This window comes from Echiichthys vipera, assembly GCF_963691815.1.
Source record: "Echiichthys vipera genome assembly, chromosome: X".
Lineage (NCBI taxonomy): Eukaryota > Metazoa > Chordata > Actinopteri > Perciformes > Trachinidae > Echiichthys > Echiichthys vipera.
In genome coordinates, this window is record NC_139825.1 from 31,381,076 (window position 1) to 31,452,708 (window position 71,633).

At 41.9% G+C, this 71,633-nt stretch overlaps 5 protein-coding genes across 7 annotated transcripts in view; 3 read left to right on the plus strand and 2 right to left on the minus strand.

The window, feature by feature from the left end:
* The first annotated feature begins 9,457 nt into the window (after window positions 1–9,457).
* Window positions 9,458–22,603, plus strand: LOC310965115 (uncharacterized protein). Of its 2 annotated transcripts, XM_083938531.1 has the most exons (7): window positions 9,458–9,636; window positions 9,871–9,945; window positions 17,371–17,409; window positions 17,669–17,830; window positions 17,992–18,084; window positions 19,091–19,225; window positions 19,307–22,603. In XM_083938531.1, the coding sequence occupies exons 1-7, from the start codon at window positions 9,538–9,540 to the stop codon at window positions 19,598–19,600; spliced, it is 897 nt and encodes a 298-aa protein (XP_083794657.1). In that variant the 5' UTR covers window positions 9,458–9,537; the 3' UTR covers window positions 19,601–22,603. The 2 variants fall into 2 exon arrangements, with proteins under 2 accessions (XP_083794657.1, XP_083794656.1); XM_083938530.1 differs by having other exon boundaries at window positions 19,091–22,603.
* Window positions 22,604–23,572: 969 nt separating this feature from the next.
* On the minus strand, window positions 23,573–36,662 carry avil (advillin; the record flags this gene model as incomplete). The annotated part of the gene is made up of 19 exons (XM_083938371.1): window positions 23,573–23,686; window positions 28,412–28,522; window positions 28,945–29,010; window positions 29,100–29,288; window positions 30,672–30,816; window positions 30,912–31,069; window positions 31,355–31,534; window positions 31,624–31,782; window positions 31,907–32,044; window positions 32,298–32,398; window positions 32,505–32,658; window positions 32,817–32,915; window positions 33,110–33,188; window positions 33,288–33,493; window positions 35,537–35,647; window positions 35,728–35,836; window positions 35,938–36,134; window positions 36,320–36,394; window positions 36,603–36,662. The coding sequence occupies 19 exons, from the start codon at window positions 36,660–36,662 to the stop codon at window positions 23,573–23,575; spliced, it is 2,451 nt and encodes an 816-aa protein (XP_083794497.1).
* Window positions 36,663–42,070: 5,408 nt separating this feature from the next.
* olfml3b (olfactomedin-like 3b) lies at window positions 42,071–46,742 on the plus strand. The gene is made up of 3 exons (XM_083939211.1): window positions 42,071–42,197; window positions 43,240–43,525; window positions 44,128–46,742. The coding sequence occupies exons 1-3, from the start codon at window positions 42,099–42,101 to the stop codon at window positions 44,904–44,906; spliced, it is 1,164 nt and encodes a 387-aa protein (XP_083795337.1). The 5' UTR covers window positions 42,071–42,098; the 3' UTR covers window positions 44,907–46,742.
* Window positions 46,743–48,678: 1,936 nt separating this feature from the next.
* On the minus strand, window positions 48,679–59,806 carry cdk2 (cyclin dependent kinase 2). Its single transcript, XM_083938796.1, has 7 exons — window positions 59,430–59,806; window positions 54,815–54,892; window positions 54,602–54,722; window positions 54,306–54,476; window positions 51,129–51,230; window positions 50,796–50,999; window positions 48,679–49,496 (listed from the first exon to the last, which is right to left on the minus strand). The coding sequence occupies exons 1-7, from the start codon at window positions 59,543–59,545 to the stop codon at window positions 49,392–49,394; spliced, it is 897 nt and encodes a 298-aa protein (XP_083794922.1). The 5' UTR covers window positions 59,546–59,806; the 3' UTR covers window positions 48,679–49,391.
* Window positions 59,807–70,753: 10,947 nt separating this feature from the next.
* The window catches only part of pmela (premelanosome protein a), a 7,413-nt gene continuing 6,533 nt past the window's right edge, over window positions 70,754–71,633 (plus strand). For both annotated transcript variants that reach the window (XM_083938809.1, XM_083938810.1), the window contains exon 1: window positions 70,754–70,872. In XM_083938809.1, coding sequence (XP_083794935.1) covers window positions 70,815–70,872 — 58 coding nt within the window. In that variant the 5' untranslated portion in view covers window positions 70,754–70,814. The remainder of the gene's footprint in view (window positions 70,873–71,633) is intronic.

Here is a 71,633-nt window from a genome sequence, read left to right on the forward strand (position 1 = left end):
CAGGTGTCAGCCTACCTGCAGGTACAGAACAGTACCACAAAATTCATTTTGTTGGGTTGGATGATCAGCACCAGGTTTCATGACTTTGAGTTAGGAATTCCTGTGAAAGGGCCTATGCACCCTGCCTTGCTCCAAGACCAAGCAGAGAATGGTGTGCTGTTCACTAAGCCCTCAAAAGCTATAGCTCTCTTCACAGCCGTAGGACTCACAGCAGACACTGCCTGTCAAGTTGACCTCACCAAACATGATGAAATGGTTACTAACCTTTACCGTCCTGTCTCTTGGTCACAAAAATTATCTTCCCTGCCATTCTCAACAGCTTCAGCCAAGAGTCCTCAGAGACTGCACCTGAAACTACTGGGAAACCAAACGAAGAATTCACAGCTCAAGTTGAGCAGGTAGTAGCACAAGCAGATGCCCTAACCTGTGAAGACGAACGCCATAAACTCTGCAATGTACTCAAAGCGTCCTTTGCAAAAGATTCCCTTGACTGTGGTCTTACTACCATTCATTCGGTGTGTATCCCCGCCTAACGCACGCCAACCTTTGTGCGACAGTACAAAATCCAACTAGTGTCCTATGAACCTGTACAGGAAATCATAGATGATCTTTTGGAAAAAGGCATAATTCGTCCGTGCAACAGCACATACTCAGCACCCCTCTGGCCGGTGCTAAAACCAAATGGCAAGTGGCGCCTGACTATTGACTATTGGAAGCTCAATCAGCAGGTGCCGCTGTCCAGATAGCCCATGACTCAACTGGGACAGGAGCTTCAACTCTGGACTCCCACCTAAAGGGAAATGTGCCATGTGCATGGGTTTGTAACTATTCCTGCCAGTTCATAGAGAAGAATGCAGACTTAGCCAAACTGCTAACTGCGTTGCTTAAGAAAGACCCTCAGTTTGTCTGGGATGCGCCACAAGAGCCGGCCATGCAGGCCTTGAAAGAAAAGCCGTGCTCTGCTCCCTGTCTTATCCAGACTGCACCAAAGAATTCTACCTGGAAGTGGGCTTCTCTGGCGGCTGTATGAGCGTTGGCCTGTACCAACTGCATGACCGTGACAAATGGGTTGTGGCCTATACCAGCAAAACTGCACGTGCACTGACTTTCAACAGGAAACCTGTTAAACACAAGGAGCTCTTCATGGCTTGCGATTACCTAGTAGAGTCACACGATATGCAAATCTCCCGGAAAAAGGTCACCAACGTCTCTATTTAAGTCATAAAAAGTATCAAAATATCTAAACATCACTCTCTGCCTGGTTTACCAGATCAAGGTTAGCAGAGGTCAGAAAGAGTCACCGTTTAAATGGGTGCATAGAAACCAGATTAGAGCACATAAAAACCCCATGGGACTTGTAGGGGACATCAACGTCTCTATTTAAGTCATAAAAAGGGATCGAAACATCTAAAGCATCAAAGGTGCCAATAGCTAGTAGAGAAAAAAGGGAAAATCCCAAGGTTGTTTTTGTGTTGTTTACAAATTCAAGTAAATTGATTGTTGATTCAACTCAACGTCATCCAATTTAATTACTAGTCACCTCAGGGGGGGTAAACAACAGTAGCCTCCAACAGAATATTGTAAATCTAATCAGGTGTATTCTTCTTGCCAGGATGTCCTGGCTGCTGACGCTCCCTACCCTTGGCCTGGTGACCACTGCTGTCCTTCCTGAGATACAGAGCCAGGGCTGAACTCTGGAATTGTTTCTTAAAGAACAACCGGGCTGCTGATCACCAATTGCCGTCTGCACACACAGAAAGTGTTTGTCAGACTAAACCCCCTTGAAGTATGTTGGAAAAATGTGCCGACCATGGCTGAACTCACTAGCTGGGCAGGCCTCAAATGGATTCAAGAAGTGATCATGCATGCCAAAGCAGATGTAACTCAAATGCTGCAGCAGCTGCAGAAGTTCACAATTACTCAGTCGGAACTGAGTGGGGTTAGTCGCCAACCTAAGCGGTTTATTTGCAGACTCCTGACTGCAGCTGCTGTCGTGGGCTCCCTTTTTGGCTTGGGACCCTTCTCTCCAAAAGAAAGACGCGATACAGCCCATCACGTATGCCTGGTCAACCCCTGACTCAGTGCTCGCAGCTGCTGTAGTGTTAGGTTATTTGGTAACTTTCGCTATGGCTTTTCTTCTACCTCAAACGCACCCGAGTCCTACAATGCAAGCTCAACAAGTGTACTAGTGGGTTAGCAAAGACAGTTTGTTGCAGGGGGGCAGAACCAAATTATCCCCCAACCGGACTCCGTGTGGTGGAAGAAGGAAATGATGAATCACATGAAATTTTTGTCCAAACCCCCTTCGTCTTCTAGTAGATTTTTTTCTTTATTACCTGTGTGCCCCTATCTTTTCTTATTCCCCTTTTTACCTTTGTTAAAAGTATTACACCAACACTTAACCATTAGCTGTGCCATAACCTTTTTGCCTCCCCCATGACGGGCAGAACTCCCCATCGATAACCAGCAGAGTTTTCCAGGGAAACTGTATGAACCGGTCTCTGTGTGAAACTCTCCTTTGTGACCTTGCCCCTCCCTTTGTGATCTATTAACTCACACATGAAAGTGTACCCGCGACCTTGTTGTTTCAGTCATGACCCAGCTTTCATGACCATTGGTGAGGATAGGAATGAAGATTGACCGGTAGATCGAAAGCTTTGCCTTCTTGTTTCACACTCGGCTGCAAACCGATCCAGTGAGTGCTGACGGTCACTGACCGATGATGCCATCAGGACCACATCATCTGCAAAAGAGACGAGATCCTCAGCGCACCAAACTGCAACCCCTCCCCACAACGACTACGCCTCAATATCCTGTCCATGAAAATCACAAACAGGATTGGTGACAAAGCGCACCCCTGGCGGAGGCCAACTCCCACCGGGAATGAATCCGACTTACTGCTGAGGATCCGGACACAGCTCTCGCTTTGAGTGTACAGAGGATAGGCCTGTTGGATAGCCAACAGAAGTGACCCCCTCACCCCATACTCCCGCAGCACCTCCCACAGTATCTCCCAGGGGACCCGGTCATATGCCTTCTCTAGATCCACAAAGCACATGTAGACTGGATGCGCATACTCCCAGGCCCCTTCCAGGATTATTGCGAGAGTGAAGAGCTGGTCCGTTGTTCCACATCCAGGACGGAATCCTCATTGTTCCTCTTCAATCTGAGGTTCGACTATAGGACGAACCCTCCTTTCCAGCACCTTGGAGTAGACTTTACCAGGGAGGCTGAGTAGTGTGATACCCCTGTAATTGGCACACACCCTCTGGTCCCCTTTTTTAAATAGGGGAACCACCAACCCGGTCTGCCTCTCTCTTGGCAATGTCCCAGACTACCATTCAATGTTGAAGAGATGTGTCAACAAAGACAGCCCCTCCAAACCAAGAGCTTTAGCATTTCTGGACGAATCTCATCAATCCCTGGAGCTTTGCCACTGTGGAGTTGTTTGACTACCTCAGTGACGTCCGCCAGAGATATTGACAATGATCCCCCATCAGCCTCCAGCTCTGCCTCTACAAAAGAGGGCGTGTTAGTCGGATTAAGGAGTTCCTCAAAATGCTCCTTCCACCGCCCGATTACCTCATTAGCTGAGGTCACTAGCGTCCCGTCCTTACTGCAAACAGCTTCGATGGTTCCTTGTTTTCCCCTCCTGAGGTGTCGAATGGTTTTCCAGAAGTACCTTGGTGCCGCCCGAAAGTCCTTCTCCATGACTTCCCTTAACTTCTCCCACACCCGCTGCTTTGACTCTGACACGGCAGGGGCTGCAGCCCTTCTGGTCTGTCGGTACCTTGCAACTGCCTCCAGAGTCTTCTGGGATAACATATTCTGGAAGGACTCCTTCTTCAGCCGGACAGCTTCCCTAACCACCGGTGTCCACCACGGTGTTCGAGGGTTACCGCCTCTCGAGACACTCCGTTGCCCACTCTGGTTCAATGCCCCAAACCTCCACAGGGATGCCAGAAAAGCTCCGCCGGAGGTGTAAGTTGAAGATCTCTCGGATAGGGGCCTCCTCCAGAGGTTCCCGGTTCACCCGCACTACTCGTTTGTGCTTACTTGGTCTATCCAGAATCTTCCCCTATCCTCTGACCCAACTCATCACTGGATGGTGATCAGTGGACAGCTCTGCCCCTCTCTTCACTCTAGTGTCCAAAACATATGGCCTCAGATCAGATGATACGATCACAAAATCAGGTTGCATTGAATTTTGCATGGCACCAACTTAACAGAACCCAGTCAGAACTCTTTTTGACCGCCAAAGAAACCCAGACTTTAAAGCCATCTGAAGGACAGTGAACCGTGGAGCCGTGAAGCTACAGCAGTCCCTAGTCCAGTTGCTCAAGTCCAACAGTCGACCTATCCACAGACGAACTGCAGTCGACAACACCGAGCCTCGGTGATCCAAGGATCCAGCTGCTCTCTCTCTCTTGCTCTCTCTGTGAGACACTTAGGTGACTGAAACACCTCATCACGAAGTAAGGAATGGCAATTTTACTACACCTTCTGGTTAATAATGTTGATGGTAATTAGGTTCTGATCAAAGTTCTGTTGATAGGTTAATTACAGCCAGTTTAAGTCCGCCAGCAATGTTTTTAAAACCAGCCCGTTAGGTTTGAACTACTCTGGTCTTAAGTTTGTATATCCGCCTTTAACCCATTATCCCTTGTTTAATCCAGTTTTGTACTATACTGTATTATTCTTACAAGTTAATTAAATAAATGTTTATAACTTCACGTCGTTGTGAGAATCTTCCCTTCTGTGCAGAGTTGATGGTCACCGTTACGGTACGAACTAACAGATTTGAAAAGAGACTGATAAATTCAGTTAATACATTGTATTGAATTGCTAAAGGTATTCTTCTACATTAACAGGTATTAAACCTTCACTTAACCTAAATTGAATAAATATCCTATACAAAAAGGTGTGGTGCCCGCGATTCTCAAGGTAGGTTAAATTCTTAAAATTGATTTATTTAAGTCATAATCCGTGTATATTTCCTACAAAACATTGTAGTCTGTATGTTTAGGTCATATCCATAGATATTAAGATGCTAGGGGAAGCCTAGCTTAGCCTTAGCTTAGCCTAACAACGGACTGGACCCCTCAAACGAGACCCTTCCAGATCTTCCAAGCTCCGACACCAGCCACCTCTCCCCCGACACCAGCCTCGGTCCAGGCACCCTCCGCCTCCTTTAAGTTAGAGGATAAAAAAAGCACTCCCCCCACTGTGCGCAGGGTGTCAACACGATAACATGGAAAGTTGCCATGGAGACCTCCCTGATTGAACAGGTGCCTTTGCAAAGCTGTTAACTTCTCCAAAATCTTTCCCATTCTGTGTTCAATAAGCTCCGTCTGTGCACTGACAGCTCGCTCCAAGAGGATTCCCAAGGCATGGTGTAAAAATGGCAAGGCACACTACCCTCGACTGCTCCCACGAGTGTAACCAGCTGCAAACGTTCTGTCAGGTTTGTCAGGTTCCCACGAAACCGAACTTCTCCTTGAGAAGATTCTGTCAATTGCATTGAGAGACCAGTTGACCAATTCCATGATTTAAGTAGATTTACATTGGAGAACAGTGAGGAGAGAGGCTCCCAAAGTATGAAACAAGACAAAGAAGCAAAGCAGGGAAGATAAGGGAGGGAGAGCGAGATAGATGAGACTGCATTCACCAAGAGCGAGAGGAGTAGCGATAGCGGTCCTGCACAGCCAATTTTACCAGAATATCCCAAAAGTGAGTTCAGTCCACAGACCAGAGCTTTTAGCTCTGAATATTCCATATTCTGTTTTCCATGTCAACAGTTTTAGTGCAGCTAGACACCTTTTCCGGCCAGCCTGGAACTCACCATGCCTTTCCACAGATGCAGAAACAGCTGGGAGTAAAAGCTGAGGTCTCTGGCCTGAGTAGCACGCGATGGGCCTGCAGATGGCATAATGTGTCAGCTGCGAAAAAAACTATTCAAGTCCATAATGGCCACCCATGCCGAGTTTTCTGTGCCACCATACCGCAGTGTTCTGACCATGGGTCATATGGGTTTTTGTTTTATGTTTTGATGGCGTGTATGTCATTAATTAACAACTTCTCTGTTGTGTGTTGTCTCCCGTTGATTTCTGCAGGTGGTAAGTGGAGTTGCTGATTGGCCAGGAGCTGATGAGGCCGTCTTTAAAAGAATGCCGTGCTGACCTGTGTATTGTGCTGTGATAGATTATTGATTGTCAAGTGAGAACCTTTTTTAAATTTATCTGTGATATCTCCTGTAAGATTCCTGTATTTTCTTTTAGCATTTAATTTTGATAGGTAAGTTAGTTTTCAAATGAAAGGGGTTTTGTCTATTATTTTGGCCTTACTCACCCTGAAGTTTATCTACCCTTTGATAAAAATAAATGTATGTTGGACCGCTAGATTTTGTGTCTGGGTCTCTGGTAGTTTGGGAAAAGGGGAGAGCAACTTTTAAATACTAGTAGCTAGTTTAAATTGGGGGCATGTCCGGGATACCTCAAATTGGGGGCTCATCTGGGATATCTTAAATAAGGGGCTTATGTCCTTTCGTTCGGGTTAGTATAACAGATTTGTTTGATTCCACATTTGTTCTGGTTGGTAGGTTTTCTTAAAAGGGGCACTATGGAGTTCAATTTGGACAATTTATCAAAAAATCCCACTTTGCAGCAGCTAGCGACATGTCAAAAGGTTGTTTTAATGCTGGTTGCTAATCTGTTTGAAATAGATGTGGCATTAAATCTGAGGAAGGAGGAGCTGCTCCAGCTCATAACTTTGAAACTTGGGGAACGGGGTTTGCTTACCTCAACAGATGATTCTGAGAAAGCTGACGTGGCGCTTGCAGAGCTGGTGCCACCGGCCATGCTCCCATTTTGCTGGGGATGTCGGCTAAGGAGCTCAGACTGACCCTACGCATTAAGGAAATGGAGGTGAGGAATCGGGAGTGAGAGGTGCAAGCTATGCACCTGAGCGTGAGAGCATTGGAGCTGGAACGCCAACCCAGTGCTGCCAGTCAGTCTCAGTCTGGTCAGCAGACACCTCATTCTTCCCCAAACAGTTTTGATGTGAGCAGACACATTGCTTTTATTCCGCCTTTCAGAGAGTCTGAGCTGGACTCTTATTTCAATGCCTTTGAGAGGATAGCAGCTGCTCTAAGTTGGCCAAAGGACGTTTGGTCCCTTTTGCTCCATTGCACATTGGTGGGTAAAGCTCAGGAGGTTTGTGCCAGCCTCTCAGTTGAACAGAGGTTGAATGATGATGTTGTTAAACTACTGTGCTGAGGGCATATAGGCTTGTGCCTGAGGCTTACAGACTAAAATTTAGATTGTGTGTAAGTGTCAACCAGACTTATGTGGAGTTTGCGCATGATAAAGGGGTCCTTTTTGTGGTGTCAGTCCAGTAAAGTCATATGACCAGACAAAAATGGATAAAACTGAGGGATCAGTTCCAATATACAGAGGAAATTCCCATTGTGAGATGACCCCAGCAATTAATTTATTCTCCTCTAAATGTAAGCCCTCTCTCCCCCAGGAACTTTATGACAGCAACAACTCTTTTGAGGACTTCTCTCCAGTATTGCCTTGCTGCTTCCATTTCTGTTGCCAAAGAAACATAAACAGTCCCGATGCCCTTGCTCCTGTGGAGTAAGGATAGTGTGGAAGCCTTATGCTCCTCACTCCTCTCATGGTCCCTGATGCATTCTGAATGTTCCCAGTCACTAAATCCCTCAACAAACTGATGATGACATTTAGAGAAAAGTTTACAAGCAAAACAGTAAACATTTCTCTTTGAGGGGGAGTACATCTTGCAGTCTCTCATTACTTTCTGTCCATCTGGCAAACAGCAATACTGTAAATCATTGTGAAAGTGGCGATTTTTACCTCCAATATTTCTGTCCCTGGCAGAAGCTGGGTAGGTCGACCTGCAATTATGACATTGTGCTGCTCCTCTCTGAATAAGAACAGTCTTTATTCTATCGCTGCTTGTGTCTTTCCACAGTGCCAGATCCGTAGTCGTCTCGTACCACTCGCGGCATTATCACTGGCAGGTCCCTCACCACAGCCATCAGGTGGGCCTTCCAGGCTAGTGAAAGATGTGAGTGGGGCCTCCGTTGAACAGGTGCCTGTCACCGTCTCAGTCGAGGCACCCCGCTGTGGATGAGCTGGTGGAAGCATCAGGCGGATAGCAGTCCTGCTCTTCACTGTCGCTGATGCCGTCAACATTCTCATCCTCTACTGCTGGCTCTCCACTAACGTTTAAGCTCCCAAGCTTAAAGTTAGATGCGATGAAAAGACTTGAGATATTCGGAATGCTCTGCCGTAGTTGCAGATGGAGATGCCTCTCATGTTTTGCTTTTAATTTAGAGGCCACACTCTCCCACCGCTTTAATTTTTTTTTCTCATATTCTTCCTTCTAGACTAGCTAACAATCATCTCAACAGCAATGAGTGTCTGGATTCAAATTTCGCGGTCATCTGTCAACTGTCTCTGTTTTTATTTTTATCTGTCATATATGTGTACGTGCGTACGTGTGTGTATGTGTGTACGTCCCATACACTGTATATAAAAGACGTGCCTATGTCCCGTCATCATCGCCGGGACACAAACAGTAAAACAAACAGTCAGTCATAATTTTATTTGCCGTGGCCCAGGCTAATTCTGTATACATCAGCCAGATGGACATGTCTCCCTCCCCCGAACGTCACAATAATGCCCTTTTTTGGTAAGAGGAAATGAGGAGGAGTCAAAGTCTGAAGAGATGGCGGCTTTCAGAGGCGAGTCCAGTTGGATCAAGTTGTGAGTACGGACTCCGACGGAGAGGCTATGCCCATTTTTTATACAGTCTATGGTCCAGACTTGGTACACATTAAAAATGTTTGGCACATTATAAAACGTAAAATATGACCCCAAACTGTTGAGCAGCTGAAGTCCCAAATCAAAGAGCAAGAATAAGAAAACATTCCACTTTCAAAATGATTGGTCTCCTCAGTTCCCAAAACGTACAAAGAGTTGTTGAAAGTAGAGGTGATGCTGATGTGATGATGTGAGTGCTAAACATGAACCTGTCCCGACTTTTTTTAAACGTGGGGCTGGTGTCAAATGATAAATGTGGATTTTAAAAACAACTACATTTTTTAGTTTCAACATCTGAAATGTTGTCTTTGTGCCATTTAGAGACGAATATTTAAATGCATGTGTATTTGTAATCAAGTGTGGTGAGTAGCTTTGCATTGTAGACTGCTCCTTCATCTACTTCATGTTTTCACCAAATCACCTGGATATATTTGATAAGCCACATTGAGCTCATTTTTTTATTTACTGCCCACAGTTTCAAATGGACTCGTGTTTCCATACATCCACGGTTGATCTTTGACTCACCGTGGGCGGAGTGAGGGCGGTCCCCGCGGCTCACACAGCCTGGGCGTCGGCAGTTCCCTGATTGCTGCTGCGTAGGAAACAAAACACCAAACAACACACCTCCTCTTCACCCAGAGAGCTCGGAGGTGTCTCTTCTTACACAAACTTTATATTAAATATCTTAAAAATGCATTCCGGCACGCCTGAAAGCAGTGGTTCGCCAAGGAAAAGGACGTTTTCTTGGGGAGTGAGCGAGGACGAGTCGTTCCGCAACATTATACAAGAGGTGAGCACAGAAATGACGGCGACATTAACAGACTGTTTAGTAGCATTACGCTAACGGTAAGGTAACGTTTATAAACTGTAAACCGTTTAAACTGACCAACGGCTGAAAGTGACAGCCAGGCACGTAGCTTCAGCTCACTTCCTCATTGTTGCTAACGTTAGCTTGTTGTTGTTCCTGACTGTGATGCTAGGCTCTTTAACTTCACCTCAGGTGTGGTTTTGTCTTCTTTATCAGGCCGAGAGTTCATCCAGGAGGCTGACGAGGAGCAGCAGCCGAGGAGGCACGCTGAAGAGGAGGGCTGGCAGTCAGGTAGGATAGAAAAACGAAACATATTTACGATTTCTTCTTGATCAATAGCTAATCAATGCCTCCAGTTTGTCTCTTGCCATGTGTCAGAATCATTGCAGTGCAATAGTAGTTTTGGGGTACCTGTTTTTGAGTATTTATACTTTTTGATACTTTATACTTATCCTCAATTTTTAGAGGGAGATATTGTTTACTATAATATAGGTATTGTTTACGGCTGTGATGAGGATCAGCACCTCTAAATCTTTGGCCATGGCTCTCAGTAGGAAACTGGTGAAATGATATTGTTTACTACATACGTTTTTACTCCACTACATTCAACTAACAAAGCTTAAAAATACAATGCATTGGTATATTTAACCAGTGATTCCCAATCTTTTTTTCCAATTTTTTTTTATTGAAGTACAGTTGTATAATGCATTAGCGCATCTGCCGTAAAGTGAAAAAGAAAAACCCCAACATAAATCCCACTATCCCTCCCAACAACCCATGTCAGATGTAGTCACAGTAATCAACTAAATAGTTAAATAACATACGTACATAATTAAGATACAATGAAACAAAATAGAGTATAACTAATAGCAAAAACAATTAAAGTAATTCAAGAAAAAGAAAAAAAAGGGAGGAGGTCTCTCCATCAAGGTATTAGGAAGCATCCTCAGCATCATCAGGAGTAACAGTAAGACTTTTACTCATAAAAGCCAGCAGCGTTTTGTGAAAAGCTGTCAAAGATCCCCTCTGTGAAAACCTTAACTTCTCTAACTGTAGCCATTGTAAAATTTCATGCATCCAACGGTTGTGAGTCGGTAGAGAAACACGTTTCCATTTAAGGAGAATGTTACGTCTGGAGAGCAGGGTGGTAAAAGTCACGACACGCTGTGTAGTAATGGGCAGATTTTTAGATGGAGGAAGCCCAGAAAGAGAGGTCAGAGGATTTGTGTGTTAAGAGTCTGTTTGAGGATTTGAAATATATTGGAGCAAAATTCAGCAAGCTTCAGGCACGTCCAGAACATGTGTGCGTGGTCGGCTGAGGACTGCTTACAACAGTTAAAAGCATCACTGTGACTAGGGTTTATCTTAGCCAATTTAGCGTTGGTGTAATGGGCTCTATGAAGCACCTTCCACTGGCCGTTGCCTGGCACAAATCAAAGATGATTGGACCGGGTTTAAAATGTGCCTCCACTGGACATCAGTAATGTCAAATCCTTTTACCATGCATTTCTATGCGATACAGTGGGGAGATTCCCAATCGTTTTTGACTGTGTAGTTGGGGCGCCTTGTTACAGTGTTGTTTGAATTTAACTGTTTGAGGCCAAAGAGATGAAATTACAATATTTCACAAAAAAGCCAAGATTGGAGAAAAATAATAAAACAAGTAATAAATATGTGTATCAGAACATTTCACAGCCCATCAAATTTATCTTGTGGCCATTTAGAGGGACACCTAGGTCATTAACTTTTACTTGTTGTGTTTTTAGATTGTTGTATTAGTACTTTTACTGAAATGAAGGATCTGAATTCATCATCCTGCACTTCTGAGAAATAAGCCAGAGCTAGATTCTGATATACAGCTTCATATTTGTTTGGCGTCTAATGTCACAAAGACAATAAACGTTTATTTACAGAAGATCTAAACTTCCATATCCTGATTAGGAATGAGCTATATTGCCACAGCATTTTTTTTTATCATACTTAGTCACATGCTGTGTTTTGAGAGCCGTTATCAAACATGGTGCATTAGATGAGGTCACTGATTTTGATAACTTCTATTTCAGTGTGCTAAAGTCCATGACTTGTCAGATTATGTAATGCTACAGAAAGAGCTACAGCATTTCTGGTGACAGTTGCTAGCACAAAAAAGTATGTGATATGGTTTGATTAAAAACATTTGCACTTACAATATAGTTGGAGCTCATTATTGGGTCACATAATTTGGTGCAACATCTTATTTTAAAGGTTTACAGTGAAAAATAAAAGGTCACAGGTTAAAAAGATCTGTTCTCTTTCTGTCTCTGTCAAAAATATCTTTCACAGTAGATATTTAAATTGTCTCAGTGGGAGACTCACAGGTGTTAATAGTGATATTAATGATGACACTGTTATTTTGAAGTGTCTCAGTAAGTTGTGACAGTGAGCAAACCTGAACTATACCGGGACCCTGGAACTGAAGCAGTTAAATCACATTCAGCCTCTTACACAAGCCCAAAGCACAATACTGCAATATATAGTACTTTATGAAGCTTACAATGATGTATGAGTTATTTGTGATGCTATGATTTGCTTATTTTGATTAATAAGTCATGTTATTGGTGTTTTGTGTACACGAGAGGAGCAATGGAAATTATCCTATGTGGCCTTTTAGAACATGCTTGTCTTCATCTAACTTAAATGAAAAGAGAAGAGCATTTTTATGCCTCCGCGCTGGTGACAGCTGTGGCTGGAAATCTTATGTTTTGAGGTGTCCGCAAGTATGTCCATCCCAACGGCTGCCTTTCCCATTCTTGTGAACACAATATCTCAGAAACTCTTGGATGGATTTTCTTCAAATCAGGGCTGTACGTTAACTTTTACCGCACATAGCACTAGTGCTACAGCGACCGACCTGACCGTTTTTTAGCACAGGAACAGAGTTGTAGCACACCCTACAGAGGACAATTAATGCAGCTCATCACTTACACAGTAACATCCACAAGTGTAATTCATATATACATAATGTAAAACAATTATAGAATATAACTCAAAATGTTTTCAGATACAGAAGAAGCATCTTTAGATAGTGTGCATGCACGAAAGTTGCATGCTGCCTGTTACTGCTCCGGTCTTTGAGTTTGCTTTTTTAAAAACTTTCTTAACTTTTATTCTCCTTTTTGTTCACTCTCCTTTTTGTTTCTTCACCCTAACTTCTGTGAAGTTCTGCCCTCTGCATTGAGGTTACCTCTGCTAGTTTTCGTGTTTCTTTTCGTGTTTCTTTTGTTGTTTTTAGCAGTGCAGCTTTCAGCGGGACATACTTCCTTTGTTTACTCCGGAGAACAGCTGATCGCGCTAATGCCGGCTGGCATAGTGGCCAGACCAGCTGATATTCCAACCGAACTTTGGAGAAAAACATACCAAGAACTCCGAGGTGGGAAGCAACGTCGGGGCAAAAGAGGAGGGTCTAGACGGGACGAGCTTATGGAGAGGAGAAGTTTTAAGCTGTGTCTCCCCCCTGTTGTTATGGGAAATGTACGGTCTCTCTACAACAAAATGGATGAACTGACGGCGCTAATGCAGAGCCACCCAGAGTAATGTGAGTGCAGTCTGATGTGTTTCAAGGAGACATGGCTGCACAGGGACATTACGGACCAGAACGTCTTCGTGGATGGCTTCCCCACCATTCGGGCTGACCGCAACGGCACCGAGAGCAGTAAGAGGAAAGGAGGGGGGCTTGCCGTTCTAGTAAACAGCAGATGGTGTAATCCTAGTCATATCACCATTAAAGAACAGCTTTGTAGCCCGGATGTTGAACTGCTGGCCGTTGGACTTGGTCCATACCGTCTGCCTAGAGAAATCACGTATGTCATCACTGTTGTTCTGTACAGCCCTCCCTCTGCAAACCCGACATCTGCCTGCAGCATCATACACTCCACCATCTCCAAACTCCAGACTCAACACCCCAGCGCCCTCATCATCATGTCGGGAGACTTTAACAACGTCACTTTGGATAGAGTTCTGCCGACCTTCCAACAGTACGTGAGCTGTCCTACCAGCCTACCTGCAGGGCTGCTTTGAAGTGACTGACTGGCCTGCACTTTGTGAGCTGCACGGGGAGGACATCAATAGGCTCACTGAGTGTATCACGGACTACATAATTTTTTTGTTTTGCCAACAACAAACCCTGGATCACCATTATGCCCACCCTGAATGAAAAGAAGAGAGCATTCAGATATGGCAACCGTGATGAGGTGAGGAGAGTGCATGGTGTACTCAAACTTAAAATCAGGGAGGCTCAAGACAATTATAGGTGAAAGCTGGAGAACAAACTCCAGTGAAACAACACAAGGGATGTGTGGAGTGGCATGAGAACCATCACCGGATTCCAGAAGACTGGTAGCACGGGGTTGGAGGACCGCGTGGACCAGGCCAACAAACTGAACCTATTTTTCAATAGGTTTGATACTGCGGCCCATCCCCCACAGGACTCTGCTGCTGCCGGCCCCTTAACTAATGCCACCTTAGCTCCCCCTACTCCTCCTCCTTACAGACCCCTTGTCTGCCCCTCACCATCTCACTTCACACCTACCTATTCCACCCCTCGCCCCTGCTCAACATCATGTCCTCCACAAGCTAATGACCTCAGCCCTCCCCCAACGGACATCTCTACAGTGTCCTTCACGCCTGACCTAGTGAGAAGACAGCTGACGAGACTCCACTGTGGCAAGGATGCAGGCCCCGATGGTGTATTTCCCAGGGTGTTTAAAGCCTGTGCCCCCCAGCTGTGTGGAGTACTGAGTCAAGTCAAGCTGTGGAAGACGTCCTGCCTCGTGCCTGTGCCAAAGACACCGCGTCCCAGTGGCACTCAGGACTACAGACTAGTGGCCTTGACGTCCCACATCATGGAGAGACTCGTCCTGGAGCAGCTAAGGCCCATGGTCAGGCCCTTCACTGATCCACTACAGTTCGCTTACCAGCATCACCTGGGAGTTGACTGCATCACCTACCTGCTAGCAGAGTCTACAGTCATCTGAACAAGCCTGTGAACACTGAGATAGTCATGTTCTTTGACTTCTCCAGAGCATTCAACACCATTCGTCCGGCTCTACTGGGTGAGAAGATGCCTGCGATACAGGTGGAGACCCCCCATTGTGTCCTGGATTGTGGATTACCTGATGGGCAGAACACAGTATGTATGCCTACAGAACTGTGGTCAGCAACACTGGGGCCCCACAGGGGACTGTCCTCTCTCGCTTTCTCTTCACCCTCTTCACCTCAGACTTCAACTATTGCACTGGGTCCTGCCACCTTCAGAGGTTTTCTGATGACTCAGCAATAGTTGGCTGCATTGGAAAGGGGGATGAAAGTGAATACAGGACTGTGGTGGGTAACTTTGTCACTTGGAATGAGCTGAATCATCTGCAGCTCAACGTGACTACACAAAGGAGCTTGTAGTAGATCTGAGGAGGGTGAAAACACCTGTGACCCCTGTCTCAATCCAGGGGGGTCCCTGTGGACACTGTAGAGGAGTATAAGTACCTGGGGGTGTACTTCAATAATAAGTTGAACTGGACTAGAAAGACAGAGGCTGTCTACAAAAAGGGCCAAAGTCTACGCTTTTTCCTGAGGAGTCTGTGGTACTTAAACATCTGCCGGACGATGCTGAGGATGTTTTATGAGTCTGTTGTGGCCAGTGCGATCTTCTTCATGGACACACACACGGAGACACAGACAGGCAGACAAAATATAGCTGCCTATAATACGTTTAAATTACTTCTTCAAGGGGCCGCATTGTCTGCCCCGGCGATATCAATCGTGATGGAGTTTTGAAGGGTACCAGGCCGCTCCAGGTTTTGCTGCGCGTGACAGGCATCTCGAGCCAGGGTGTGACTGTTGGATATGTTATGTTTTTGTGTGATGTCTTTCTTTTAATATGTGGTTGCCCACAAGATAGGGATTAACCTTTCTTATTTTAAGCGGTGCTGTCTGACAATAGGAGCAACAAATTAGTTGCTTTGTGGCATCGAACTTGAGCCAGGCGAACTCCTGCTGCCCCCCTCCGTGTTGTAGCTGTACGTTTAGCTTTCACTTTTGTCGTTGGCGCGTTTTGGTTGGTGTTGGGGGGTCCTTGTTAACTTGATTTACGTTATCGTCTGTGTTGTCCTGGGTGCCTGGGGTCTCTTTAGTTTGATTCGTGTTGTCAACCCGGACAGGTTGGAAAAGTCTCTTCATGTTGACTCGCAGGAGTAATGTTAGCCACTGTGTGCCAACCATAGACTGTATAAAAATGGATGTAGCCTCTCCGCCGGGGCCCGTTCTTTCAACTTGAGCCAATCGTACTAGCCTCCGGATGCTGACATCTTGTCACACTTTGACTCCTCCTCATTTCCCTATTACCAAAAAAGGGCATATATATATATATATATACGTCCGTCCGTCTGGCTTACGTTTACAGAATTAGCCACATTAGATCCACCGCCCGGGAGCTAGGCTAACAGAACACGCTGCTAGAGTGGGACACAATGTTGAGATTATTTTCCGGGAACGGGAGTAATTTTTAAAAAATTTAGTAATGAGTACAGGGTTTTTTAGAGGGTAGACAGTGACACGGCACTCCATTTCTCTAGCGGAGATTACACCAGCTCTGGGAACGAATTGCTGCCAGCATTTATGATGATCTAAACTGATATTCAACACAGTGCCATCCCCATAGAGTGTAAAACAACAACCCTTACAGCCCAAATCCTCCCAGTGCTCCAGATTAGCATCTAGTGTATGTGCCATTGATAGTAGGCTAATTTATATTGCAAGTCATGGTGCAACTATTATTAGCATAACAGAGCTAACATAAACACGTTGTGTTCCTAAACCATCTGTTGGTACAGTTGATTCAAAATTCAAACCATCTTGTCACTTATAGTAACACCACCATACGAATGAGCACAGTCAAGGTCGAGATGCTAATCCTGACAACTAGCCTCTGGGGCGAAGTGAGGGCCAGTGGTTAGCTGTCACGCAAGAGGCAACGCCTAATTATTCATACATTTTAGTCTCCAATAAAATAAAAACTAGCCTGGTACAAAAAAATTCACCTCCCTCAGTGTTGTCATGGAGATATGACCTAAACATACAGAATGAATGTTTTTTTGTACCGGGCCTCCATGTGACTCCATAGGTTTAATTATGCTGTGAAAAACGTCTTATTTAACATGGGGGTCAATGAGAAACTGCTCTATTGTGCAAACTGCTCCTACCGGACACTCGGAGAACTGCAGTTTTTGGCACTTACATATTGGATCAACCAGGAAGGAAGCTGTGGTGGGGTCTTGGTGCCACCCAGTCGCATGGGACAGAGCGTGAGTAAAAGCTGTGACTGTGAGGAATTGTGGGATTTGGCGTTCAATATACTAAGAAGAGACTAAGACTTAACATTAGTCATAGGAAGGATAGTTGTATTCCTAACAAGATTTTATTTTTTGTGGCTAAATCTGCCCATAGCACCCAATGCTACAGGGTAGATTAATTATTTTTTTGATGTGGCACGTGTCGAACTGAACAGTCCTGCACATGTGTCCACTTGGCCTCAAGGTTGAACTGATAAGACTCTGGAGGTCAAAGATCAAGGTCACTGTGACTTCACAAAACGCATTTGTGGCCATTGGCGGAGGCATACAACCACAAGGTGGTTGTTTTAATTTAAAGATGAACTATTTTTTAAAGTTTTTTTTCTCTTTTCAGCAATCTGACCAGGACCTTTCAATGGGACTCCCAGAAATGGTGATTATTTTTACTGTTATTATAATTATGACAAATATTACTTTATAAAGTCTGTAACCGTAGTCGCTAACCGTTCTGTCAGGTCTAATAGATCACTGCACTGATGCATTTTCCTTTACATTTAGAGGGATTGTCTTGTTTCCAGATGAGGCCTCCCACTGATGCCTCTGAGAGCCTACTAAACACTTGTCCACCCACTGACTGACATGCATTCCTCTACAGTTGCCCACACTAATTTGCAACTGTTTTTGTGGTGTAGCTGGAGCTGCAGGCCAGCTATGATCAGGTGGTGAAGGAGCTGCGTGGGCTTAAGGTCGAGCGAGAGACTCTGTTGTTCCAGGTGGACGTCCTGAAGGACAAGCTGGAGGATGTAGAGGAGCTGCTGGCTGAGACCCAGAGGGAAGCTGGACAGACTATTGCGGTACATCGAGGCCTCACCAACACTGACATTTAAATTCAAAATACTTTGCTTCAGCAACATATAGATGTCTTTTTGGTCTTCATCCTCTCTAATGAGAAGTTTGTGAAACTATTATGACATAATGTTTTTGACACTAACAGTGCTTTTCTCTGCATTTGTAGGAGTTGGAACAAGAGAAGAGGGCTAAGAAGAAACTGGAGAGCATGGTCTGTTCTCTGATGATCCTCTCTGAGGAGATGGAGAGATTAAAAGAGGTAATGTGACATCAACATTAGAGAGGCACAAGGTTTTTGAATTAATGTAAAATGTTCTTCAACACATGAGCACTGTTGATTTCTCCCCATGGAGCCAAAAGGAAAATATTTTGGTTCAGTACATTTCTGCTGTCAGCAGCCTGATAAAGACAGGTTAGCAGTAGCTGCCAATCTGATTACAGACGTCTGTACAGACGAAGACAGAGATTACAGACAGAGATTACAGACGGCTGTACAGATGAAGACAGAGATTACAGACCGAGATTACAGACGGCTGTACAGACGAAGAAGGAGATTACAGACGGCTGTACAGACGAAGACAGAGATTTTGATAGGATGACGAAATGCTAATGTCGCACTCCCAGTGATGATCCCCGGTAATAAATTAACAAAATAAACTCACAAACTGTAAGGACATTATTCTTACACTTATTTTCCTAAACACAGAAAAATGCAATCGTAGCCCACACCTTCTGAATTCAAGTTCCTCTCTTTCAGTAAATTAGCTTAGGCTAGTTTAACTGGCTTAATTGGCTCTTAAACTTGTCAGAACACTCTTCATTCAAACTCAAATAAAGCTCCTCATAGTAAATCTTTCCACTGTTCTAACAATAACCAGCTCTTGTTTTGTTGAAATAAATCCAGCTGCTTGTTCTTTTGAGTCAGGTCATTAAATTAGCAAAATAAAATGACAACTATATTCCATAAAAAATGCTCTAAAAACAGCAATGTACTTTATCATCGTTGATAGCTGATATATTTGTCCAATCGCCCAAAGCCTAACTGGCACCTCCTGTTTCCCAAGTCCTTAGACTGAGCTACTGCCGCCCTGTCTTACAAAAAAAACACATTTTCATAGCTTTTCTTTGCTTCCATTTTGGTCGGGATGGCATTAACTTTACAGGAAAATCAAAATAAAATAATAACAAAATAGCATATGAAACAATAGAGTTTGAACTGAAAGATCACCTCATTTACTGACGGACAATTCATTTTCTCTTTGCAGGAGAGGAATAACAAACCATCTGCTCCAGCGAACACACATGGCGGTGTTGATGAGGTAACGAAACAAGAACACCAGATGAAAAATGATGCCAAGGAACTGACGGAGGACTCATCATCGTGCAAACCTCACAGCAGCGTAAGTAGAGTTAGCGCTTCGGAGGAAGAGGGACACAATGAAGGGACAGATGATGATGGAAGCTTCTCTATGAATCTGCAGAAGAAGGTCCGTAAGCCCCTGAGCCACGTGCGCTCCCTTGCAGTAGACAAACCGTTCCCTGAAGACGGGGTCCTGCACAGGCCTTACGAGAGCGATGTTGATGACAGGACCGACTCCGACAGCTTTAGTGTCTACGAGGATGCTGTGACTCCAGAGCAGCTGAGGATGTTTCTTGGTGAAGCGAACCCTTTTGAGCTGCCTGATGATTCAGAGGAAGGTTCTACTAAAAACTCCCGAGTTAATGACAGGAAGACCCAAGACCCCCAAAACTCTGATGCTTGTGTCGTGTCTTAATCTGGTTTATCTACAACTGGACGAAAGGTCAAAGATTATTAATTATTGATCATTTGGTGTAATTCAAGAGCTCTTTGACTTGCTGTTTACTCACATCTGACAATAACATTCAGAGTTGTAATTAGAGCTCCAACAAATGGTCACTCGAAAATAAATTTGCAATTATTTTGTCAATCGATTAATCATATCAGTAATTTTCTTTTAAATGCCGAACAGTTTCTGGTTTCAGCTTCTCAAAAGTGAGGTTGCTGCTTTTCTTTGTAATATGTATAATCACAGAAATATCTTTGGGATTTGAAACCACTGTTGGGAATTTGAAGATGCCACTTTAGACTCTGGGTAATTTGAATGCTAATTTTTCACTAGTTTTGTCCTTTTCTAACTAAACAATTACTCGATCAATCTGCATCTTAATTGATCATGAAACTAACGGTTAGTTGCATCCCTAGTTGTAATGTACTGTTGTACAATTATAAGTTTCAGTTTTAAATTTACAACAAAAAGAAACTCAGGATCCAGATGGTTTACTAGCTGGAACTAATGACTACTTCATATTATTTGCCAATAATTTCTTTATCATACAGTGCCTATAGAAAGTCATGATACCCTTTTGAAATAATCACTTTTTTTGTTTTACAGCCTGAAATAATACATAAAAATGTATATTTTTCCAGCGTGATTTACACATTTTGCTGTACAACATTCAAGTGAAATAGTTTTTTCCTCCATATAATCAACTCAGTGGCTGAAGGAGAGGAAGGTGAAGGTCCTAGAGGGGCCCAGTCAGAGCCCTGACCTGCATCCTACAGAACATCTGTGGATGGACTTGAAGAGTGAAGTCCATCGCCGCTCACCACAGAATCTGACTGAACTCGAACAGCTCTGCAGGAAGAATGGGGAAATGTTTCCCAGTCTAGGTTCACAAAGCTGGTAGAGACAGATCCAAACAGTCTGATGCTGTAATTAAAGCAAAAGGTGCGTCCACAAAGTATTAAATCTGGGGACTCATCACTTAAATTTTTACTAATTTTTCAGAAATGTAGAAAAAAACGATTTCACTTGAATGTTGTAAGGAAAAATGTGTAAATCACGCTGGAAAAAAATAAATATATTTTAATGTATTATTTCGGGCTGTAAAACGACAAAAATGACTATTTCAAAAGGGATGATGACTTTCTGTAGGCACTGTATGTGTCTTAACTTCTTTTTTGGAATATGTAGATACACATGGAGAATAGTGCTGCGGTGACAATTTTCCTCTTTTTATCTTTTAACAATGTTTGTATACTAAATCAAGATTTACCTGTAGACAAAACACAGTGAGCTCTGCAAGTATCTGGACAGGGACAGTTTCGGCTCCAAATGCATTAGAAAGTCAGGAATTTAGAGAGACTTTCCGAACATTTCAGCTCTTAAGTGCATTTAAAGACTTCTGTTGGCCGTCCTCAGCTGTAGAGCTCACTGGCCATATCAAAGGCAGTTGTTTGAAATGTTATGAGTCACATTTTTAAGTAAGGGAAAATGCCATTTTTGCCGCCTAGTCGATCTTTAAAAGAAGATTTATTTTTTTATCTTTCTTATACGTCCCTTTTTCCTGTTTTTATGTTGAATTTCGGGAGCTTGATTTGGCTGCATTTGCACTTTCTAAAGTTGTGTATTGTGGCATAATTTCATTAGAAACAACATTCCGTTAACAACCAAACACATCAGCGAGAAGTAATCAGCTGAGCTGCTGCAGGCTGTGTTGTCTGCCCGCATGGTGATACTGTATGTTTGCACATTTGCAGTGAAACTTGCTGAAATTAGTCTCTTTGGATGTCTCTGATTGCTGTAAACACTTTGTATTTAATCAAAATTTCACCTTTGCAAAATTTACATTTGTTTTTTACAATGTTACATTCTTTTATGCCTTAGGCAAGAATAGACTCTTTCACCTCATTTGTGATAAATAGTTTGCATGAGCACCTGAAGAATGTATACTGATTTCCAAACTGCACACAAATTGATCTGTTTCATTTATCAGTACTTTTGCACGCAGTACACGTATATTAAATAATACTTTGAGGCTATTTACTGCGAGAATTGTTGTTTTGAAGGGAGTTTAATTTAATTTGAAAATGTATCATTCTCATGTTGTGGTTTTACGGTGGTTCCTCAACAAAATGAATAATGAAACATAAGGGACACTAATGTTTTTTAAATGAAAATCCAATTTTTATATCTGATTCTGTTACACAAAAAACTGAATCTGAACAACATAAATATGTTCTCGGAAATTTGAAAATAGGTAAACATTATACCTACTGCTTGCAGTTGCGGCAGTTTACCCTTTTTCATCATTTGTGTTTGTATTGTTTCATTTGTCTTTACTTTTGTCACCGTGTTATTTCAAATAATGCTGGTTCACATGCTAATACTTGATCTTGTGTGTTGGCTGCCATGATGCACAAACTGCTCAGACTTTTTGCTGCCTTTTCTGTAGAAAATGAACCGATAGGAGGTAACTGTTAGTGTTGTGCTGTGTGGTGACTCTGTGGTCAGTTCTTAAGCAATCAGGTCATTTGCAATCAGCGCTGGTCAGATGTTTCTATATCCACAATCATTTTGGTTGTTTATGTTGCATCAACCATTCATTCTATATTTCTATTGATTTCCTGTCAGGTCAAAAGATTTGGTTGTTTTTTTTGCAAAGAACCAGTAAAGTTGTGTTACTCTGATAAATGTCATTTTTAATCCATTCATTTAATCCCATCACTGGCTCTGTTGGACATTTTGAGCACACAGCCGTGACTTTGTTGCCAATTTATCAACTAATAAATCACATCATTTGTTTTTTGTTATATTTCCCTCAACAATGAAAAACAAAAGGGTTCTTACTGTAATTTGATGCATTTAATGGGTCTAGATATTTTTTTATTTGTCCTGACATACATTTATACTTGCACTGGAAAATACATTGCAGACATATCAAAATAAAAAAAGTAAATAATGCTGATGCTCATTTATTTTGATTTTTTTTGATTGATGATATAGATCACCATTATAACCAACTAACTCATAACATATTTGTAACCAAAGGAGAAAACGCTTTAGACCAGCTAACCTCTGGGTCTAGTCTCATACAGTTAAGAGCCGATGAATGACTTTTTTTTTTTTTTTTTACTTAAAGGAGTTGTGAAGCTAAAAATAAGGGTTTTTGGTAGAGCCTTCAGAGAAACTCATGTAATTAAAGGGTTGGCTAAAAATTACACTAAACATGGCTTGATGATAATAATTATGGAAAGTGAAATCAAATTACACTCTCTCTTTGCGAATGACTGGTAATCTATTTCTGGGAAACTTTAAATGCTGTAACAGAGAAATCACATCAGAAATAGGGCTGCACTCTGTGTGCTCCTGCAGATGCGTGAAGGAACCTTTAAACAGGCTTAAAGTTTTTTATTTTGTTCCCTGAAGTATTTCAGCCTGATGTCATGTAACATTATTTGTCTACCCGATGGCAAAGTGAACCTCTAATTAAAGAGCGTCCTTTTACTTAATTTGGTGTTCAGGAGTGAGTAAAATTCACAAATTTTTCTGGGGGCAGAAAGTAGGGAAGGGACATTGACATTAATGTCTCATTATGGCTAAGATCTGTTATTTCAATAGAGGAAAGTGGTGCCAGAAAATACACACACAGCAGAATAAGCAAAGTGTATGTTTTTTTATACTGAGCGTTAAACTATAACCACAATTAATTAAATAGTGTTGATTGTACAACATCAGCACAGGTTAAAGAATCAAGTACTCAAGACTTGTATTACAGTGATTTAGAACAAATGTATGAATAACAATGAAATTGTGATGAAAAGACACATTATTAAAATTTACTCCAAAAATCAGATTTAGCTAATGTGGGAAGTCAGTAATTGTAGAGGAGGAACAGCTGAAACTACAATTTTTAACAATAATAGCTTATTTTAAATACAGAAATCAAAACAACCCCTTCTCTTTCTTCATGTTCAGTTGTTTCCACTGCGGCATGCTGGCAAACTCGTCTTTGGTGATCCCAAATATGTCATTGAAGTCAGAGTCAGACAGGTATTTCTGAAAAGCAGTTCCCACATTTTAGTTAGTGAGCAAACATGACTCACAATGCATCACTGACACTATAGAGCATCATGGTTCAGCCTTACAGCAAAGTGCACAAACTACAACAAATCAGGGATTCATTGATAATTATTGAGTAGCTCATGAATAATATTAACCGAATCAGCAACATAATATAATGATGGTAACATAAAGACTTGAGAGGAAATTAATTGTTAAGCTTTATTTTATGGGTTTCCTAAGAAGTTTCTTAGAAATAAAGTTAGTTTGTACTAATTAAAAGGAAAATAAAGACACCAGGTAAAAATGTGAAATCTGTCAACAGACAGCTTACAATTCCTGGTCTCTGGATTCTGGATTCTGGACCATAGAGTGATGTAGCCTCTCCGAAGAGGTCAATTCTCTCAACTTGATCCAATCATACCCACCTATGTGAGTCGCCATCTAGTCAGACCAAGGGCCCTGATGTGACAGTGGGGGGAGTGAGATACGTCCATCTGGCTGACTTATACCTGTCGTATACGGAGTTAGCCACATTAGCTCAACCCGCCCGGGAGTTAGGCTAACACCATTCGCTGCTAGATAAACGGGAGTGGGAGTCAATGTTGAGATTTTTTCTGGGACTGGGAGGGAAAGGGAGTTGTTTAGATCTTTTAGAGGGTAGAGAGTGACACGGCACTCCGTGTCTCTAGTGGAGATTACACCGGCTATGGTAGTAAAGTGCAGGCAGCATTTATGATCCATGATTTAAACTGATATTCAATAGAGTACCATGCTCATAGACTGTAAAACACCGGCCCTCATAGACCCAATCCCCCCGGTGCTCAGATTAGCATCTAGTGCTATCAATAGTAGGCTAACTTATATTGCAAGTCATGGTGCAAGTGCTGCTATTAATTAGCATAACAGAGCTAACACGGTGTGTTCGTAAACCATCTGTTTGTAAAGTTGATTGAAGAGCAAACCATCTTGTCACTTATGGAAACACCACCACACGAATAACCACAGTCGAGGTCGAGATGACAGAGTTAGCATGCTTACCCTGACAACTAGCCTCCGAAGAGAAGTGAGGGCCAGAGGATAACTGTCCCTCAAGAGGCCGTGCCCCTAATTATTCATAAACTTTAAACTCCAATAAAATAAAGACTTTTACTTTTATTCAATCAAGAAGAGAACGTCAGGCTTTCCAGACAGGCCTGAAAGCCATTGATGATGCCCGAAGTGAAATCAAAGAGCTAATCAAAGTAGCTTGATCCCAGAGAGTGGATAGGGGTCGAGCCACCGGTCCAACCACGCTATATCTTCACCCAAACCCTCAACCAGCCAGCACTGCAGTCTCCCAGAGCTACTCAGTTCCGACTGCAGCACTAAGGGAAGAGGATGAATGGCCTGACTCTCTGCCGTGGCCTGAACCTGTACAGCATCATTTGTAACCTTAAGTTCGAGCCTGCTAGTAGCCAACCCAACTACACCCTTAAAGATGATGCTTATCTGCCGCCTATGATGCTGCAACCTCAGCACCCGTACACGGCTTCTGACACTGGAATCCCTTTCTATCGCCAAGGGAACCCCCCTCAGCCACCTTTTTATCCTGCATCAGTCATGCAGGTTTACTGCGCTCAGCGCCCGCATCAGCCTATCCTCCCTGGTCATCTGCTAGGGCGTCGCCACCACAGCTGCCAGCTAACCCTATACATCCACCCATAGCTTAACAAGTGTATAGGGGCCCCCAACTGACCATTCCCAAGTTTCTAAGCCCTGACCCCAGTGAGTATGCGAGGCTTCGCATAGCTCTCGATAGTTCTCAATAGCCTACTCCCAGCCCACGCTACAGAGGTCCTCAAATATCAGGTACTTGTGGACCACCTGAAGCTAGAGGAAGCCAGACTCATTGCTGACGCCTATTTAAACTCGCCAACCCCTTATACACATACCATGGCAGAACTCCATGATCAGTATGGTCAACCGCATCAACTCATCCTAAGGAAGATAGCAGGCGTCCTGGAAGCCTCTGAACCATGCAACGGACCTTGGACACCTTTGCAATCCTTGATGACGGATCAGAGAGGACCATGCTGTTGCCAGGAGCCATCAAGTCTCTCGGCATGAAGGGTCTTCCTGAAGATCTTCCACTACGCACAGTCCGTCAAGATATCCAGGTGTCTTTCCGTATTTCCCCTGCTGCCGACCCCCAGACCAGCTATAACATTGATGGTGCCCACACAGCTAGCTGTCTCAGTTTGGCTCAACATACCTACCCGGTTGATCATCTTCAGGCAAAGTTTAGACAGCTACACGGCCATACCTGCCCTAAAGGAGGTCAAACCTTCAGTCCTCATCAGTCCCGATCAGTCCTATCTTATAACACCAGTTGAGCCAGTCAAGCTTGGGCCCCCAGGAGGCTCCGCTGCAGTCCGCACCCAGCTTGGTTGGACTCTCCAAGGTCCCATCAAGGGCATTGGGTGGCCAGCCCACTCGGTGCTGTGTCTGTTCACCTCATCCCCTCTACTGATGGATTGTACCATCATGTCCAAAGGCTTTGGCAAGCAGATACTGTCCCCTCCCGACATGATGAAGAGGTAGCACTGCTTGAAGCCAGGACAGTCCTTAAAGAGGTGGATGGGATCTTCAGGTATGCTACACCACTGCTGGGGCATCAAGACATGCCCCTGCTACACGCGCCCAAAGAGTCAGTCATTCCTATGCTGCGTAGTACAGAGAGGCGTCTCCGAAAGAGCCCCAAGCAAGCAGACGATTACCAGAACGAGATCCAGAAGCTTAATATCAGGTGCTGTGCAGGAAGTGACTCAGAAGACCTCCCCTAACGAATGCTGGTACATTACCCACTACCTCGTTAGCCACAAAGGGAAGAATCACCTTGTGTTCAACTGCTCCAATCAGTACCTCGGGCAGTCTCTGAACCAGTGCCTTCTACCTGGCCCTACCCTTGGTGCCTCCATGCTGGGAGTCTTGGTTAGGTTCCGTGAACACGCCATAGCAGTAAGTGGAGACATCAAGGGGATGTTCCATCAGGTACACCGGCTCCCTAATGATCGTTCCCTGTTATGGTTTCTGTGGTGTGACCTGAAGGTGGATGAGGCTCGAAGAACGTTCGAGTGGCATGTCCTGCCCTTCAGTACAATGTGTAGCCCATGTTGTGTTGCGTACGCCCTGCAACGTCACTTTGTGGATCACAGTGAGCCAGACGACAACCTAAGATTCTCAGTGGAGAAATGCTTCTATGTTGATAACAGTCTGCAGAGTGCGCGCACGATGCCTGAAGATGATCAGCTCCAAGACCTCCTTTCGTCAGCTGGCTTTGAGCTGCGCCAGTGAGCGTGCAAAGATCCAAGTTGATGTTTCTCCCGTGAGTGATACTCTGGGTATTGAGTTCTTGACTGAAAGTGAGTGTTTGCTGCTTTGTTAATCCTTTATTGTGAGTTTAATAATGCTCCTGTACGTGCCAGTTTGATGTTTAATATTTGCTAGCGCGGCATGAAGCTAAGTTAACGTAGCTCTTTCTCAGCTGCTGTGTAGTTGACTGATGGCTCTTCATGTGAGAGAGGAATGTCCGTCACATGTTTATGTTGACATTAGGTAGTGCATTATATGACCTGCGAGTGGAGCCGTCACGCTTGTTTCTGCCTAATATAAACTGTGTAGCATACAGCCATGTTGTTATCTGAGTAAAGACTGTATGTAATTTAGGTTACCATTTTCCACTAGATAGATAACTGAAGTATGCATTCATGCTGAGATGCATTGTTTGAGTTGATTGTGTACTATACTGTATAGTGAATTGTTTGTAATTTGTATACAGTCTTTCAATATTATTGTAATATTTATTTATGACTTATGGTGATTATTTTGTTCTTGACTGATGACAATACCGAGTATTGGAGCATAGGAATAAATACGACTGGAACAGTCTAAAAAGAAATTACATCTCCTTCTCTTCATCCCTGTGTCCTGATCGACATGCCATTCTCGTTTACTGTTAACCCTATACAAGTTAGTACTACTTCGTTACCTCCAAAACATGGTATAAAAATATTCACCCCCCTCAGTGTTGTCATGAAGATATGACCTAAACATACAGACTAGAATGTTTTTTTGTACCATGCCTTAAATAGGTGTATTTATGCTGTGAAAATCGGCCTGTTTAACATGGGGGTCAATAAGAAACTGCTCTTTTATGAAACCTGCCCCTACTCGACACTTGGAGAACTGCAGTTTTTGGCACTTCCTTATTGGATCAACCAGGAAGTCGCTATGGTGGGGGCTTGCTCTGGACACATATGGAGATATAATAAAGGAATAATCACTAATCTTTGCTTGGGCTTAAGGTGAAGGTTCGTTTTTTCCTTTCCCTTAAATATAGAGCCATAAAATAAAGTGTTACCAAGTTCCTAATTGCCACTCTGTTTTTTGTCCCTAAAGCAATTTCAGTCAAAAGCAACTGTACTTGGTTAGTCCAGTTGCTTTTGACTGAAATCGCTTTGGGGATAACGATGACCTGGACAAATGAAAATATTCACAGACTCTGTTTTTTGATTATTTGTTAATATATATTTCAAAGTGTAAAAGTTCCAAATACAGCTATAATTTTGTATCATCGATCCTCTGATGAGACAATGTACTCATTCGCATAAGGTGTGTGTTTCACTATTTAAAAATCACACACACCTACACACACACACAAACACACACAGACATAACTACCTCTTTCTGGGTTGGGTCAACACCTTCTGGTAGTTCGCTGGCGAGCTTGTTGACCAAGTTGTCAGGTGGAAAAGACTGAAAGCTTTTCTCACTTTCAACACAGTTCTGCTCCTATAGAAAGTGATATTAACGTTAATATTTTAATCTTTGTATATTCATTAATGTCACTTCCTGTAGTGGCATTGACTCAGATGGTGGTAGACTGTCATAACTATTTTATGTGTTCAGTGTTGGCTAGCCAAAAATATATATGTTAAAAATTCTTCCTTATAATTGTAATGTCCATAGTACCGCTTACAAAAGAATGCTAACCTGGAACTACTTAAGGTAAAACTGGACTGAAACTGCAACACTAAATATATCCCTCTGTATATCTGTGTGAAATCTAATAACAACCTCTTTTCCTTAAGCACAAACACAGAAAAATGTAAAGTGCATGAAGATTTGGTAACAGACAACTATTATAAATATAAATAATAATAATAATAATAATAAGAAGAAGAAATATCTTTATAAATAAAGACATTACATACAACTGTAACAATTACAAGTGCTTCCTCCCCCAGCTCCTTCTTCAACTCCTCATAGCTCTTTCCTCCCTAAAAGAAAGACAAGTTAGTCAGTGCGTTTGGTTTCTTTTAACCTCTCAATGAAATGAATCCATCCATTTCAGGTCAAACACACTCACACTCCATTTGGAAGGGTCCCAGGCCGTGAACCACCCAGTGAAGGTGGGCGGCTCAAATCCCTGCTTGATCAAGACGATGGGGGTGTCTGGGTCTCTGGCACCCGGGTGTGTGCGCAGGTACTCTTGGCTGGTCAACACTGCTTCTTTGCGCTCTACCTCATTGGCCTCTTTACCGATCCAGAGAAACACCTAAGACCAACAAAAAGGCATTATTTACACCTACAGGTTGTTTGCTTTGGTCTGAATCAGTTGATGACTTTGTAAACTGAGGCTACGTTTACACATGGCCAGCTCTTTTCATGAACTGACATTTCGGCGTTTCCGTTTTCAAAAATAACATCACAACAAAAAACAAATATTGCTATTAGTGGGTGGGACAAAAAAAACTTGCTCTTCTCCTTCCAGGGGACCAGTGTTATTTAGATGCATCAAAGAAGAAAGGAAAAAAAACATTTAGAAAGGTCACGGTCACTGGTCGAGCATGAAGGGAGAAGTGAGCTGAAGTATGGCGACAATGAGAGAAGAAGAGGAAAACACTATGGCTAGCTTGGTAGCATTGCCTTTTCTATATTTATACGCTCCGAAGGGCAAAAACGCGGGGAAATGTCTCTGTTTTTAAAAATGAAATAACCGTTTACGTGTCAACGGGGCCTCAGTGTGTTTTCCCTCTTGGTTCGTATCATGTGGCAACATTGTTTGTATTTATTTGTTCCTTTCATGAAAATTCCTATTCATTACTTTGTACACACAATGATACATTCAATGCACAGTAACAATATATTTAAACATTTATATGAATGGAAGGGAGCAGATAAGAAGAATACAATTCTTATATTCAATCTGCTTATTGGTCAGATGCGGCTGGGGTGGGATAAAGAAGCTAGTTGTTCAAGCTAGTTGTCTCTCGTGTCTCCTTTGTCAAACCAGCTAATTCACATCGTCCCAAACAAACTGCACCAAGGGGGCACATTTAAGATTTCCCAAAATAAAATGGCACAAAAAAAAGCTGCACAAAAATGTAGGTATGTTGGGAATGTGGTCACATTCAGCTTTGAAATGTACAGTGCTAATGTACTATTTACACTAAATAGAGTGGTCAGTTTTCTTTGTTACAAACAGTACCTTTGTTTCTGTTCAAGCAAATTTAAAGCAAACTTTTGATGGAAAATGTGTCATAGCGCAAGCAGAGAGGAGGACCCTAATGCAGAACAACAAGGCTTCACACTGGAAAACTGACAATGAACCAACAGGGAAAAAAGGGACCATAGACTAATCACAGACAAACACAACTGGAGAGAGCAATCGACAATTACACAATCAACAATCAAGGGCAGGGCAGACAATCACAGACAGGAAGAGAAACAAGACAGGGCACAAGAGGAAAGCACTACAAAACAAAACAGGAAACACACCAGAAACATGACAAGATAAACTCAGAACAAGACAGACAAAACTAGGATCCTGACAAAAAGTATTTAGAATTTTTCCATTTCAATTCAGCTTTTCTTATGCGACACTTCAAAATGTGCATAAAAACACATAAATGGAGACACAGCTAGTGTCACCTCATACCTGGTCCCATGTGTCCAGCAGCATGACATCATCCTCATTGAGGTCGTCCTGCGTGAACTGAGTCACCTCAGTCACAATGAAACGGCCCGTTTTATTGGAGCATTCGAACAGCCGCGGCTGATGGTCTGAAACCGTCTGCTGTAATCTGTAATCAACACGTGATGTGCATCAGCACCTTCTCTGCAACACTCACAAAGCCCATTTGCAAATATTAGTATTGTATTGGTGTTATCCTCACACCTCTTGTCACTAGCATAGGGAGCTTTTCCTCCAAGCAACTCCCAGAATTCAACGGGCTCCTGACCCTCTGCCACAATATCCTCAAAGCCTTGCTGTGAGTTCTTGCCAATCACCGAGCTCACCTCTTTTGCCATGGCTCTCTCGTCTCCACTAGATCCCTGAAAACAAAAAAGTCAGTTACAGTCAGTTACTCTGATAAAGTACATTATATGGCCAAAAGTATGAGGATAAACATTACACTCCATATGCATCTAATTCAAAACCATGCTTAACGTGCTGCGATAACAGTCTTTGTTATTCCTGGAAGACTTTCCAACAGATTTTTGAAGATCACATGAAAAAATGCAAAAGTATGAAAAGTTTCATACTGTATAGTATTGTCACCCTGCTTCTGCAGTTCAGTGAATTATCAGTTTATCTTATTTTAACACCACCTCTCTTACCTTTCCACACCACAGATGGATTCCTGACTGGCTCTTCAGTAAAAACACATCACTGGAGTTCAGAGAGGTGGCCAGCGCAGGAATCTCAATGGCCTTTGTGTTGTATGGGTCAGAACCGTGGACCTGGAACAACCTTATCGGTGGCTCTGGGTCGGAGGACCCTTTTCTAGATGTGCCCCCCTAACAGATACAAGATATTATTCAGTACTGTAATAAAAATGATATGCACCGGTATGTTTCCAAATAAATTATTATCAATGCAGTTGTACCTCAAAGATGACCATTTTGCCCTTGAACATCGCCATAAAGTGTCTTGGTTCTTTGCCCATCTTTACTCTCACTTGAACAGGCTCGTCACCGTACTTCTGATCCAAGTCCACAGCCTGAAATGCTGACGCTGCCACTTCATCCTGTGTCGCGTGACGCCCCTGAAATCATCATAAAATACAGTTACAGTAAAAGACTTTCTGTCAGGAAGCTCTTTAAGAAACATAATATTTCAGTCCATGATCGTAAATTATCATTACACTGTGTGTTAAAGCAAATCCTCACCTGCCACATATAGAGCAGGTAACATTTCCTGTTGTTAACCAAGTAAGTGTAGAGGATCAGGTAGCAGTCTCCTCCATAGAAGTATCCATACCATTGAGGATCCACAGGGACAAGCTCCAGATTCTCAATTCTCCACATCTGGACACATCAAGGAACCAAATCAACACTGAATCACAGAATCACAGTTGCATTTATTGTCTGCGGGTAAGTTAGTGCCCCCATGAGGCTGTAATGCTTATTACACGTGCTATACAAAAATGTTGCTCTCAATGTAGACCTACTGCTGAAGAGAGTATTCTGACAGTATTTTTGGACCTGTTGATATAATAGATGACAGACTGACCCTCTTCGAAGTAAAGTAGTAAAGTAAAGATTAAATTATCGCAGATACCTCCACTTGTCCTGAACCATCGTCCACCATTCGCTCCTGTGCAGCGACCTCCGGCATCACGTGCATCAGAGAGGCATCAAACTTTTCCTGCGTGATATGGGCTGAAGTACAATATGGTCACAAAACAAAACCAATTGAGTTTTTATTTAATAGAAGCAATAGACTGTGCTTGTTGTGTTTTGTGAATTTAAGATCAGACACACATACCCACTTTCCCTTTCGTATGCACTTTGCCAAGACCTTGAGTCTGGTCCTTCACAGTCCACCTCTGGAACAGCTGCTTGAAGAGAGCTGACTCCGCCCCGTCATTCACCGTCTCCACATTTGTAGTGTTCGGGTAGTTTTTTGCTTTGATGAACTCCTGTAACAGCCAATCAGACAAAAACATAGGAAATACACCCAGGTAGAATGTATTGCAGGGCTGTCGCATTAGACCACGTAGATGCACCTCATACACAGACAGCTGAGTGTAAATAAGGCAGGATACAAGGATACATGTGAAGATGTAGAGTCACTCACCAAAGCTCGGGCCATAGCAGCCTGTCTCTCAGCTTTGTTTGCTTTCTTCCCCTTCCATACAAACATCTTCGTCCCACCCTGATCCAAGAAGTAGCAGTCCTAAACAGATCATTTCATTAAATAAACATGACTAAATAATTTCTCACATCAGTAAATAATTTATTTGTTCAGAGTTCAAAGCCTTTAATTGCACAGAATTTGGTGAAATGTCACACTAGATGGATAACCAAGTTTGATAGTGACCATGATATACGGTCTGCATCCTTTATTTGGTCAATATTGCACAAACTCACTTCATGACTGAGAAGATCTTGAACCAATGGTCTGGATGCGACCTCTGTGACCTTCATCTGACCATCAGCATCTGTCACACTGAAATAAAGGCACATACAAATAAGAAGAAGCAAGCAACACTCATACTAAGCATGAACTACATGAAACCCTTGATGTCACGTCCAGGGAGCAGCTCACTGGTAAAGTGTGAGTTTCGCCTTCTGTTCCTGGTCAGCAGTTTCATCTGGACGTCCGTCCTTCAGCTCGGAGCTTCGTTCTCCAAGAGCATCATTCAGGATCTTCATGTTCTGAGGAGAGTTGGTCTCTGCATCACCCTCGATCACTCGGATCTCTGCCCGACCTCCTCTCTCTCTGTCTCGGATGTCTTTGGCCAATAACATGCCCTGAGAAGCAGAAGTGCAACACAAACAAGCTACACAATCCATATACCTCTGAATAGATATTAAAGAAATGTAAAGTAAGATGTCATCATTGCAGTGACAATGTCATTCTGATCAGTACACCCTAAGGAACTTATTAGACATACCCTATATGTGAGATTTTTGCTCATTCAGTAAAATTGTTTTCATAAGCACACAAGCATCTAGTCATAGAATCAGACATTGAAGGTGAGATTAACCGAGCTTTGGGTTTTACCAAGCCCCCACCACAGTAACTTCCTGTTTGATCCAATTAGGAAGTGCCAGAAATGTCAGTTCTCCGAGTGTCCACTAGGGGCAGGTTTCATAAAAGAGCAATTTCTCATTGACCCTCATGTTTAACAGGCCGTTTCCACAGCATAATTACACCTGTTTAAGGCCTGGGACAAAGAAACACTCTAGTCTGTATGTTTGGGTCATATCTCCATGACAACACTGAGGGGGCTGAATTTTTTCGGACCAGGCTAGTTTTTATTTTATTGGAGGTTAAAGTTTATGAATAATTAGGGGCGCCGCCCCTTGAGTGATGGCTAGCCGCTGGGTCCCACTTCTCCTCAGAGGTATACGTCAGCCAGATGGACGTATCTCCCTCGTCCCAACGTCACATCAATGCCCTTTTTTGGTAAGAGGAAATGAGGCGGGGTCGAAGCCTGACAAGATGGCAGATCCCAGAGGCGAATATGATGGCATCAAGTTGAGAGAACAGACCTCGACGGAGAGGCTACGTCCATTTTTTATACATATGGATAATACACATGAAATTCAGTTCAAATTCAGTTCAAGTGCAACACAAACCCACCAGAGACCCCATTTATACTAGTTTTAAAAGGTTGTTTTTTTTCAATAAATGTATAAGTTATATTTAAGTTGACCAAATACTATTTTTTTCTATTTTTCATTTTAGACGTTCAATGTTGGTTTGCTAGAATATTATGATAGGACGTGTAACCTAACTCATTAAAAGGTCCCATATGATGCTCATACTTCAGGTTGATGTTTGTATTTTTGGTTTATTCTTGAACATGTTTACCTGCTTTAATATTCATAAAACACATTATTTTACTCATACTGTCTGTCTGAATATACCTGTATTCACTCTCTGTCTGAAACATCCTGTTTTAGCGCCTGTCTCTTTAAGACCCCCTCCTGAAAAAGCCCAGACTGCTCTGATTAGTCAGTGTGATCATCTGCGCTCTCTTTGTTTCTGCACCATCATTGCAGCCGCTGAATGAATGTAAAGGTGCGTACAGACTGGACGGGACAGACAAGTATAGTTGTTACATCACAGATGTACAGGCTTGTTTAAAGACACAGTTTCTGAATACAGGCTGTGATCATTTCTCTGTGGACTGTGTGTTTTGATACTTTAACAGTATTTATATAACACTTCAACCTGCTATAACCTGCTTTTATTTCCCTATATAGCACCTTTAGGTGTGGGTTAAATGCACCTAACACCTAAAGTATGAATACCAATGACCTTAAAGTTTCAGTTATCACTGCACCCCTGTGACACAGATTCTGAACTGTGTACAGTGGCATAATGAGTCATTCAGAAAGTCAGGAAGTAGGAAATGAGCTTTGACTGCACACTCCCATACCTTCCCACAAAGGTTTAATAATGATATTTAGATCTGGGGAGTGTGACATGGAAAGCAGTGTCTGCTTCTCTTACATATTTATATCATACATCCAGATAAAATGCTGCAAAAAGAACACTAGACCTGAAAGAGCAGATAAAGGTGTCACTTTTCATCATAAAACACCTTTACATCAGAATTGGAATTAGAAAAAGATGTAAAGTTATTGTGTTATTACTGTATACTGGGAAATACGGTTGGAAATGTATTTACTGGTTAGCTGATTTAATGTCTACCACATATCCTCTATTATTGAAAAAGAAGTTGAAAAGAGTGAATATATATAGTGTTTTTTTAACTGAAGTAGGTTTATGTGTTTCCAGATGAATTCTGCACCCAACAACACACACGGTCACAACAATCTTACTTTAAGCTTCTCCTGTTTGTTACACTTGGGTCCGTTCCACTGAACGATGGTCTTGCCAATGTCCAACAAAAACACATCCCCAAGATTGAAGCTCTTCCAGCTCATCTCCACCTGAAACAAATTACAGCATGAAGCATTATTTCTACACGACATCCCATAATGTTATATAACCACTGTGAAGCATGGCCCACCTCGGTTGCAATCACTCTTTTCTTCCCTTTGACATGAAGCAGCCTCTTAACGTCATAGGTGTTGGTCTCAGTGTGCCTCATGCCTGATGCAACACCACCTTTCTTATAGCTAAACGAGACAGATGATGATTTCTTAATGCATTTCTTATTATACAATTATTTATTTTACAGTCTATTAATGATGGCCTCCTTCACGGTCATTTCACTCACATTACTCCTGATTTGAAGTAGCCCCTAAAGGCATCAGACTCGTGGTTTTGAACCTCGCGGTGCTGGACCGGAGTGGAGCCCAAAAACTCATCGAGCTGTATGGTGTAAACAGCAGCTGCACCCTGTTCATCCTGTGTAGATTGCAAGCCGATCCAGTAATGGATATCATAACAGAGAGAGCTGCTCACCTTCTGAGTCTGTGGAGAGTGGAGAAACAGTGTTGGTTGGTGTGTAGACAAAGATGCTGTCTGACATACGAAAAGAATAAAGCCTTTAGTCCATGCTTCATTATGTTAAGTCTTTAAATACTGTGGTGGGCTTTACTCAACAAACAAGCAGCCATGGCACCCAAAACCACTATTAGTCACCTTCTCAGACTTACAGACAGAAGTATGTAGCAGTCACCCTCGTGGAAGTTTCCATAAGATTTCTCAGGGATCTGTACCAGCTCCATTTTCTGTTGCACAGAGAGAGGGGAAAATCTGCAGTTCAGGTCTAATATCCAGTATTCTTCAATTTCTTCCCCCCTTCCCACACCATCACTGCTGTTTTAGTCATTTACTCCGGGAGACTTTTCTTTTCTTTTATCATGAAACATAAGAGCTGATTTTGGATAACTTTAGTCCAGATACACCATTGCAGCAACTAGCGTAAAATCAAATTACCTCAATCCTCCAGATGATGATCCCAGGCTTGTGAGTCACTGCTCTAAATGTGTACTCCATGTTGCTCAGATGCACTCAGTTTCAGTGGCACTTGAACACTTTTGATGCCTTTTTTTTCTGGAAGAGAAGATCATTATAAAATCATCTTTTTTTTGTTTGGTACATTAACACCTACAGCACCACAAATGTTGACATTATTTTAAAGCTTTTCCTCTTTAGTCCCTTTTCTCTTGATGAAGTGCACACAAAAGGACGAAGAACAGAAAAATCCTGCAGCGAGCCAACATCATCAGATCTCAAAATGTATATATTGTCAAAAAGATACCTGATATTCTTGCTTGAAGACTTCCCTGCAAGCTTGTATGATGTGCCAACAGCTGATCTTCTACCTGATAACAAAAGGCCCTCATTCCTCTTCCCCTCACAGCCCCAAAAACATTTGCCTGTGTTTGCATGTTTCAGGACCTTTCGTGGTGTTCTGCCCAATCACTGAGGAAGAAACAAAATCCTGTAGGCAAATGTGCAGAAAAAAGGCATTGACTCATATCCAAATGAACGAACACACAGAGAAACACTGATCACTGCCTTCAAGTCTATCTATAAATAATAACTTCAACACATGCATTATTGTTTTTAGTGATAAATATAACAATGATTATTTGTTATATGTCCACGCAACATGCTATGAATATGATAATGAAGATGTGAACTTTTACGCATTCATAACACGTACAAACTGACGGGTTTGTTGGGGGACATATGTGAGACAGAGCAACAGTGAGACAAACAAGAAGGGTCCGGACACTGCTGCCGAATATTCTGCAGAGTGCTCACATTAGGAAATGCTGATCAAATAAATACCGAATTACATCTGTTTTGTTTTTACAGAGACGTTTACACATCAGAGTAAAGGTTTTGAGGCATATTAATGTTGCTAATAGCATAACACCTCAAAATCTAAGTTACATTGTGGGTAACGTAGGCCAGGTTTTGAAAAGGAAGAGGAATATGCTGAATAGCGAGGTTGTTATCTCTGCTTCACCTGCATCCATTCTGCCCATCATTAATCTGATAATATTCAAGAAACACAATGCTAAATTTTCAGAATATTCTTTCAAAAATAAAATGGAGGTTGAACATCAGCACTGAAGCTCCTGTTTAGTCAGCTCCATGGGCTACATTATTAGCGTGGATGATACCACAACATTTGGTTCTGATCTGATACTGGAGAGGGACAGACCATAGAGGGATCATGTATCATGATTTATGAGGTGAATGCATCGGCTGCTTCTGACTAAAATTTGGATAACCATTGAGAGATCAAACATTAGGAATATATTTTTATTATTCTCTGTAAATGACGTAATACCAGTTACTCACACTGCATGTTTGTAAAAACACAACACAGACTTTATTGATGAATAACAAATGTTGTTCTGTTATCATTTAACTCTAGGTCACTACCCAGGAACATTTGCATACACAGCACATGAACACCTACACACACTCGCACATACTGGTTTGTTACATACTGACACCTGTAACCCCATCATTTAATGCTAATCATATCCTTTTTTCACTTACAGTGGGTACAGAAAGTAGTCAGACCCCCTTACATTTCTCACTTTTGTTAACTTGAGGCCATTTGCTAAAATCATTTAAGTTGATTTGTTTCCTCATTACTGAACACACAGCCCCCCATTTGACAGAAAAACACAGAATGGTTGGATTTTTTTGCAAATTTATGAAAGAACAAAAACTAAAATATCACATCGCCATAAATATTCTGACCCTTCGCGGTGACACTTGTCTATTTAACTCAGGTGCTGTCCATTTCTTCTGATCACCCTTGAGATGGTTATACACCTTTATTGGAGTCCAGCTGTGTATAATTAAATTAATTGGACTTATTTAGGAAAGGCACACACTTGTCTATATAAAACCTTACAGCTCACAGTGCATGTCAGAGCAAATGAGAATCATGAGGTTGAAGGAACGGCCCAAAGAGCTCAGAGACACAATTGTGGCAAGCCACAGATCAGGCCAAGCTCACAAGATAATTTCTGCTGCACTTCAGGTTCCTCAGAGCACAGTGGCCTCCATAATCCTTAAATGGAAGAAGTTTAGGACGACCAGAAGTCTTCCTAGAGCTAGCCGTCCGGCCAAACTGAGCAGTCAGGGGAGAAGAGCCTTGGTGAGAGAGGTAAAGAAGAACCCAAAGATCACTGTGGATGAGCTCCAGAGATGCAGTGAGGTTGGGAGAAAGGTCTAGAAAGTCAACCATCACTGCAGACGTGCCCCAATCGGGGCTTCATGGCAGTGGCACGATAGAAGCATCTTGGTCTCATCACACCAGAGAAAGAATCTTAAAATGATTTAGCAAATGGCTGAAAATGAACAAAAAGTTAAAACTTTAAGGGGGTCTAAATATTTTCATCTATCCCGGATGTTATAGTAGCCCGTATGCCTGCGTACTCACTCAAAATAGAATGAAAACCAAATGAATAATAAAAGACACATATTCAAATAAGCACATGTTTACACAAACAAACATTAAGCAATGATGGTACAAAGTGGGATAAAGGAGAGTGATAAACGTGCCTCAAAATACCATGAAACTAGAATGAGCATAATGTAAATAATGACCAATACAATAGAGTTAGTTAGTTTAGTTGTCGCAGCATTAAACAGCACCATCATTAGTGGTATAATGTGTGTGTATGAAGTCGAGATGCACAATAGAGTACTGTTTGTTAGGTGGAGAGAAAAAAACTTGGATTGTTTGAAAATTGTCACATGAGCTCAATGGAAGTGAGGGCGTCCATATTTGTTGATTTATTGCACGCACACACATCTTCCTGGGCTTTCTGTGATCTCAAATAATTATACACGGTTAGCAAACCTTAAATACTAATTTCATCATGTATTCTTCTGCAAATTCAAATCTACACATGAAATTCACTTTATTTGTCATGAGGAGTACTTACTTACTAATTGCTCAACAACACTTTGAGTATGGGTCAAACACAACTATCCCAGGCATGGATTTTGATAGAAAACTAGAATACTTTATACTAATACTATGATCTTTGAATATATTGAAAGTTTTTGCATTCCTTGATTAATTTGTTTACCTTTTACCTTTTTCTGCTCCGGTTTGTAGGAGGCTGGAGCCCATCCAAGCATGAGGCAGGACACACAGGACTGAATACAGTATACAGTTTTGATTTGCAAAATTGCTTTACCACTTCAGATGCATGCGATTTGCTTAAAATCATACAGGGAGCATGAATGAAAGACTGAGTGCACTAGTTACAGCAAACCTATATAAACACTTCTTGTCTGTTCTCCTCAAACGTGTCTGGATATTAGCATGTCATGTAGTTGAATCACAAACCTATCAAACGTAACAGGACAGGAAGAGTATTATGCTATTGATAACGGCACAAACACAGTTTGGCCCACTAGAAAAACACAGTAAAGCAAGTTGTGTTGAAAAAGAGGTGTGCAGTGATGTCATTACTGACTCCTGTACAGCGAGGAGTCTTATGATTACCAGTGAGACCAGAGACCCTATTTCCTATTTCCCCCAGTAATTCACCCCTTGCCAAACTAACTACTGTTTTTTTATGCTACAGGCAGACATCAGCCCAGTATTAAAACTGCTCCTGTGCACGGAGACAGCTGGAAAACTCAGCAGACACTGGTGAATGAAACTGCTTACGCACGTTTCACATATTATTTTCATTATTAATAGACTTTTCTTCCAGCACTATTCCAGATTTTTTTTTCCAGTCCTCCACCACTCTGTCCATTACGGTTAAACCTAAACGGATTGCTCAATCATTCTTAATTCAAAAGGTCCCTGTTCAGCGTTTTTTGTGTGTTGAGTGACAAGTGATGTTAAGAATCTCTACGGATTAATATAGAAGATGTTTTTTACCCACAGCTTTAAAATCTTTGAATGTCTGTTTTAGCGGACTGAATGTTTTTTAAGATTTAATTTTATTTATTGGGATCTCCATTAGCTGGGGCCATAGCCATAGTCCACACAACCCCAGGGCAACTATACACTGTAGTGAATAATTACATTAAACAACAATCGCAATAACAAAACGGCGATCTAAAAAAATAATAACAAAAACACGAGGACATTCAGAAAGTCAACACAACACAGGACCTAAATTATTCACAGGATGTAGAGACAAACATATATAGATAAACATGACATGTAGCAATGATGGTCAGACTAAACATAAACATAAATAAACATAAACAAAAAGATGTGGGTCATGTTTGACTTATAGTCTGACTTAGTTATTAAATGATCGATTGTATCAAATACATTGTCATTGCCAGCCACAACAGCTACAGTGGTCCACTTTTTTAGTCTGTGTGTGTGTGTGTGTGTGTGTGTGTGTGTGTGTGTGTGTGTGTGTGTGTGTGTGTGTGTGTGTGTGTGTGTGTGTGTGTGTGTGTGTGTGTGTGTGTGTGTGTGTGTGTGTGTGTGTGTGTGTGTGTGTGTGTCGTTACTTTACAGGTGAGATCAAAACGAAGGCCAAGATCAAAGATGGCTGTAGTCCAAGCAATGGTCATCCCTATCTTCCCCAGTTGCATAAGCCTCTGCCTTCGCTGATTAAAGTTAGGGGTTACCTTGAGGGTCAGGGTTGGGGGTAGTGTTAGGGTCCACATAAGCCTATTTGCCGTGGAATTCTGCACTGATTGGTAAAAATAAGAGACCGGGGAACACAGGAACCTTTCTGTGACAAGCGGGGAACATACACTCCCTTGTTAGACGTGACCTTACTGACTTGTGTCTCTTTTGACTTGTGTGGCAACCAAACTAGTTTCCTTTTTTAGGATTGATAAAGTTGTTTAATCTAATCTAACAATCTGAATCAGTAGATGTCTGTTTTCAGAATTAAAAAAAAAGATACCTGTTCTTGATTGAGCTCAGGAAAACATCTAAAAAACAATCTGTTGGGATATGTCCCATTGTGTTCCACAGAATTATCATTATCGTGTTGTCCCAGAGTTTAATGTAGTTTATTAAAATCCACAGTCCACTGTCGACCCCTGAACACAGGAGTACAGTGCCTCACTGACTCCTGACTCCCACTCACATTACGCCTCCTCCTCCTACGTAATGTGGTCCTGCCACACATTAATGTCCTGTGTTTGAGTAAAAAACGTCCTCCCCCTTCAAAGCCATACATACATTTAATCATCAGACTATATATATACCTGTATATATACATACGGTATATATGTTTTTTCAGGTTGTCAATCAGGCAATGACTGAAGTAAAAAAAAAAAACAGTGTCTTGTCTCTCTGAGAGACTGTGTGCCTCCATCTTCACCAGATGTCCTTGGCTCCTCCCAGACAGCTTACTAAAACATTCCAGCCCACCTCTGGGAATCTGCTGGCTCCTCCACACACTCTCACTCAACTCAAAAAACGTTGCAGGAGCAAAAGAGACTGAGCTGAAACACAAAATGAGAGGACTTGTTCTCTTAGTTACTTTGGCCTGCTATGCCACCGCTCAGCACCAAGCACTGATTGACTACTTGGAGCGGAGGCTGCTCGCTATTGAGGTAAGACTCACTTTACCTCCCTGCCGAGCCCTGCGCTCCAGAGTCCCTCTGAAAGGAAACTTCCAGGGACAGGGCAAAGGCAATGGCAATGGAATACAGATGTGGGCAAATCCTTAGGAAAATGCTGGAAAATACGGCTCTCTGAAATGTATCGGGGTTATGAACGTGTAGTCTGGGTTCAGACACAGAGATAAAACTGTTTAACAGTTAAAATAGTCCAGATTTGCATATTTGATCTTAAAATTGACAAAAAACTGCAGTTTTTTATCATGAAAAAATGCTAAAATTATATAGAAAGCTGGCTTGTTTCGAAGAGGTATGTTATATTCCCAGAATGGCATTTATCATGATGATGAAATAACAGTATTGACTTCACCCAGATAATTTCCTGCCAGTGTGGAAGCTTCTTTTTGTGATGGATACAAATATCTCTTAGTGCTTCAAATATACCTCAAGGACCCACTAATGGCTCTCCACGGTGATCGTGTCATTCAGTTATTTTATTGTAGTATTGTATTTTTTTTGGATGAAAACATTAAAATATAAAACATATTCTAAACTTTCATATTAGGTCTGATGTCATTCTGGCAGAGCTCATTAGATAAAAGAAACTCAACATATTATTCAACAACTTCCCTCTGTTTCTGTATTTCTCTGTACTATAGTGTCGGACTTTACTGAACACCTGTAGAGAAAATCTCTTTTCTTTTTCCTCCTCCACAGCGAGGTCAGAGGTCAGGCTCTGCCGCAGAGCGAGCCGGTAGGATTTAGACGTTTGAGCAGGGTGGAAACTTGCCACGTGTGGCCTGAACCTGGTTGTTTGAAGATTGACTTTCCTACTTATTATGTCCTTCTGCCCCAGTCTATTTACTGAGTCTGAAAAGAACATAAAATTATGGCTTTCTCAGAGCTTCCTCGAAGTGCATTTATAGTTCCTGTGAAACAAACATGTGCTGCTCACAGGTAAGATGGAAACAAGTGCGACCACTGCACTGAAAAATGTAGACACAGCTGATCTTTGTCACCTTCTTTTTAAAAACAGGACCGGATCTCTCTCTGGCATGAACAGACCGCCCGCTACGCCTCAGAGCTGCGGGAGCTGAAGCAACAGATGGTTTCCCAGCTGGAGAACCTGGACAAAGAGAAAGAGACACTGAGAATTAATCTGGACGGTGTGGGGACGAGGGTGGACCGGGTTGAGCGTGAGCTGGACTACCTGGAGACTCAGAACGGAGCTCAGCCGTGTGTGGATGTGGACGACAAGCTGATAGAGCAGCAGGAGACGCTGGTGAAGGAGAAGCAGAAGGCCAAGTATTCAAAACTATCAGGTGAGATATGATGTGCTTCCACTACACCTGGACAGTGAGTTTATTTGGTTTATCACTGCCAAGAAACATTTCCACACAATCACTCCACTCCAGACTTTTTTCCCACTTTGACTTCACATTCATGCTTAGACTAACTTGTTTCTGTTAGTAACATGGTTTATTATCACACATCAGTTATCAAGAGTCACAGAGTGTTTTTCATCACCTGGATGTGGCAACACACCCTTCAGTTAGCCCTCTCTAAGTTTCAGAGAAAATTAAACGCAAAGGATAAGCATGGTGATATTCCCCAAAAAGACAGAACGCGTTAGTCCTTTTTTTAATGCTCTCTGACTTCCCGTCCTGTCTGTGGCACTTCGCTACAAGCCATGTGATTTGGGATTGTGGGAAGATAACTGTCTCCTGCATGGCAATGAATGGGCAAATATGGAATGGCATTGATCTTCTTGTCTAGCTCTCGACAAGAAAGCAAATACCAGTAAACCTACTTCCTAAAATGTCAAGCTATTCCTTTTGCGACAGTCCTGATATATTTATCGTCACTATGTCATGTCGGCGGGCTGTTACGTGTCATGTAAAGCTTGTTGCTCTCTCGATTTCAGACTGCAGCGACATGATCTCCAGCATTAAAGCCATGAAGATCTTGAAGCGAGTCGGAGGGCCAAAGGGAACGTGGTCCAAAGACACCAGCTCTGGGAAGGTCTACATTTTTAACGGGACAGATGAAGACACCATCATTGAGTTTGCCTCTGTGCAAGACTTTGCTCGCTCGCTGGGCATGTCTTCGTCCAAGAACCTGAAGCTTCCGTCAGCCTGGAGGGGAACTGGACACGTTGTCTTCAACCATCACGCGTATTACATAAATCAGGCTGAAGAGATCACGGTGGTTAAATATGACATGAAGAACAGCTCTGTTACAGACAGCGCAGTGTTCCCAGTGCAGGACCACGTCCCAGTCTACGGCCTGACCCCCGAGACAGTGATGGACCTGGCTGTGGACGAGGAAGGCCTGTGGGCAATTTACGCTACACGGCAGAACGAGAGGCACATCTCTCTGGCTAAAATGGACGCAAACTCGCTGGACATCGAGCAAATGTGGGACACAAACTGTCCGAGAGAGAACGCGGAGGCAGGTTTTGTCATCTGTGGCACGTTGTATGTGGTGTACAACACCAAACAACCCGGCCGCTCACGTGTCCAGTGTGTGTTTGACGTCAATGGTATGGTGAGTAACGATGAGGCACCGCTGGTTTACTTCCCAAAGCGTTACGGAACCCACTCCAGTCTGAATTACAACCCACAGGAGCAGCTGCTCTACGCCTGGGATGATGGCTACCAGATCCTGTACAAACTAATCATGAAAAAGAAACTAGAAATTTGAGCTAAATAATTCACCGCATCGCCCTCCCACCTCCCACAAACACACCCAAACCCCCCTAAAAGAACCATACCAGTGCTTTAACATGTTTTAGCTCATTATCTACAAATCATGCATACTTTATAGTTTTACTGCTGACCAATTTTAAAATTGTAATTTCCTTGAAATGTCTTCTGGGATGGCCTGAGAGATGAAACAAAACATGATGCCATGGAAAACTGAGTCCGCCACTACCAGTGACCATCAAACAGGCCCATGCATTTTTTCAGTTTTGTTATTGCAACATAGCCTCGGTATACCCATGCTGCCTTGTGTGCAATTTTATTTCGCCCCACTTGGCAGCCTGGATTACATTTATCCGATTTTCTCCTCAGTGAGGGAACCAATCAAAGAACGGGGAGGGACGGCAAGATGATGATTTGGTTGCATTAGCCAGGCTAATTGCGACATGTTATCACAGTTTAAGCCCAGACAGAGAAAGTCTCAATAATTACAGAACTGTTTTTTTTTTTAAATAAGTGCACTGTCACATCTTGATTTGAATACCATTCGGAAATGAATGTAATGAACGGAGGGTAGGAAAAAGTAAATGCAAAAGTCACACACGCTCATTCATACATATTATGCAAAATGGTCAGCAGTGATGTGACGTATTTATGATTTGTAGTAAATCGGCTAATCCTGCAAGATCACTGAGCTTTAAAAGAGTTTAAACAGGTTCAAAAGTACTGGATTATAGAACTCTATCTGTATACTTTCAGATGTGAATGTTATATTACATATTTCCACATTTTGAAAGGTAGCCTATTGTGTGATTTCTTAGTCTGAGGTACAGTTTGTCATCACTGCCAAACATTTATTTCTAATCAGACTGCACTGCACTTCCATTTCCTCAATCATATCTGTGTGTACTGGCGTGTCAACTTACTGCACTTACCTGTGATCCTGTGTGTTTAATCAGCCAAGCACTTGTTTCTTCTTGTTCGCGCTGAATTATAGGACACATCTTACTTTTATATGAGTATGATTTACCGGACCACTCCCTTTAACCTTACTGTCAAAATCTGTCCATCTTTTTAATAACATACATATTGGTAGCATTGTTGAGTGCATAACAGCACCCTGGTTTGTTAGTTCAACCTTATGTGTGGTCCTGTGTGTTCCTGCTGTAATCGTTCCACCTATCGCTTTATGGAAATCATAGACAAAGATAACAGTTTATGTAGCGTATATAATAATTCAGTGTAAACACAGGCTTTAGTGTAACATTAATCATATTATACAAAACGCAATGCTTTGTTCAGAAGATCGCATTAGAAATAAACATTTATTCAAGTTATGCCTCACATTCTATTTTGCAGCTTTATTAATTTATCAATCTTTGTTAAATGAAAAAACTCAGCAACATCTGTCATAATAAAAATAAAGTGGTGTTATATGTAGTGCAACTACAAATTATAAATTATGACCGGGATATAAGGACACGTGCGAGACACAGCTAGCTGGCTAATGCTGTTTTAAGCTGTTCCATTTTTCTCTTTATATGTGACACAATTCATATTTTTGTTGACTTTTTACTAAAGTAAATCACCAAAAAAGAATAAAGAGCACCACTATTTGAAGTATGCCTCTCGTATAATGCAAGTGTTTATTAATTTATATCTATATAAAACATATCTATCTTCTGTTTGCTCATAATTTGCATATTTTCTCTATTCCTATTTCTGCTCCTAATTATAAAACTGCACCTGTTGACACAAGGAGGTTGTCATCTTCTATGTATAGGATGAGATACAAACATATTAAAGCCAATGTGTGATTTAAACGTCAATAAAGACAGACAGCAAGGCATTACTTTCTCTGTGATTCCCATTTTCTGCGCAAACTTCCTGTCACTGTACATCTTTTCTTGATTTCAGCCTTCGAAGGTGAACTGCATTGACATGATGTCAACTAATAAAACGTATTTAGTTGGAAGTCTGTCGGTTGATTGGTTGTAATTCATTGGAGCACATAATTTGTTGTTTGGACTGGTGTCTTTCAGGGTTTACCTGCTAAGATAGTGTGAGAAATCCTAGTGTCCACAGCCAAAGAAGAAGGTTTTAAACTCTGAAATTAGTGTGTTAAATATCCGCTGTCACAAGTTGGCTGAATATGATGAATTATACTCTTGAAACACTGAGTATGAAGTAGTTATTTTGAGCTTTTTAAAACCCTTATCATATGTTTAAAACTATTTCCTTTTTTAAGAGTTGTCATTTTGTCGTTCCTACCCAGTGACAGAGAGTGAAAGTGAGTTAGTTATAGGGAACCAATCTAAACGCCAGTGGTGTCATTATTGTATAGCCATTACATTGTGCAATCACCATTTACTTCATAATGAAAGGTTCAAACAGAAAAGTTCTGTTTCAACTTTCAAGGTCCCATATTGTAAACATTTTTTTTATAATATAAAGCAGATAGAGGTGTTATATAAATACGGAAAACACTCAATCCACAGAGAAACGCACACAGTCCGTATCCAGAAACTGTGTCTTCTGTACGGTTGTGATTTCACAACAATACTATGTACAGGTAGACAGGGCCAGTACAGTCATTCCCCAGCTGCAATTTTAGGTAAGAGTTTATTGTGGTGCCAGAGAGAAGACAAAATGCCAGAGTCCTGTATGTCTGATACTGAAGAAGTTTAATTACTTGACCAAGGAGAAAGGTGTCAGCAACACAAAGTAGTGTGTGAATCCACCTCAATTCTGAGGCTCAAACAGCAAAGATCTGATTCTTATAGCAAGAGTGCTATCATCTCATTGAATATAATGCATTAACATGACATTAAGGAAGTGAAGTGAGTGTCATCATTTAAGTCTGCAGCTGTATCTTGCAGCCTGCAGAGTCAGATTGAAGGCACCAAGGGAATCGTGGCCTTGGCTCCAGGGAGTTTTCAGGGCAGCCTGACTAACACAGAAATAATCGAACAGAAGCCCACTGTACTAACGAGGACTGAACATTAACCCAAACTGGATAGGGGAATTAAATTCTCCTTATCAGCAATGTCGGTGCAGAGACACAGAGAGCACAGATGCAGAAGACCTGGAAATGCTGACCAATCAGAGCAGACAGGCTCTTAAACAGAGCATTTCATAAAGAGGGTAAATACAGGTATATTCAGACAGACAGGATGAGAATAATAATGTGGGTTTTTTTTTAACATTAAAGCGTGTAAACATGTTCAAGTACAAGTATGAACCTGAAAATGAAAACCTCATCACTGCCATTTCATGACATAAAAACATAAATGGGTCTTAAAACACGACTTTTATCAACAGGTTCACAAAACCGTTCCTCAACAATGTGTCTGAAGTGATGCCAAATGTAGAAATGGGCCAGTGTGTTCAGCCAATGATTAATGAAGTGCAACAGTAATTTGATTTAACAATGCGAGACAGCATTTGACTCTGGTATTTGAGTTTTTGGCATAATTGTTAAACTCGGCTCCAGAACTGAAGAAAATAAACAGACCGTTCAAATTGACCTCCTGAAGGTCAACCTCCAGAACAAAATGATCCTCACACGGACAAACAGCAACAGTTGTTTGAACAAGTTTATTTTTTCAAACTGTCAACAAACAGTATCCACAAAAATGGTTCATTACAGCTGCATACAATCTAGAGTACAAAAGATGCAACAGCACATTAAATTCTGTAAAATCTGAATTTTATAATCGAAAAAACTGTCACAACAGTATGTACAAAGCTGAGAACTTCAGTTTGGTTAGTAATCCTGCCAGCAAACCTGAACGACCAATAAACATTTGTGCGTGTTCAACAACCAAAGCTGTGTGATAAAACCACTGCAAGACACTTTAGACCCAAATTTAGAATTTAACTGCAAGAAAATCAGCCTACAAGAACAGAGTTGTCTCATGTTCCTTTAGCACCAACTGTTTAACATCGGCTGATGATGTTTGTTGTGCGACAAGCGCCGCTCACGTCTTTCGATCAGCTGCTGCTCAGTCTTACAAATCATGACATTTATTTGCACTATCCCACAAACTTACTCATATTTAATTCTAACTACTTGACTATTTGTATTTGGACATCCTAAAGCCAACATACCGTTTAAATTGGGAAGGGTAGTGGCGGATAACTAGAATGAGTCTACCTGACCTGTACTCACTCAGGGGACCATCCCAATCACAAATAACATTAACATCAAAAATGGCAGTTGCACACAAATATGCAAAATAATAATATTGAAAATTACAGTTAAACCTTCATAACTATTATAACATCATGGTTGAAAAACAGCTCGGGATGCTTAATGTCTACAAAGCTGGTTTTAGGTATTATCAACTATCCATTAAAGGATCCAACATATCCAGTAGTGTCCATGTTTTCTGTCCATTCCGGTCGTGTGGATAAGGGACGAGGCAAGGATGTCCTTATTGCTTAGACACAGTTGGCATTAAAATGGACTGATGTTTTCCTTGACTCAGAGTCTCAGATGAGGAATTGGCATGGTGACGTCGCGGAAGTATCTATGCACAAGGGCGTTTTTGGCAGATATCCTTTTGTTTGGATCATAATTCAGCATCTCCTGCAAGAACAAAAACAGAAATGGAGAAATAAAGTCAAGCAATGTGTCAAAAAAGTGGGCTGCAATTAATGATTATTTCCATTATTTTACCGCTTATTTTTTCAACTAGTTGATTTATAGTTTCCGTCTACAAAATGTCAGAAAACGTTGAAAATGTTGCCCATTATAATATAATTTCCCACAGGTCAAAGCCATGCATCCAGACTGCACTTGTAACCACTTTATGTCAAAATGTCTGAAAAGGATTAAAGCATTAATGTTTGCTGATTTTCTTATGATCGCGAATCAATTAATCAACTAATTGTCACAGCTTTACTATAAACGGTTTCGTATTTACTATTTATCACGTTTGCTTATGCTATTGCATAGCCTTGGTAGTACAAGTGACAAAATAAAAAATAAAACAAAGCACTTAAGAGTGCATACTTCTGCCAAAGCTGCAAAATGATCATATGAATCCTGAATTCTACTAATATTGTCTTTGCACATGTATGACTGTGTGCTTCTTGTGGTTGCAGTGATTCACAATTTCTGAAAAACCTGTTTGATTGACAGCTCTGTTTTATACCGTCAAGCCTCCTCTAGTCTGTTGCAGGACACACTAGAAAAGTTTATATATAAACGTATATTGATATAGATATAGATTTATATAGAGATATTGTCATAAACATGTACGCTGTCTAAATTGATCATAAAGTAAACAAGCAAATACTCGCTCAAATTTCTTAGAGACTCGGATGTGAAATATTTTGACGGAATTATTATTATTATATTATTATTATTCTCTATAATTTCACTTGAACTGTTGTGTTCAATCTGCACTTCCGTTCAACAGGAGTAAACCCAAATACCCTGTGCCATGGGTTTTTTTCATATATAGTATTTATTTATGAAATTACCAGAAAACATGCTATATCGTGATAAGTATCCTTATTGAGATATGAAATTACCTATGATCAGGATAGAATCAGGAAGGTTTTGGAAATATCGCTCAGCCCTAGCAGAATAATTTCATACCTAAATGTTATGATCCACTTAAGTTGGGCATGATATAACAGGAATAAATTCCTGTTTTATGATCTTCTTGACTGTAGAGCAGCTACGGGAGCCAGGATGTACAAGCAGGGAGTGAGTGAAGAAAAAAAAAAGCTTTTTGGGGGCACCGGTCGGAGTTGTAAAACAGAAAATAGGTGTCGCTTTCTTAATACGCACTGTTGAGACCAAACACTTGAGACCAACTTCCTTTGCAGAGGTCATTAATAAATGCTAAATTAATCTATGAATGACAAAAATTCTCACTCCAAGCAGTTCTCTTCCGTCCTCATCAAGAATCGGCACCACTTTGGCCAAGTCCTGCCGGGCCCACTTGGGGAAAGTTGGTTTGTAGTCAGGCATTGACGTGACTCCTGGCCAGATGGTCTCGTCAGGTGTGCCCAAGGTGCGGAAGATCCGGAATAACTGATCGATCTCAGAGTCGCCAGGGAATAAGGCCCTCTTGGTGAGCTGTAAAACAGTGGAGAGTGCAGTGAGTTTATTGGTTAGATTTTATGTTTGATCCATTGGACATTGTGCGCTGGCTTCATTCATTCACAGTGAAACTCATTGTAAAACATGACACTGAGAGCAAATTACCATTTCGGCAAAGATGCAGCCCAGACTCCAGATGTCGACAGCTGTGGAGTAGTATTTACAGCCCAGGAGGATTTCTGGAGCTCTGTACCAAAGTGTTACCACCTGAAAAACATCACAGAAGTTTTTTTTTTTTTTTTTTTAAACACAATTTCTAAGGTAGAACTTAACAAGATAAACATCCATAAAAATATGCCCAACAGCTTTGTTTAGTGACACAGCCTAGAAAATAAAAACGATAAACTTGAGTATTGGGAGTTGTTTTTCTGCATTTGGGGAGCCATTAGCTGATGTGGACTATACCATTATGATTAACATTAACATTATTTTTGTCAAGCATGCGTATCAGTGACCCATTAAGAGAGACAGTGTGTGCCCATGTATGCACCAGGAACAGCAGCTTTCAGTGATTATTTCAGAAGCTTAATGTTTAGTTCTCCATACTCTGCATGGAGCGCTCCGCTGATCTCCACTGGGGAGACGAGCAGTGAACTTTCACTGGAACAGATGAAAGGTGTTTGGCTTCATTCACTGGCCCTATTGCACAGAGAACTCCGCAAAACAGGTGCCTGCTGCTCCACGGAGCAAATTCATTTAGGTGGGAGGCAGGTGGATTATTTAAGAGTACATTATCTGCATGTAGCGCCAAGAGCGTGTATCTCGCGTAGAGGAAGCATGGTCGAGTGCACTTTGCTGACGGACAGGGTAGTGAATATGTTCTTTAAACCATTTTACTCCAAATCTTTCTGAAGAAGCCTGTTGATATGGGTGAACAGGGTTGCTGTACACGTACTTGGCTCCGAAGGCCTCAGAAACGTAATAGCTAAAGATATTGTTACTCTGGATGATGTTGTGTTGTCCTTCAGCACCACAGTAAGGAATCTGGGTGTTATTTTTGACCAGAATATGTCTCACATAAAACTAACGACAAGGACTGCATATTTTCACCTGCGTAATATTGTAAAAAACAGGAACATTGGCCCTCATTTATCAAACGAACGTACGGCAGAAAAACATGCGTACGACCATTTCCACGCAAACTCCGGCATTTATCAATTTGGACGTGAGGGGGAGCTACGATCAAATCTCACGTCAGGTCTGAGATTGTGTACGCACATTTGAGCCTGTGTATTTGCGGTGCAGCACAGCAAAATCTGGCTGAAAATAATGAACAAACCTCAGCTGTCATTAAGCATAAGCAGTCACATATTAAGAACAGATCAAAACGGATTCTTAAAATCAATAATAAAAAAAAAAATTGTGGTTGGAGCAATTGATTGATTCATGTACTCATGTGCGTCTGAAGGCACCATTCCTGAATGATTACGCATTCATCAATGGCAAAAACTACCACTTGATAAATGTACAGGTGATTTGTGATGCGAAGCTGTCGCTTTTAAACGTGGTGTTTCAAAACAGCTCGGCTCCAGCCTCCGCAACCCCGACAGGGACAAGCGGTTGAAGATGAATGAATGAATTAATTTGTTGGCGCGCGGCTGCAGGAAAGCACACTGCAGAGCCAAATCATCTCCTCGGTTAGTGGCTACCCTGGATAAATTGCATTAAATCAAACAAGGTATCAGATGATTAATATTTTGGTATGGTTCTTCTAGGTGGTAAAGGTTATCCTCTAACTGAATACCTTATAACCCGCTGGCAAACCCTGCTACAGAGCAGGGGCGCAGGTTCAACAGTGCGCGCACACGGGTCACAGTGGAGTGCTGCTTCGGGTTGACTGCCTCTGTTATTCTTTTCCATAAAGCATTTTATGGGCCCCTTTTATTCCACTCTTAAGACAAAAAGCACATCTTTATTTTGCTCCATCTCGGATGTCAGGATGCCGATCTCTGTGTCAGAAAAGTTTCTTTTTGTACCAGCGTTCTTCCTCTGCATGTTCGACCTCAGTGGGCGAGGCCTCCCAAACAGGAATATTTAAGGGCGTAACATGTTAATGACGATCGAATTCAGCCACCGCATTTATCAAGGCCCGCTCATTCGTACGCTGAGATTGGTCCGATACGAATGTTTCATAAATCACACGTGTGTCCTGTCGTACAACCAATTCTGCGCTCAGATCTGCGCCTGTTTTCAGGCAAGATTGATAAATGAGGGCCATTGTGTCTCAGAAAGATGCAGAAAAACTAGTCCATGCATTTGTTACTTCTAGGCTGGACTACTGCAACTCCTTATTATCAGGCTGCTCCAATAAGTCTGTTAAGAGTCTCCAGTTGGTCCAAAATGCTGCAGCTCGTGTACTAACTAATCGAAGAGATCATATTTCTCCTGTTTTAGCGTCTTTGCACTGGCTACCTGTAAAATCTAGAAAAGAATTTAAAATCCTTCTCCCTACCTCCAAAGCTCTTATTGGTCAGGCTCCGTCGTATCTTAAAGAGCTCATAGTACGGTATTACCCGACTAGAATGCAGCGCTCTGAGAATGCAGGACTACTTGTCGTTCCTAAAGTCTCCAAAAGTAGAATGGGAGGCAGAACCTTCAGCTACCAAGCTCCTTTCCTGTGGAACCAACTCCCAAGTGTTGTTTGGTAGGCAGACACTGTCCCCTTATTTAAGAGTAAACTTAAAATGTTCCTCTTTGATAAAGCTTACAGCTAGGGCTTACGAGTCCTCAGCTATGTTGTTATTTTTTAGCTGATTGTCATGCTTAATGATGCTGCTATAGGCCTGGTCTGCCGGGGTATAATCCTGTAGCTGATACTCTGAGCTTCTCTCCTCTCTGTCTGTATCATTCATGTCTCATCAATGCATGTTACTAATTCAACTCCATGTTTGCCACCATAATTATTATCATTGCCATGTTCTGTCATTCTACCTGAGCCTGTTTCTTTCTGTTCTGCTGTATTAAATGCTATAACTTTTTAAGTCATATTCACATTGCTTAAGCTATCACTACAGTCACTGTTTTGTCTTTGCTTGCATCTCTGGAAGTATGTCCATCTGTCCGTCTTTTATCTCTTTCTCCCCAACCGGTGCAGACAGCTGTCCGTCCTCCACAGAGCTGGGTCTGTCCAACATTCCTGCCTGTTATAGGGAAGGTTTTCGTTGCCACCGTGCTCTACGGGGGAATTGTTGGGTCTATGTAAACCTTAAATAAGTCATAGAGTGTGGTCTATACCTAACTTTTGTTATGATTTGGCACTGGTAAATTGAATTGAATTGTTACCTCGTGTGTGTATGTGCGGACGGGCACCCCGAAGGCTCTTGCCAGGCCAAAGTCAGCGAGCTTGATCTCCCCTTGGGCGTTTATGAGGAGGTTCTGGGGCTTCAGGTCTCGATGGAGAACCCTGTGAGAGTGACAGAAGGCCAGCCCTTGCAGCAGCTGGAAAAGATAACTCTACAAAACACACACAAAACACACATACGCCAAGGTAAGTCAACTCAGAAATCCAGCGTGTATTTACTCTTGGTTTCTTGAAGAGACCAAGACACAACTATTTTGCAAATCTTGCAGATGTTTACCTTAACCAGAGGCAGGGGGACACCAGCGACTGTGAAGGAGTCCATGAACTTTTTTAGATCCTGATGAAGAAACTCAAAAACTAGGTAGAGCTTGTTCTCCGTGTGGATGACATCACGCAATCTGAAACATGTCAAACAGGCTTAAAAACTGACAATTAACACTAGGATCTCACAAGCAGCACTTAGCTAAAAGTTGTAACATTAGGCACTTACTTGACAATATTGGGATGACTGAGTTCTTTGAGAAGTGAAATCTCTCGGATGGCAGTGCTTGGTACGCCCTCTGTTTCTCTGAATGAAACACATCAGAAAAGAACTGGTTATGTCACTGAAGCTCATTCTCCAATCCCATTTTATTCTGTAGTTTGTGCATCTTCACAGGACAAATATCTTGAGAGACAAAAAGCCACAACTGTGCAATCAGCAGTCGGCATACTGTACATACAGTCCTATGAGTTTATCGCTGCCAGCTAACATATCAGCCAACAAAAAGATAAGACCAGCAATGCTCATGCTTTCTGTAGTCGGACGGAAAACAGTCAGAAAAGAGTGGATAAAGTGGGTCAGTATGCATGTTTTTTATGCACACTGCACTTAAGCAACAATCAGACCATATTATTATATTATATTATAATCAATTGAGTGGTTCTAAACAGGGCACTAAACATTTACCTGCCAAATGTTTGTAAAATATGCAAGTGGCAAGTAGATTTGCTTCACTCACCAGTGGTAATTTATTAAGTGGCTGGTAATATTAGAATATTTCCTGGCCATTTGACCAGTGAACAAAAAAGTAAATTTTGTACCCATTTTCGACCCTGTGAATGAATCCAACTGCTAATCTTACTGAGGTCCACAACAAAAGATATGAAAGGCATAAAATATATATAATACATGTCAAAGGATAAATAGTGCAGTGAAATACCTACTAGAGTCAGATACTTAGATGTATCTATCAGACAATACAAACAATATACATTAAAATGTGGTCATTTGGTCAATCACAACCACGGATACTATTATATTGTGTTCTTCTCTGGTATCACACTAACTGTTCAGTTGAATGACTTCAGTACAATGTGTCAAATTTAAAATATAAGTTATTGTATGTGTAGGGAACTACGTGAACAGTGTGTTAATGTAGATCTAGTTTAAAGGCTGGAGGTTCACAAACACTTTTTCTGCAATATCTTTTTGTTTGTATAATAACACCTAGTTTAGTTTAATTTTTTTAAGAATAACTAAAAATAGAAATAATAATTTCAAGAAAAGGAAAAAAACAAAAACAATAATAACAAAATCAGAATATATTTTATGTTGATGTGTTTTTTTGCCAATAAAAAAACACAAAATAACTAAAACAATTTAACAGTTTAAAACGTCCGAAAAGGAGTCGTATGAAGAATAACTTATTGATTACTACCCCTTCTCCATTTTCAAACTTTATCACATATTGAAATCCTTTTTAAATCTATTTCTTAATATAAAGTTTAGATATTTTGCCTTAACACTTTTTTTCACCTCATTGTATATACTCATCTTGATTAATTTCAATAAACAAAGATACTTGGACAACGGGGGGATGGCCTCTTACCAATTCCTTGATCTAATTTGCCCGACTGACGGAAAAGCAGATTCAATAGTGGCAGCACTAAGACGAAGCTCATCCCCAACCACTTACTCTTTGGCCTTGGAACCGATGGTGCTGCTGTAATGACAGATGCCATACCTTGTTTTTGTACATAATTAAACTGTTCTGAAAGTTTTGTTCCTTGTTAAATTAATGAATAAATGTATTCTATAGGAAGACAAAATAGAGTTGCAAAACAGCTATAAGAGGCAGGGCCATGGCTCCTAAGTGTCCACTGTGCTGCACATAGGCCAGCTGTAGCCTGTGAGGGTGCATCTGATGAGGTTACATGGCTACGTTCAGAGATCACTTGTACTTCAGACACAGAGCAGACCGCTCTGCTTTTCTGAAAGCCGCTGCAGAAGTTCTTGGTGTGTGTGAGCTGAAAGTGAAGGTATACAAGTTGTGCCTCAAATAACTCGACATATGTGAATACTTTACTTTTTAAATTTTTTTTCTTTTTGTCATTGACTAGCAAGTGAAGGACACGCGATGGCTCCTCCTATGAAACATAACTGCTGTACTGGGTGCCTTGGCAGATGAAGTAGAGACCCGCAAATGTCCTACTGTATTCGTTCCTTGCCGCCCATCGCTTCATCGCTGCGCTTTACCTGGCACGCCTCTCTAAGCTCTTCCAAAAGGAGGATGTCCTTTTCCTGGCAATCAAAGAGCAGGTAACTTGAATAACTCAGCTTAACTGCTATGTTTTATCTTCATGTTTATTTTGCACAAACATACGGTACCACAATTAATCTTTTCACATGAGTCAAAATGCTTTTTCCCCAGGTCCCTGTCACCCTGGCCTTAATAAAGGACGTAAAAGATCCTGGTCATCAACCTGGTTCACACTTGAGTAAGTTGACCCAGAATTTGGATGACCCTTCAGGTCTGGGGGCGTTCTGCATCTCTGCTGAACAGGAGAGAGGAAGAAGAGGGAATGATGCAGGAGGCGGACAGCAAGATATAACTTTCATTTAGTTGTGGCATAGTTTCCATTATTCTAGTATTTCATACTGACTTTCTCAAGTGTTTAATCAGGTGATAAATCCATATTTGGATGGCCTCATTGCCCATCTCGAGAGACGTTCCTGTGAAGTTGGGGTCGTGGCTGCATTTGGGAGCAGCTACACTCCCCGACGACACTGCACAAACAAAACTGACGACACTGGGAGAGAAGTTTTGTCCCTGTGTCGATTGTGGCACAGCCCTTAAAGAACGGGCCTCTTTCAAGGAGCAAGTCTGTGGTCCTCTCAAGGTAACTTAAAAATGTGACATTTTCAGATGACATTATCATGAACACTATACTGTGTTTCTTGTATTATTCTGAATCTTTTCAGAACAAGACACAGCTGGCCATGCTGTCTGAACTGTCCTCACTCATGAGGAGTTTGGTGTCCTGTACCAAGCTATTCAACTGCCCTGACGGTCCGGTCAGCAGTGTCAACTGTGCGAGGGAGCTATAATCAGCTACCACTTTTAATGCCTAATAATTAATGTATTTGCAGGTCAAGACAAACATCCGCAATAGACAGCGAGGAGACCATCTTGCAGCCAGCGTGCGGATCTCGATACACGGGCCAGACGTTTCTGACTTCCCATATCAAAAGGTTCTGGAAATGTTCCTCCAAAAGCCCAGAAAGATCCACTGCAGTAACAAAAGCTGCACCCTTTGTAGATAAATGTACACTTTTTAATTTGTTCATAAATAATATTGAGTACATTTATATCTGTGTTAATATGTTACCTTTTTTATAACAAGGCTAGATGTTTATGTCAAACCTGATGCCTTCACTCACATGGACAGGTATACGGTTCATTCATACAACAGTAGGATCGGATCGGTATCAAGTATCGGTCGATACGCTCAGTCCAGGTATCGGATCGGATCAGACACAACTAGATCGGTGCATCTCTAGAAATTATTCTTGGCAACACAAGGTGAAATTCAGAAGAACATAACATGGTGAATGTGGTGATTATATTTGGGACATTTTTTATTCATAAAAACAGATATTTAGAAATATTCCCTCACTTCTTAGTATTTAAGAAGTAATTTAACACATAAACGAAATCTCTTTCAATAAAATGACAAGGAAGAAAGCAACCGTTTAAAAAAAATATTATACTCAAATATAGGCTGACGTGAACTAAGCCCATTTTCTGAAGGTGACGCAATCCCCGTTTATACAATTATCTGTGCTATTTTAATGCGAGGTTACAAAGAAACACTTTGAATACAAATTTGTGATTTCCCTTTTGATTTCTGTTTGTTTCTTAACCTTTTATGTAAACCTTATGTTTGTCTTATGTATCCACATGCAAGCATGTAATAAGAATGGATTCACTTGTTCAACTGCACTACATGCAATGTACTGCATTTTGAATAAAAAACAAAGTATTAAATAACATCTTTAAAGGTCAGAGAGTAGACCGAGTTAGCAGAACTCTGAAACTTCTTACATATATCACAATAAAAAAACAGATGTGACATTGTTTCTGTGTTCATTTGACAAAAAGTGCAGGGATCATCAACATCTATAAACTTAGCAATGATATTACTAACTGGGTATTTGTTATGCACTATTTTAAAATGTACTTTTTTAGCCCTGTTAGATATACATTACTTGTGGTGTAGAAGCCAGTGTATGTCCTCTATTAAGGACCTCCAATAAAACTTTCCTCTAGGCCAGGGGTGTCCATTCCTGCTGCTGGGGGGCCCGCTGTCCTGCATGTTTTAGGTGTCTCCCTGCTCTGACACACCTGAGACTAACATTATCAAACCTGTGACAATCTTCAGCTGCTTGATAACGAGCACTAGTTTCAGGTAGAGCAGAGAAAACACCTGCAAATGTGTTTATTATTACACTTTCTATCTGTTTGTCCAATCCCACTCAGAATCAGTACAGGTCGACTTGTTTTATATTCACTGTGTTTTTATAAAAGATGAATTAACTCTATTTGAATAGCACGAGTTACAGATATGAACAGGAAAACTGTTCATAAAATAACACATTACCAGCGTGATCGGAAAGATCAAGGGTATGGAAGATAGATATTTCAAACCATTTTAGTATGAATATGTATTTGCACTACTGTTATTCCAGAGGAAAGCCTTGTGGGTGATACATTGTGGACATTAGAAGCAAAGTCAAAGTTAGCTCCAGCAGATGAGAAAACCAAAATCAAAAGTGAACTTACGTGTCCAGCCGGATTTTCTTCAGAGCAACAGTTTCTCCGGTGACTTTGTTCTTGGCTTTATAAACCACTCCATACGTCCCTTCTCCTATCTTCTCCACCTTCTGAAACGTATCCATTGTTACCAGGCTTGTTGAAGTAGGTTAGCGAGACTCCCCTCCTCTTTGTGCGGGAGCTAACAACTGCTCAGCGGCTACAGAGACAAACAACTAACGGCTCCTCTGGGTTCAAACGGCCCGAGACACCACAGTCTGCGGGCAGCGGTCTGACGAGGGTTACCCTGCTCAGACTGGAGCGAAACAGACAGAAAAAACTGTGGTGTTAAGTCATTTGTTGGATCTGATAATGATAATATCTGTAAATATGTGGATTAGCGTGGCGGATGCTGCTGCTCTGGAAGACACTGAACTAACCAACACAGCAGCGTTTCCCGCGTTGCCCTGGAAACGCTCGTTTTAGTGTACAAGGCGCACAGACTGGGGCACCCGGGCGGTGTCTCAAAGGTTTTTTTCCTAATTTACTCCTCAAAGGTGCCTTCCTTTGGGGGCGTTATGAAGGACACTGCTACCGACAAGTAATTAAACATGTTTTAGTTTTTTAAATACTCTTATTTGAGTTTAAATTCACGGTTTTAATGTCAGTTGGTGCTAGCATAGAGATACAGTGGTGTTATACCGGGATGTGAAGCACACGTCAAACGAACCAACCTCAAACGTCACACGATGACGCGCCGCCGACGTAATCAACGGTGAAGCTGTTTTATGTAACAGTTTTCTCAATGGCTCTGGTTCTTCTTCTGTCAGTCAGCTCTGTCTCATCATCAGACATCACAACTCTATTGCATCTCACGTTCGAGCCTACATGTGGACATAAAATACATTAAAGGTTGAATATGTAGAAACTTTATTAAAGCTATATTTAAATATAACAATAATACACCCACGGGGCGTTTTGAGGGGTACAGAATGAAAGTAATGCTTTTCCATCAAAAAATATATTTAGTCTGAACTAATGTTGAATTTTTTTGACGGGTTTGACCATGACTTTCTGTCAAGTTCTGTTTACATTGTACCAGCCAATGGCCAGCGGCACTATGCACTGCTGCCGGTGTGAATAGTGCCGCTGTCCTTCAGTCTTTTACTGCTCTTTGACAACAACTGGAAATGTTAAGGTGGAGTGTATTTCTTCATGTAACTTAGTGCACAAGTTTACGTCTTCAATCAAGCGAGCCAACTCAAACATCAAAGGATGACAAACTATTTGTTGTGCCTGAATTGGAGAAATAGTGCAGGTGCCTCTCCGGTGCGCTCAGGGGGCACAGGCTCAAACAGACACTGGTCTCCTGTGGACTGCTGGCCCGGGTCTGATCAACCTGGCAACCCAAGTGCTTTTGATTATATTTTGTTATTGCAACTCTGATCTTGAGACACTAGATGGTGGTGTTCTGCTCATTCTCAGTATTCAACCTTTAAATATATGGCAAGCAGTACATGTATTGCAGTTATCTGTAATTAAATTATTCCTGGTCAAAAAGAACATTTAAGACATCAACACTGACCTTCTTACTAGTAAAAATGCCGTCACTTTTGTCATTCATGTGTGTTGGGCTTTCAATTCTAGATTATCACAATTCAATTTTAGATATCCAGAATGAACATTCTGGATATCTGTAATGTAATTCGTACGAGGAAAACTGCAGTTGTACATATCCGTAATGACATTTTACTAGTCAGAATGTATTTTGGATAGTTTGGGAACGCCTCGGGATCCCCCAGTTAGAGCTGGTTAATGTGGCCCGGGAAAGGGAAGTTTGGGGTCCCCTGCTAAAGCTGCTGCCCCTGGGACCCGACCCCGGATAAGAGGTTGAAGATGAGATGAGATGAGATGAGATGAGATGAGATGAAAATTAGATTATGGATATCTGGAATGTTTTTCATTTGGGATACCTGAAATTACTATGACTAATAACAACTGGGTTATAGATATTTGAAACTGCAGTTTTCCTCATAAGATTCACATTACAGATATCCACCATGTTCATTCCTGATATTTAAAATGCAATTGTAGAAATATGTAATTGAAAGCTCAATACACATGAATGGCAAAAGTGATGTCATCTGTACAAGTAAGAATGTCATTGTGGATATCTTAAATGGAAGATTTTTCTAGAATAACAATATTGAAAATGGAAAGGGTAATTTTGCATGTGATGGCCCAAACGATGAATTTAGAGGTTGTGAAGACTTTTACAATTTCACTGAGAATCAACTCTTCAGTTTTGATTGGCAATCCATGTGCAAGTGGTTATTGAGCAAACTGTAAACACTTGTACTTACTCTCTCTTACTCTTTTGGACACGAGTCAAAACACATGCAATTTGCTTGAATGAATGAGAAATTGTAATCTATTGAACAACAAACTAATTATTCAGAGAGCCTATACTTTTACATAAAATACAACATGAAAAATACAATAAAATAGCAACAGAGTATACAAAATGACCAAAAAAGGGGGGATTATTCAACTTCATACATCATTTGGTCAGATGTTCACACTATTATAGCTGTTTTACAAAATATAAAGAGACAAGTCAGTTTTTGTTTTTTTTTTATACTTTTTTCACAGAAATCAGGAGGTCCACTATATTGGTAAATGCAAAATATAATATTTCACAGAATACTGAACAGGACAGAATGGAAGTGAAACACAATTGCTCCCTCTAGAGGCATAAGTCAAGTCATGCACTCCCTCAGAGCCATTTCTATCATGCCCCTCTGTAGCTAACAAAATATATTTTCATCATTCCTAAACAAATCATAATCTCAGACCTTTTTCACAGCCTAGATAGGAAAAACATTGCCGCAGCTGACACTGTTAAAAATGAAACAGACTTAAAATGATTGTTGTGTAAAAAAAAGGGGGTCTTTTGAATTGAACTTTCCCTTCACCGCCTCGACAGACCAGACACGGGAAGCAGAAGCTGGCTCTGGGGACGTGGAATGTCACCTCTCTGTGGGAGACGGAGCCAGAGCTTGTGAAGGAAGTGGAGCGCTACCAGTTAGCTCTGGTGGGGCTTACCTCCACGCACAGTCTCGGTTCTGGAACCATACTCCTGGATAGGCGTTGGACCCTATTCTTCTCTTGAGTTGCCCAGGGTGTGAGGCGCCGGGCGGGTATGGGGATACTCACAAACCCCCCGGCTGCGGATGGTAGGGGGTAAAACTCTGACTGTTGTTTGTGCATATGCACCGAACAGCAGTTCAGAGTATTCGGCCTTCTTGGAGACCCTGAATGGAGTCCTGCATGGGGCTCCAGTAGGGGACTCCATAGTTCTTCTGGGAGACTTCAACGCCCACGTGGGCAATGATGGAGACACCTGGAGAGGCTTGATTGGGAGGAACGGCCTCCCTGATCTAAATCCGAGCGGCCGTCAGTCATTAGACTTCTGTGCTAGTCACGGATTGTGTATAACGAACACCATGTTCGAACATAAGGATGCTCATAAGTGTACGTGGTACCAGAGTACCCTAGGCCAAAGGTCGATGATCGATTTTGTGATCGTATCATCTGATCTGAGGCTGTATGTTTCGGACACCTGAGTGAAGAGAGGGGCAGAGCTGTCAACTGATCACCATCTGGTGATGAGTTGGGTCAGAGGATGGGGGAAGATTCTGGATGGACCAAGTAAGCCCAAATGAGTATTGCGGGTGAACTGGGAACGTCTGGAGGAGACCCCTGTCCGAGAGATCTTCAACTCACACCAACTTAAGCTTTTCTGGCATCACTGTGGAGGTTGGGGGCATTGAACCGGAGTGGGCAATGTTCAAAGCTTCCATTGCTTAAGCTGCAGCGGCGAGCTGTGGCCTCAAGGTCTTAGGTGCCTCAAGGGGCCTTAACCCTTGAACACCGTGGTGGACACCGGTGGTCAGGGAAGCTGTCCAACTGAAGAAGGAGTCCTTCTGGGATATGTTATCCCAGAAGACTCTGGAGGCAGTTGCAAGGTACCAATGGACCAGAAGGGCTGCAGCCTCTGCCGTGTCAGAGGCAAAGCAGCGGGTGTGGGAGAAGTTTGGAGAATTCATGGAGAAGGACTTTCGGGCGGCACCAAGGTGTTTCTGGAACACAATTCGACATCTCAGGAGGGGGACAAAAAGGGAACCAGAGAGTGTGTGCCAATTACAGGGGTATCACACTACTCAGCCTCCCTGGTAAAGTCTACTCCCAGGTGCTGGAAAGGAGGGTTAGTCGTATAGTCGACTGAGAATCAAATCTTCAGTTTTGATTGGCAATCCATGTGCAAGTGGTTGATGAGCAAACTGTAAACACTTGTACTTACTCTCTCTTACTCTTTTGGACACGAGTCAAAACACATGCAATTTGCTTGAATGAATGAGAAATTGTAATCTATTGAACAACAAACTAATTATTCAGAGAGCCTATACTTTTACATAAAATACAACATGAAAAATACAATAAAATAGCAACAGAGTATACAAAATGACCAAAAAAGGGGGGATTATTCAACTTCATACATCATTTGGTCAGATGTTCACACTATTATAGCTGTTTTACAAAATATAAAGAGACAAGTCAGTTTTTTTTTTTTTTTTATACTTTTTTCACAGAAATCAGGAGGTCCACTATATTGGTAAATACAAAATATAATATTTCACAGAATACTGAACAGGACAGAATGGAAGTGAAACACAATTGCTCCCTCTAGCGGCACAAGTCAAGTCATGCACTCCCTCAGAGCCATTTCTATCATGCCCCTCTGTAGCTAACAAAATACATTTTTATCATTCCTAAACAAATCATAATCTCAGACCTTTTTCACAGCCTAGATAGGAAAAACATTGCTGCAGTTGACACTGTTAAAAGTCACACAGACTTAAAATGATCCCTGTGTAAAAAAAAAAAAGGGGTCTTTTGAATTGAACTTTCCCTTCACATGTTCTCTGCGATCACGTGTCCCCCCCCCCCCCACCCCCCGCAGTGGCTTTGTGTGCCTCCAGGGCATGGCCGGGTTTAGGACCCCAGAGTTGCTGGCCCCCTGTTTAACATCAAGGCAACTTGCATCAAAGGCCAACAGTCACAATCAAGCTGACATGTCACAGTTAAAGCCCTGGTGTGAATAATAAAAATGACTGATGTGCATGCTCCCTGTCACACTCAGTAATGTGATTGGAAACACCTGTGCATTATGAAAAATGTGTGATGTAAAAAGACCTGTATTTGTCTGAAATATAGAGCAGGATTGGTCATGAGGCATTGGGTGTGATCTGTTACTGCATGAAGAAGCAGCCTCTGTTAGAAGTTTTGCACATGATCGAAGCCCAGAGGCTTGACATGCATTGCCCCCAGCAGATTATATGTGAAGGGATGCCTATTATTCATTTGATAGAGATTATTGTATGTTAGTTAAAGGCATAAATGGCTGCTAAAGCTCAATGCCCATGCATAAGTTGGTTGATTTGAACAATTTTGCCTAATTTTCTTCCTCTCCGGGAACCATCACCTTATCGTGTTGGAGAGGTTTGTGTGTCCATGTGAACCTGAGGGCTGTGTTGTCTAGAGCCTGGTGCTCCTGATAGGGTCTCCCATGGCAGAGTGGTCTCAGGCAAGGGGCCGGACTAAGAATGGTTCACAAAGACTCTATGGAAGAACAAGGAAGAGGAAAAGAGACCCTGCCCGGAGGAAGCCCGGGCAGGGCCCTCCGCCTGGAGCCAAGCCCAGACGGAGGGCTCGCCGGCGAGCACTTGGTGGCCGGGTTTGCCATGGAGCCCGTGGGCCGACCACTCGCAATAGGAAACGCTGGGGTCGGGTGCGCTGCTGCACGGGTGGCAGTGAAGGTGAGGGGCCAGACACAAGCAGTAGAGGCTGGCTCTGGGGACGTGGAATGTCACCTCTCTGTGGGGGATGGAGCCAGAGCTTGTGCAGGAAGTGGAGCGCTACCAGTTAGATCTGGTGGGGCTTACCTCCACGCACAGTCTCGGTTCTGGAACCATACTCCTGGATAAGGGTTGGACCCTATTCTTCTCTGGAGTTGCCCAGGGTGTGAGTTACCGGGCGGGTGTAGGGATACTCACAAACCCCTGGCTGAGCACCGCAGTGTTGAAGTTTACCGTGGTCGCCTCCTTACGCCTGCGGATGGTAGGGGGGAAAACTCTGACTGTTGTTTGTGCAAACAGCAGTTCAGAGTATTCGGCCTTTTTGGAGACCCTGAATGGAGTCCTGCATGGGGCTCCATTAGGGGACTCCATAGTTCTGCTGGGAGACTTCGACGCCCATGTGGGCAATGATGGAGACACCTGGAGAGGCGTGATTGTGAGGAACGGCCTCCCTGATCTAAATCAGAGCGGTCGTCTGTTATTAGACTTCTGTGCTTGTCATGGATTGTCTATAACTAACACCATGTTCGAACATAAGAATGATCATAAGTGTACATGGTACCAACTCGAGCTTTACCGGCATCGCTGTGGAGGTTGGGGGCCTTGAACCGGAGTGGGCAATGTTCAAAGCTTCCATTGCTTAAGCTGCAGCGGCGAGCTGTGGCCTCAAGGTCTTAGGTGCCTCGAGGGGCGGTAACCCTCGAACACCTTGGTGGACACCGGTGGTCAGGGAAGCTGTCCAACTGAAGAAAGAGGCCTTCCGGGATATGTTATACCAGTAGACTCTGGAGGCAGTTGCAAGGTACCAATGGACCAGAAGGGCTGCAGCCTCTGCCGTGTCAGAGGCAAAGCAGCGGGTGTGGGAGAAGTTTGGAGAATTCATGGACAAGGACTTTCAGGCGGCACCAAGGTGTTTCTGGAAAACCATTCGACACCTCAGGAGGGGGAAACGGAGAACCATCAAACCTGTTTACAGTAAGGACAGGACTCTGGTGACCCCAGCTGATGAGGTAATCGGGCGGTGGAAGGAGCACTTTGAGGAACTCCTTAATCCTACTAACACACCCTCTTTTGTAGAGGCAGAGCTGGAGGCTGATGGGGAATAATTGTCAATATCCCTGGCGGAAGTCACTGAGGTAGTCAACAACTCCACAGTGGCAAGCCCCAGGAATTGATGAGATTGAAAGATTTGGGGTTGGAGGGGATGTCTTGGTTGACACGTCTCTTCAACATTGCGTGGAAGTCTGGGACAGTGCCAAGGGAGTGGCAGATTGGGGTGGTGGTCCCTCTGTTTAATTAAGGGGACCAGAGGGTGTGTGCCAATTACAGGGGTATCACACTACTCAGCCTCCCTGGTAAAGTCTACTTCAAGGTGCTGGAAAGGAGGATTCGTCCTATAGTCGAACCTCAGATTGAAGAGGAACAATGCGGATTCCGTCCTGGACGTGGAACAACGGACCAGCTCTTCACTCTCACAAGGATCCCGGAGGGGACCTGGGAGTATTAGCATCCAGTCTACATGTGCTTTGTGGATCTGGAGAAGGCATATGACCGGGTCCTCTGGGAGATACTGTGGGAGGTGCTACGGAAGTATGGGGCGAGGGGGTCACTTCTGTGGGCCATCCAATCTCTGTACACCCAAAGCGAGAGCTTTGTCCGGATCCTCGGCAGTAAGTCGGATATGTTACCAGTGGTGGTTGGCCTCCGCCAGGGGTGCGCTTTGTCACCAATCCTGTCTGTGATTTTCATGGACAGGATATCGAGGTGCACTTCAGCACCTCTAAATCTGAGGCCATGGCTCTCAGCAAGAAACCGATGGATTGCTTACTCCAGGTAGGGAATGAGTCCTTACCCCATGTGAAGGAGTTCAAGTACCTCGGGATCTTGTTCATGAGTGAGGGGACGATGGAGCGCAAGTTTGTCTGGAGAATCAGAGCAGCAGGGGCGGTATTGCAGTCGCTCTACCGAAAAGAGAGCTGAGCCGGAAGGCAAAGCTCTCGATCTACCAGTCAATCTTCGTTCCTACCCTCACCTATGGTCCTGGAAGCTGGGTCATGACCGAAAGAACAAGGTCGCGGGTACAAGAGGCCGAAATGGGTTTTCTCAGGAGGGTGGCTGGAGTCTCCCTTAGAGATGGGGTGAGAAGTTCAGCCATCCGTGAGGAACTCACAGTAGAGCCGCTGCTCCTTAGCGTTGAAAGGAGCCAGTTGAGGTGGTTTGAGCATCTAGTAAGGATGCCCCCTGGGCGCCTCCCTAGGGAGGTGTTCCAGGCACCACCTGGGAGGAGGCCTCGGGGAAGACCCAGGACTAGATGGAGATTATATCTCCACACTGGCCTGGGAACGCCTCGGGATCCCCTAGTTAGAGCTTTAATGTGGCCCGGGAAAGGGATGTTTGGGGTCCCCTGCTAAAGCTACTTCCACCGGGCCCGATCCCGGATAAGTGGTTGAAGATGAGTGAGTGTTTCATTTATAGAGAATCTTTCTGGCTGCATGACCAAAAGTGTTCGTTGCTCACATATTTTGAATAATCAGTTTGGACATTGCTTATCGTGTCAAAAAGGTAAAGGATTTCAGATTTTTAGAAATTTATCCTGAAAGATTTGCTTTGTGTTTGCAGAAGTGTGCTTTTTTTATTGAAGCAACTCTTTCATCTAATTTTTGATGTTTTGCTTTTTTGGTGTTTGTGACAATGAGGGAATGGGATAACCAACAATGAGAAGTAATTACTGTAAGAAGACTGACACAAATAACAGACATTAAAAGCCTTGTAAATGCAATGACTGACTATGCTCTCTGTTTTCATGAACTCATTTGCCTGTCTGGTCTGATCTTGTATTGGCATTTAACAAACCAGACGGCCTTATTGATCATGGCTTTTGGCCAATAATAAAACACAATCCTCATTTTCTGTGGGTCTAGTCTGTGAAAATGGAAAACATATCAGTGTGTGAACGACAGCTGTGTAATCTTTAAGGCATCTAAGCTTCACTTTGGTCCTGATGTTAAATTCTGTGACCTTCCATTACTTGTCACACTATGTTTAAGCAGTTCCACAAGGTAATTATTTTGATTATTCCCTTATTTTATAATTGCAAATCATTTAATTTGGGCTCGCTGTGATGAAAACTATAAATGGTTATAATTTAATGCTACCAATTGCCACACATTGTCAAATACATCGGGAATATTCCTGGAAAATCAGCAATTTCCAGATTTTTGATTATTTGACTGAAATAAAACTCTCTAAATTCTCTGTTGACTCCAGAAATCCCCTGAACCTCAAGGATAATGTTATTAAGATACTACAATGGAGACTAATGAGCAAAGAAGCTAACGGTGGAGTATTTGTGGTATGTTAAGTCAGGTGCTCTGTGGGAAGGATTTATTTCCTCCTGAACTCTGCTGTTAGCACGAGGGGTCACATGTAGTGCAGCCTGAGCAGACTCACAGGCATGAGACAACATCAGTGGGAAAACCGGCGATCATTGGAGTAACCTTCTGACTGTCTTTAGAGTAAGGAATGGTATATTATATATAACCTTTCCACAGTAAAATATAATTACATAATAATCTTTGCTCTTAATTAATTTCATTAGATTATTGAAATTAGCACACAAAGTTACAGGAATGAAACAAGTCCAAAGGAATAAAAAAGGGAAAACTAAAAAAGAAGATGGATACTGTATTTCTTACATGAAGAATTTAAATGTTGCTTTTCTTTCTTCCCGCTGTGTAGAACATAAACCCAATGGAGTAACATGAATAATTAATTGTGATGTATCAATATCTTGTTACTTTTCCTGCTCCATTCTATCTAAGATGTCAGGACCCCTGCATTGACAAAATTCCTTTCTGAGCTGCTTTCAGGGGGAAAATATGATATCAGATGCTTTTTTCATCTGTTACAGTATTTTCTTCATCTATACAGCTTTGCGAGAGTTCATAGGACCTTTTCAATGAGATTTTTCAAGTTAGTGATCACTTTATTGCCCCTGAAATTTCAACTCCATCAGAGCCCTGTCAACTCTATTGTTATAGCATTTCCTTGAAAAGGACATCTGTTTTATTCCTTGAAAGATATTTGTTCAGAGATATTTCTAATGTGCATGTGTATTTTAGATGCTTTAAAATCTCACTGTTAGATCTTAAAGTTAAAGACAAATGTAATTTAATGATACAATTTTAATTACACTCATTAAATGTTTACTTATTTTGCTTAAAAAAATGTAATTAAATGGATTTCAAGACCTGTGTGCATTACACAGGGGACTGGGTAAAGTTATGAGTGAAATATAAATATATATATATAATATATAAGATCATTTCAAATAGTTTTCAAATAAGCATTTTTATGTTTCTGATGGTGTTGACAAAAATCAAGAGTAGATCCAGCAAACAAACAATCTATCTATCTATCTATCTATCTATCTATCTATCTATCTATCTATCTATCTATCTATCTATCTATCTATCTATCTATCTATCTATCTATCTATCTATCTATCTATCTATCTATCTATCTATCTATCTATCTATCTATCTAACTATCTATCTGTCTATCTGTCTATCTGTCTGTCTGTCTAAAATGAGACTTTTAATCATCCAGAAACAGTCAGCTCATTCTCTAAACGTATTCTTCATCTGAATTAAACTCTGGACTATGTCTCGTAAACGGAGCACGGGTGTGTCTACGTTGCTGTGAACACAGATTCTTAGAGCTGCAGCAGCCTGAGGTGGACGGCCGAATACAGAGGAATGGCTGAGGAAATAAAAGGATGCCATTGATTTGCCACCCACACACTCCTCTTGTGATGCCCGTGCACACATAGCTCTAAGGTCATACGTGGAAAAAAAGGCATGACTCGAGCTTTGCTCACAGTTCTCACCACTCTCTCCATCCTGAAGCAGGCATCACGTACAACCTTTTCATTTACACTGTGTAGAAAGAATCCATTGATTTTTTCAATAATGCACTCAAAAATATTGTCCTGCTTGAGGGATGTCTGCAACTTTGTGTTCATTTGAATTATTTACATGCACAATATCCTTTCTTTTGGAGAGTTTCTTTGTTTGCATTAAAGTATTGTACATGTTCCTGAGCTTTATTGGAGATAATGCATTATATAGACATTTGAATTTGGCTTAAATGTGGTTCACAAGTAAAAACACACAAAGTATAAACATTGTTAGCTCAGACGAGAATATAAAATTGAATTAATAAAATACAGCAATGTCAAAGAACTGTGAGTAAACACAGACATTTTTTTAAAACACAACAATAGCTCACAAAACAGCACCCATATTGTTCTTGAGGGGTGTGGTGCCAGTTTGAGACTCCCACTGATGTCAGAGGTGAGAAGAAACTTTATGGTAATTCAAGTCTGAGGCCCTCTTAAAGGGAGTGAGAGGACATTTGTTTAGTCTCTCTAGTTGTAGTCAGGACTGCCGGGTGAGGATCAGGGTTCAGAGAGAGGAGACAGACGACCAAACACAGGATGAGGACTCTGGCGCTGGTGATGCTGGTTTCAGCTTTTACATTTGCCACTGCGATAAGTGAGTACTTTTTTTTCCCAGCAGAAAACAACTTATTTCAAGTTTGTTGAAGTTTTTTCTCAGTGCAACTACATTGAACTTTTCTATCTCATTTGTCTCTCTTATGAAAGATCAATATCAATAGAATAGGATAAAGACTTATGAGTCTAATGAATTTCAAATTAAATCAGGGTGACAAATACACTCAAAGACAGTAAAACATACAGTGAAACTCTTTTTATGCCAGCTTCAGAAACAACTATCAAAGTGATAGAATACAATAAAAAACTATGAAGGAACCAAACAAGTCAAAAGTATATATTTTACAAAATTAAATTAAGTACATGAAAAATGAGAACAAAACAATATCTCAGTACTTTGTAAAGAAATTAAACTATAAACAGTGAAACAGAATTAGTTTCAGAGAAATTGAAACAATAACTATTACATATGATGAGTGACTTATAAAATATGTGCATTGAGTTATGAGTTATTTGTTGGGATTAAGATTTTGCTACATGTGATGTCAGACCTTCCAACAGTTTAACAGCAGAGAAAGTGACTAATTTTCATTTACTGTGACTAATATAAATCAACACATTTACATCAGTTACACGCTCAAACATCAGTATTTCTTTGTTTGAACTAATTGAAAAGCAAGCGGATTTATCTGTCATTTCATGCTTATTTCACGCTAACACACTCTGCACTCTGTTAAAGAGGAGCAAGATGTACAAACTTGTATGTGCTGATTTGCATTCAATAAACAGGCTCAATTATGT

Excerpts from the sequence above, each read along its gene's own strand:
- cdk2 (XM_083938796.1), bottom strand. The coding sequence starts at position 59,545 with ATGGATACGTTTCAGAAGGTGGAGAAGATAGGAGAAGGGACGTATGGA. Across the intron at positions 54,893-59,429 it reads AAGAAAATCCGGCTGGACAC|AGAAACAGAGGGCGTACCAA; the intron begins GTAAGTTCACTT and ends TGTTTCATTCAG. Across the intron at positions 54,723-54,814 it reads AGTCATCCCAATATTGTCAA|ATTGCGTGATGTCATCCACA; the intron begins GTAAGTGCCTAA and ends GACATGTTTCAG.
- LOC310965115 (XM_083938530.1), top strand. The coding sequence starts at position 9,538 with ATGCATTCCGGCACGCCTGAAAGCAGTGGTTCGCCAAGGAAAAGGACG. Across the intron at positions 17,831-17,991 it reads AAGCTGGACAGACTATTGCG|GAGTTGGAACAAGAGAAGAG; the intron begins GTACATCGAGGC and ends CTGCATTTGTAG. Across the intron at positions 18,085-19,090 it reads AGATGGAGAGATTAAAAGAG|GAGAGGAATAACAAACCATC; the intron begins GTAATGTGACAT and ends TTCTCTTTGCAG.
- olfml3b (XM_083939211.1), top strand. The coding sequence starts at position 42,099 with ATGAGAGGACTTGTTCTCTTAGTTACTTTGGCCTGCTATGCCACCGCT. Across the intron at positions 42,198-43,239 it reads GGAGGCTGCTCGCTATTGAG|GACCGGATCTCTCTCTGGCA; the intron begins GTAAGACTCACT and ends TTTTAAAAACAG. Across the intron at positions 43,526-44,127 it reads CAAGTATTCAAAACTATCAG|ACTGCAGCGACATGATCTCC; the intron begins GTGAGATATGAT and ends TCTCGATTTCAG.